Raw genomic sequence first — 71,428 nt, forward strand, 5'->3', positions numbered from 1 at the left:
ATTTTCAATGCATTGAAAGCTTATCACCAAAAAGTAACCCGCTCAGTGCGCGTTTCGTTGTTGAAAAAGTTGTGTTTAATAAACCTTTCCGAGCGCGGTGACCTAGAGAAGCATTTGTTCGATATAGATGAAATTTTTGACCGCCTTGATGCTGCGGGAATGGTGTTGGATGCAGATATAAAAATTTGCATGCTTCTGCGAAGTCTTCCACCTTCGTATAACGGCTTAGTGACGGCATTGGACAACCGTTCAGAAGCCGATCTTACACTTGATGTGGTAAAATCTAAATTGATGGATGAGTACCAACGTCGGCTAGAACGCAACAATGGTGCAGTTAAAGTGGAAAGGGCCATGAGAAGTGCAGAAAACCGTCAAGGTAGAAAAACCCGTGTTTGTCACCATTGTAAAAAGCCCGGTCATCTTAGAAGAAATTGCAGAAAACTGCAAGCTATGAAGAAAGAAGAAGAAACGAGCACATCGAAGCCAGTGAAAAGTGAAAAAGCTCAAGTGGTCGATGAAGACAACCGTGGAATCGCTTTTGTTGTGGGCGATACTAAAAATCGATCTTGGATCATAGACAGTGGTGCCAGTGCGCACATGTGCTGCGACGAATCGTTTTTCATAAATTTCAAAAAGTTTACAGGAGGTTGGATTACTCTAGCTGACGGAAGAAAAACTCAGATTCTCGGTGAGAGTCGTGGTGTATTGTACGGTATTGATGGTGATGACGAGATGATCAAGATTGACATGTGTGATGTGAAATATGTCCCGGGGTTATCAACTAACCTGGTGTCTGTGGAGAAACTGGCGCAGCAAAATTTGGATGTGTGTTTCAACAAAAATGGCTGCCGAATTATTGACAAGAAGGGTACCGTTGTAGCAACCGGTGCTCGATCTGGTGGTTTATATCACCTGCGTTTAGCTGAGTCTTCGTTACAAGCTGCATCGTGTCAACACAAACAAAATTGCCAGCACCTTTGGCATCGACGCTTAGGCCACCGTGATTGGGCGGCCGCCGAGCGTGTTTTGAAGGAGAATCTTGCAACGGGAATACAGGTGAGTGACTGTGGTCTAAGACTGATATGCGAACATTGTTTAGAGGGAAAGGCTGCCAGAGCCCCTTTTCCAGCAGTCACTGAGAGGAAGTCATCCCATATTCTTGATATTGTTCACACTGATTTATGCGGCCCTATGAAAAATGTCACGCCGAGTGGTAATACCTATTGAAGAATAAATGGGAGGCTTCCCAGAATATTATTGACTACGTGCGCTGGACTGAAAATATTTTTGGGCATAAACCTCGAGTTATTCGCTCAGATGGAGGCGGCGAATTCGATAACAAAGAGCTACGAGCATTCTATCGCCTAGCGGGTATCAAACCACAGTACACAACTGCTTACTCTCCTCAATCAAACGGCGTAGCCGAGCGCAAAAACAGGTCGATCACTGAGATGGCAACGTGTATGTTGCTGGATAGCGGACTTCCTAAGCGTTTTTGGGGTGAAGCTGTATTAACCGCGACATACCTCCAAAATCGATTACCATCCAAGTCTTTAGCGAAAACTCCATTTGAGCTGTGGTGGGAACGAAAACCAGATCTTAGACACTTGCAGGTATTTGGTAGCAAAGCCTACGTTCATATTGCTGATGTCAAGAGGACTAAGATGGCACCGAAAGCAAGCAAATTAACTTTTGTGGGATATTCAATGGAGCATAAAGGCTATAGATTTGTTGATCTTGAAAATGATTCCATTACTATAAGTCGCGATGCTCGCTTCGTAGAAAATGGGAACGGAACGTCTTCTGTGGAGATACTCGATTATTCTGTTGGTATCGCGGCGAGTGCAGTAGAAGAACCTGATAACCACAAGAGGGCAATGGAAGATGCTGATTGGCGTAAGGCAATGCAGGAGGAGATGGACTCACATCAACGCAACGAAACTCGGGAGCTTGTTCCGTTACCACCTGAACGTAAAATTGTTGGTTCGAAATGGGTTTTTAAAATCAAGCGCGATGAGGAAGACCAAGTAGTGAAATATAAAGCCAGGATTGTTGCACAGGATTATACACAGCAATTCGGTGTTGATTTTGACCAGGTATTCGCGCCTGTCACCCGTCAATCCACATTTCGGACGTTTTTAACAGTCTAAAAAGATACTAAAAATCGATCTTGGATCATAGACAGTGGTGCCAGTGCGCACATGTGCTGCGACGAATCGTTTTTCATAAATTTCAAAAAGTTTACAGGAGGTTGGATTACTCTAGCTGACGGAAGAAAAACTCAGATTCTCGGTGAGAGTCGTGGTGTATTGTACGGTATTGATGGTGATGACGAGATGATCAAGATTGACATGTGTGATGTGAAATATGTCCCGGGGTTATCAACTAACCTGGTGTCTGTGGAGAAACTGGCGCAGCAAAATTTGGATGTGTGTTTCAACAAAAATGGCTGCCGAATTATTGACAAGAAGGGTACCGTTGTAGCAACCGGTGCTCGATCTGGTGGTTTATATCACCTGCGTTTAGCTGAGTCTTCGTTACAAGCTGCATCGTGTCAACACAAACAAAATTGCCAGCACCTTTGGCATCGACGCTTAGGGTTTTTAACAGTCGCAGCTAAGCACAATTTAACTGTTCAGCACTTGGACATAAAGACAGCATATCTCAACGGTTTTCTTGAAGAGGAGATTTTCATGCGTCAACCTCCAGGCTTCGAAGTTCTAGGAAAGGAAACGCTCGTATGTCGACTCAAACGAAGTATTTACGGATTGCGTCAGTCGGCTCGATGCTGGAACAAACGCTTGAATGAAGTGCTGTCGAAGTTAGGATTCAAAGCTTCTTCAGCTGATCAGTGCTTGTACGTGAAATTGAAAAGTTCAGCAAAGGTTTTTCTATTAGTCTATGTAGACGACATACTGCTTGCATCAAAGGAAGAAGCTGAAACTGCAAGAATTTTTAAACATTTGAGTAATGAATTTGAACTGACTCGTTTAGGTGAAATTCGTCATTTTTTGGGTATGGAAGTACGGCGTAAAAACGGAGCTTATCAGATTCGATTGAAGCAATATATTGACAAACTTATCACTGTGTACGGAATGGATCAAGCTAAAGTTGCAAAATCGCCCATGGATTTGGGCTACCTTAGTTCCAATGACAATAGTGAATTGCTCGAGGATTCAACGAAGTATCGCAGATTAGTCGGAGGATTGCTGTACTTGTCGGTGGTTGCGCGACCTGATATCGCTGCTTGCACAGCTATACTTGGTAGAAAGTTTTCTTCGCCAACCGAGGTAGATTGGACCGCAGCAAAGCGAGTTTTAAGGTATTTAAAATTAACACGAGAATATTTCCTCCGCTTGGGCGGCGTAGTTGATGAACCGTTGATTGGATACTCTGACGCAGACTGGGCTGGTGATCCAGTGAGTAGGAGATCAACGTCAGGTGCTGTATTCTTTTTCGCCGACGGAACTATTTCATGGACTAGTCGTAGGCAATCGTGTGTGACCCTTTCATCTATGGAGGCGGAATACGTCGCGCTTTCGGAAGCCTGTCAAGAGACCATCTGGTTGAGGCAGCTCCTGCTTGATTTTGGTGAGAATCAAATGGCACCTACAACTTAATAGTGAAGACAATCAAGGGTGTCTGGCCTTTGTCCAAACAGAGAGATCGACCAGACGATCCAAACATATCAACACTAGAGAAAAATATGTTCGTGAGTTGTGCGATAAGAAAGAGATTGTGCAAGAAGTGCAACGACTTACCCCCTGTACAGCCAACATTGGTGAACCTTTATTTAGCGTGCAAACCGGAAGAGGCACCATTCTTATACAGACTGATACCACGTACAGTTCTTTATTATTTGCGTTCGATTAAAACCTTTATGTTACAGTATTTCTCGCGTGTGTAATTCATTTAACTAGTGGACCCGAAACTCCGAAACTGCTTCCGCTCGTTTGCTACGATTCTGCCATCAGAAACGACCATTATTAGATAGTCTTACTCCCGTAACACGTGCCAAATATATGACAGTATGTGTTGTTACTTGACTGGGGAAAAATTTTATTGCCTTTTAAGTAATGGATTTGTTACCTAAAAGGCAATTTTGCGCTATTGCTTCTAAAGTAATAAGGAAAAGTTTTGCGTGTAGTGTCGCCGTTTCGGTCTCCCCGATAGCTGTATGAATGCTGTCCCAGCCGTCCTCGAGAGGCGATGCGCCAAGGCTCTCCGCCGTGGGTAGTACCGCTTCGAGCTATTGTGCGTATTCCTCCGCAGTATGGCGATCATCGGCTTGTATATGTCTTCCCTACCGATCTATGCTTTAATGTCCCCGATGACCATCTTGATGTCTACGCGAGCAGCTATCGTAGGGATTCTCCAGCTGTGCATAGAACGCTTCTTTCTCTACATCGGGTCTTCCTTAGTGAGGGCAGTGCACATTAAGGATAGTGTAGTTGTAGAACCGGCCTTTTATTCTCAACAAACACAACCTTTCGCTGATCGCCTGCTATTTGATCACACGACTCTGCATCCTGCCCAGTACTATAAAGCCGGTACCCAGCTCATTGGTTGTGCCGCCGCTCTGGTAGTACGGCACCGATCCTTCGTACCTTTTCTCCTCCCCGACAAAGCTCGATGAAGTGGCGGGGTTCTAGCTGAACCAGCAAAATCCGTTCATCACCCGGTGCGTTCAGCGTCGTCGTCGTTTTTTCGTCGTCTAGGTCGTTGTTGATGGTTCCGGCAATTCTTGACTGTTCGTAGAATTTGAATTTCCGGCATGCTACCTTATTAGGACTCCGGATGCTTAGTCTCACGACGGGGCTGCCGTCTTGGGTGTAGCTGGCGAGACACTGCATTTCATAATTCAGCCGTCCGCTCCGGATCAGACGCTGCTTGAGCCGCCTTTAACATGGAGAACAGACGCTCAGGCAAGCTGCCTCCTAGGAGAAGAAGGTGCTGTTGTGGCTGACAATGAGCGAGAAGCGAAAATTCAAAGCCGTTCTTCTTTAAGTGTCTGCCGGAAGTTACATCGTTAATCAAGAAATATCATAAGGGCGAAGACGCGCTGTTTTGGCCGGATCTGGCGTCGGCCCACTACTCGAAGGGATCTTTGAAGGAGATGTAGCGGCTGAATATCGATGTAGTACTCAAGTTGGCGAATCCGACCAACGTCACCAGCTGCGTCCCATCGAGAACTTCTGGGCAAAGCTGAAGCGCAAGATCTACTCCAACAATAGCGTTAAAATATCATTCTTTAGAGTCGGCTGGAGGAACATTCGCTTCTACGACACTAACCACAAGGATGTAAACATAGTCGATGAGCAAAATTCAGTAGAAACAAGACTGCTGTTACACCGTATGAAAGTAAACCTGGAACGATACCGATAGCCACAGAGCAGACAAAACTCGGTCCTCCGAAGAAAAAAGCATCAACAAGAAATCCGATATTTCAAAACGTAGGAAGAGCTGTACCAAGCGAACGAGACAGCATTGTGTGAAGTGATAGAAAGCTGGGGACAGTACTTCGATGAGCATCTGAATGCTGATGCAGAAGAGAGCGAAGGTGTATGGCAATTGACTGTAATTCATAGGCATGGGGACGATTTTGGTACCTGATTTGGAGATGAAGAAGGAGATTGACCCGGCTAGAACGGTGCATTAGGTTGGGTCTACTACGAAAGGCTGAAACTCAAAAGGCTGAAACACGTAAGGCTGAAACTCGAAAGGCTGAAATCACGAAAGGCTAAAAACTACAGAAGGCTGAAAAACACGAAAGGCTGAAAATCATTAGGCTGAAAATTCAAAAAGTTTCTTATTTTCGATTTCATCATTTAAATGAACTATTTGTGTTGATTATCAGACTGTCGCCAACATCTGTATATTTTCATGCGATGATTACCGCTGAAAATCTTCCGGTGTTTGAGATATTTCAATAGCTCAAATCTTCATTTAAATATAAGATTATATTAAAAACTACATATAATGTACCACAATCGTGGCCTTTGGCCAACTCGATTGTCCGGGGTGAATGCTGTCCTTACTCGCTATCGCTCGTTCGGACGTAAACTAGGGGATCAGCCCTATGTTTGGAATAGACCTAGGAAATCCAACAGATCAGTTGTTTCAGTGCACGTGGCCGCCGCTTCCGACGGCGGGTCGGCGGCCGGCTCGGGCTGCGGGAGCAGTGCCGGCCTTGGGGGCCGCCACAGTCCCTTGCCCACGATTATGCGGCAGAGCCGCATCAGGTATAACACCTATGGGTACGAGACTACGAATACCTATGGGTATGGGCATACGAAGTGGTAGATTGTCTAGGGGTGGTGAGGTTTGGAGACTAGGCCGTCGATTACAAAACTTTCAGCCTTTTATGATTCAGCCTTTCGTACATTCAGCTTTTTGTGCATTCAGCCTTTCGTATATGATACATACTTTTCAGCCTTTCGTGTTTCAGCCTTCTGAGTTTCAGCCTTTCGTAGTAGACCCAACCCAATGCACCGTTCTAGCCGGGTCAATCTCCTTCTTCATCTCCAAATCAGGTACCAAAATCGTCCCCATGCCTATGCATTACAGTCAATTGCCATACACCTTCGCTCTCTTCTGCATCACCATTCAGATGCTCATCGAAGTACTGTCCCCAGCTTTCTATCACTTCACACAATGCTGTCTCGTTCGCTTGGTACAGCTCTTCCTACGTTTTGAAATATCGGATTTCTTGTTGATGCTTTTTTCTTCGGAGGACCGAGTTTTGTCTGCTCTGTGGCTATCGGTATCGTTCCAGGTTTACTTTCATACGGTGTAACAGCAGTCTTGTTTCTACTGAATTTTGCTCATCGACTATGTTTACATCCTTGTGGTTAGTGTCGTAGAAGCGAATGTTCCTCCAGCCGACTCTAAAGAGTGATATTCTAACGCTATTGTTGGAGTAGATCTTGCGCTTCAGCTTTCAGCCTTCCGTTACTAACCCCATTGGGTTATAGTTAAGTTTTGGAAGGTGTTGTGTGTCTCATTTACAAATAAGGTATATGTACATATGTATGTCAAAGTAGATCGTGAAAGGCGACCTGCCGATTCTTCGAAGGCAGTGGAGTTGGTGAATTGCAGCCATGGACCGAGTAGAGTGGAGACGACTTCTACCTGCAGTAAAGGCAACAGAGGGATTTTTACCGATTTTTACCCTCTCTCTCCGTGAACAACCGCCCATATAAACATTGTCCACGTGGAATGTGGATGGCCTCTAAACGCTTTGAGGTTGCTTCTTCGACTCTTCCAGAAGTGACTAAGTGCAGTATCCTGGTCACAATTATTTCAATTATGTAACAAATACGAACACCTCCCAGCTGGTCTGGAGGTACGATACTGGCCTAACAGGCCAGTTGTCGTTAGTACGTGTCTAGGCTCGGGAGAGACTGGAAGTGTCAGTAGGAACGCAGCGCTTGCACCGCAATTGTCCGGTACACTAAACAGTTGACTGCGAAGTTTGTGAAAAATAAAAATAGAAGGTCTAGTTCCGAATTCAAATGTAGTACCCAGAACCATCCTGTGTCCTTCCAGCGCTTCATGCGAATTTTTTATTACTTGAAACAGTGCTGAAAGTTGCAGAACAAATGAAACAAAAAAAAAGTCACATGGTGTCAGGTCAGGTGATTCGGGCGGACTAAAAAAACTGGGATGCTGTTAGCCGACGCGTTATCTTAGTGGAGTCGTCATGACTTTTTTCTTTTCACAATTCGAATCGTTTTTGCCTCACTCTTTCACGGAGGTGAGCTGTAATGCTGGTTTATAGTTTTAGCTTTGGGAATCCAATTTATGTTTCGGCAAAATGAAACAAACGCCTCTTACATAAACGATGGTGTAGACTGATTTCTCTACAATCACGAGTGGCGCTACATAGTTCTTCTGTAGCATCATCAGTCCCGCTGCAAACATCAGGGAATTCATTTCGATCACTAATTGTTCGTTATTAAGCCCATCACTGGTAATTTATAATTTCTTACAGTTTCCTATGAATCCTGCCGAAATGGAAAATACTGCTGGGAGGTCACAATCAACTTCTGGGACGATTTCAAAAACCGAAACCAGTAGCAAAGAAGAAAGTACAAGTTCCGATTTATATGGCCGTAGCAAAAACAAACTTCAAGTTGAACTAGACCAAGCAATCATGATCGAAAAACCGAATGTTCAATCATGATCGAAAAACCGAATGATGTGGCTGGCCTGGAAGACGCAAAGGATGCCTCCAATAAAGCTGTTGTTTTACCTATCAAGTTTCCGCAACTTTTTGAAGAAAGACAAACGCTGTTGAAAAATATGCTATTAATTGGGGTGAATATTGAAATCGTTCTGTAGGTCAGTACATATTTTAACATTTTTTTTTTCTTTAAGCCACCCGGCGTTGGTAAATCGTATCTAGCGAGAGCGGCTGCCACTGCAGCCAACGGTTCTACCTTCTTATCTGTGTCCAGTTATTACGTGGTGTCGATGTTGTCCGAGAGGGTTGACAAGCTGATACAAAGGCTCTCCGAACTGTCTCACAGTCACAAACCGAGCTTCATATTAATCGATGAAGTGGATTCGTTGTGTCTTTCCCGGCCGGACCTCAAGGCAGAGTTCCTAGTGAAGGCGCAAGCTATTCAAAGCTTCAACGATGGAATATTTGTTCTCGGTGCTACTAGTAAACCGTGGCTGTTGAATTCGACCGTCGTTCGGTGTTTCGATAAATGTATCTACCTCTCGTTACCAGAAGAAAGCGCTCGCTTTGAAATGTTCAAGATTAATTTAAGCGAGATGTCGCATTCTCTTACGGAAGAAAATTTGCGTCTATTAGCTAGCAAAACCGATGGTTACTGCGGAGCGGATATTGTCATGGTGGTTCGTGATGCCCTGATGCAACCGGTTCGAAAAGTTCAATCGGCAACGCACTTTAGAAAGGTCAGCGGAGGCACGTCTCTAAATAATCAAGATACGATTAGCGATGAATTGCTGACTCCATGCAGTCCGGATAATCCTGGCGCAATCAGCATGAGCTGGATGGAGACTTCCAGTGATAGGCTCCTAATTCCTCCGATGACAATGGTGGGTACCATTTGTTTAGAGTTGCACGAACTTTTCATATATTGGTGTTTCTATTTTAATTTAGGATGACATCCTGAAATCATTGAATAGTATCAAGGTTACGCTGCCAGCTATTAAAAATTTTAGCAAGTTTTTGGAAGACTTTAACCAGGAGGGCTCAAAATCGCCTGTGGAGCACTGACTAAACAGTCGTTCGAGTTTGGAAACACGAAACAATATGTTCAATGTCATGATCGTTTCGAATATACAATAAAAAGGCACGCGTTTTACATTATTCCATTATTTATTTCTCGAATAGATTTTGAACGCTAGCAAAAGAGCAAGAAAAAACTACCTGATAAATTGGAAACATTTTCATTCGATGATAAAAATAAGAGAAAACAAAATAACCACGACCAAGGCTTCAATGCGCAGTAAACAAAATGGGAAAACACGAACTAACGATAGAACTTAAATGAAAATAGAAAAGAAATAACGAAATCTACAACAGAACGCATACAATTTCTTGCTTTTGTTAAAATTCTACATGAATGAACTGTTTTGCTCAAAGGGCGCACGGAGTTTGCCTTCTACGTTTCATCGAAGATTTCGACCCGTACGCACCCGGGAGCGCATTCATATGCCCTAGACTCTCTTATATAAACGGCAGCAACACCGACCGAATGAAACATATGACGTTAATTATTTAACATTGGTGGAAATGGTTGTTTTGTTTTGCTTCTCTTCCAGAAATTGCCACAATGTAGTACGATATAAGAGTGCCATTCTGTTGTTTTGTTTAGAATCCAATTCTACTAAAGTGTGTTTCATTTCATGCTTGTTGGTATGCTGTTTAAAGTGTGTGTGTGTTTGTTTGTGTGTATTGCGGCTTGTGACTGCGATTGTTCTTTCATCTTAATGGTCACTTGTCAGTGTACTTTTGTCCCACTTTCGTTCGATATCTAAATGTAAATGTGTTTGTGTGGGGTGTTTAGTAGTTGCAAGCAGCGCTGTAATTGTTTTTTCTTTGTTTGTTAATAATAAATGGTTATATTCATGTACTATATTTGTCAGTGTTTCCTTCTCAATCATAAAACCAAAGAATTCTATGTTTGCCAAATTTCCACGCCAGAAGGGAGCGCCCTCTTCCGATAGTATACACCTAACATTTGTTTTACGTTCTAGATAGTGCTAATTTTGCGCACCCTCAGCTCAGCTAGTGCTGCGTATCGTACCGAAAAAAGCTAGTTTCCCATCGGCGCCAGATTCGTTTGGGCTGTAGTTGTAATACCGTGAAGATACCTAGTACAGTTTGACGAGTTGTTTTGGTGCAAAGATCGAGTTTTCGGTTGCATATATATATATATATATATGCTAGCAAGGTAATTTATTTCTGGTAATGGGCTCATCAAACTATAACATAACAAACATGCTTTTCCCATATTAATAGGCTACTATTATTCTTAATTGCTAGCGTTTTTTTGTTTGTTTTGCATTACATTCTGACAAAGAAAAACCGTCGACCTGTTCCGTCTCCACGCGTGTCCTGTTTTTCGGGATCACGGAGTCAGCGCTTGGGTTTACCGCACGGCGAATCGAAATCCTGGTACCGTGGGATGAACTTTGCATTGTTTGCTCAACTAATTTATTCTACCTCTAAGCGAGAATATCGTTTCATTCTGAATAATTTGTTTGTGTTTATGGGGGGGGTGTTTGTCCAGATTTTACCAAAACCGAAACGAGACCTTTAATACCATTGCTGAACTCATCAACAAGAAGAGTGGATAACTAATTGTTCATTTCCTGTGACTTTCTCTCTTCTCCGACAGTTGTTTTGTTGTTGTTGAATTGTTACTTGGTATTATTTAGGATAAATACATTTTCTTATGGAACCTGCCACCAGCAGACTATAATTTGTTTGATTTTTAAACAATGCAGTTCTTCTCATAAATAATTTTTATTTTGCTTTTTTTCATTAATGTTCTCACGCTGAAGCTTTTCGCTTTATCCTAAACTGTAACCGTGTCTAAACGTACGCTTTTTGACATTGATCCTCGTTTTTCTCTATAGTTTCTTTTTTTGTTGCTTTAATTATGTGTAGTTTTATTAGTTCACTGCTAGTTTTTCTCATTTATAACTGCTTTTATTATAGCACACTGCTTACCTTTTCCGTAACAATTTCCCCATTTTATTTTGCTTCGAATCTTTACGCACATAACTGCTCCCGTTTATTCTTCTGAATAGTAATTTAAATTTTGTTTTGTTTTAGTTTAGCTTATTATCATTGCCGTCGCTGCTACTGATGTTGCTGCGGTTGCTATCATTCAGCGTTCAGAGTACAAACTTACCGAGAATCAACCCGAATACAGCCATTGCGATCGCCGCGACCACAAACATGATGGGGATCTGCTGCTGGTTGGCCAGCTGGGGCGGACTGTAAAGGTTCTGGTACTGGGCAGCTGCCGCCGCACCGGAAGAACCGCTCCCGGCAGCTAGCGATGAACCGATACCGCTCGAGCCGGACGATAGCGACTGCTGCTGGGCTTCCTTGTCGATGTTGTCAGCGTCCATTCGCATTCGTAGTATTCGTTCCTGTTGGAGGGGGAAGAATGGAACAGATTGTAGGTGATTAGCTAATTTATTTTTTCATTTTTCATTTCACATTTTCGAGTCGAAGTAGTCCGACGAATGCCATTATTTATGTAATATCTTTTCTCATTTTCAACGTTCGGATATGTAGACTTTCCCAATAGAACAACATTCTAAGCATTGTTCATATTTTATAAGCTGCATGATAACATTTTAAATTTTCAAATTCACACAAAAATTTATTTAATATCAAAAAAAACCTGGAAGATTGAAGCAATCGCTAGAATCTCGCAGTTTAATTGCGGAAGAAAATTTAAGCACTGGCGATTCCGAGTGAAAATGTTCCTGGATACTGCTAGAGTTTTAAATATGTAAGTACACAAAAGTACACACATAAAAACAGCTGTGGCAAAGATCGAAGAAGCTGACTTGGTCATTCCGCTGTTCCGCACCCTACGGGATACATACGATCCATTGGTCAGTGCACTGAAGAATACCCCCGAGGAAAAACTGAGTTTGAAGGTCGCAAGCAACGTTTAATCGCGAAAGATCTTAAGCGTCGGCATTTCTGCAGCTCCCGCAGAAATACCGCGAATATAACGTGCCCAGCCCACACACGCTTTGTCCACCGACTTGAAATCGGCGTACGAAACAATCGATCGACATTAGCTATAACAGATTATGTACGATTACGGTTACTCAGATAAACTTACACGGTTGGTTAAGTTGACGATGTTTCGAGGACACTTTCGAGTCATTTAGAATCTCGAAGAGGGTTACGGCAAGGTGCTGGACTCTCGTGCATGTTATTTAGTATCGCTTTGGAAGATGTAATACTACAAAGGCGGGTATCGACACAACATCAGACTGAAGGCCGCTCATCCCAAGTCCTGATAGGGCCCGGGACTTTGAACAATGGCAATGGTCCTGCGACATAGCGGACTTGGTCGCTGGCCTTGCAATTTCACACCGTTGAAAAACAACAGTAACGAACGCAGTAACATTATTTACGGACCGGAACAATCGGCTAGCACCTAGGCAATGAAAACGGACTAACGAATGGATACTTGGAACATGGAACTGCCGATCTCTCAACTTTCTAGAAAGAACCCGCGGACTTTCCGAGGAATTGAAGACCCGCAAGTTCAGCATCGTAGCGCTACAGCAGGTATGCTGGAAAGAGACGATGGTGCATACCAGGGATGTTACGGATGTGATTTTTCAGACATCTGCAGATGCGGATGCGGATATGTGATTACGGATTTTTACGGATTTGCGGATGCGGATATCCGTTACATCCCTAGTGCATACGCACAGGGATGGTACTTAATACCATTTACATGAGTTGTGGAAGCACACATGAGCTGGGACCCGCTTCTATAGTGATGGGCGAGATGCAGAAGCGGGTGATCGGGTGGTGGCCGATCAGTCCTAAAATGTGCAGGTTGAGGATCGAAGGCCGTTTTTTCAACATTAGTATTATTGGCGTGCATAGCCGACACCTCGGAAGCACCGTTTTTCCGCGCGACTGAAGACGTCTCGTTTACGATCTCGCGCGACTGAAAAAACACAGTACGCGACATCGCTCAAAGCTGCGCTGCCAGAAGAGGGTGAGCCTGAAGAAGCCCCTAGCTAGACTGCGAGAACTATCGAGGGATCACAGTCCTGAATGCCGCCGACAAATCTTTCAACGCCGATTTGTAGGATCTATCAACATCTTCTTACAACGCCTTTCTACATCATCTTTCAACGCCGATTAGTAGGAAGTTACCGCAGTTAAACTGCGGCAGATCTTCCAGAAGTGCCGCGAATTTAGAGTCCCTACACACCATCTTTTCGTCAATTTTAAAGCCGTGTACGACACAATGAATCAACAAGAGCTATGGAAAATCTTTGACAAAAACGGCTTTCCAGGGAAGATGAAAAGACTGATTAAGGTTACGATGAAGAATGTGAAGTGGTGTGTGAGGATTTCGGGTGGAATGTCGGATTTCTTCGAGTCCCACAGAGGGCTTCGATAAGGTGGTGGTCTTTCCTACCTAATGTTTAACGTCGTGCTGGAGAGTTTTATGAAACGAGCGGGGTTTAACATGCGGGGTACGATTTTCAATAAATCAGGTCAATTTATCTGCTTTGTGGATGCCGTGGATATTGTCGGCAAACAATTTGAGACGAGGATCCGACCCGACTAATGTGAAGCAGATAGGATCGGATTAAAGGTTAATACGTCTAAAACAAAGTATATGCTTGTAGGTGGGTCCGTGCATGACAGAACACGACTAGGCAATACGGTAACAATCGACGGGGATGAGTTCGAGGTAGTCGACGAGTTTGTGTACCTCGGCTCTCTGGAAACTGAGAACAACGATATCAGCCGGAGATAAGGAGGCGTATTATCGCAGGAAGCCGTACCTACTATGAGCTCCATAAAAACTGCGGTCGCAAAACCTGAGTCTTTGAGACTGAAGGCCACCAGCAGAGAAATACTGTGTACCATTTGCGGTGGAGTGGAAATGGGAGAAGGATAATGACGGAGGCGGGTGAACCGCGAGTTGCATCAGCTGCTGGGAAAACCAGTCGTTGTCAAAACGGCGAAAATTGGGATGAAACGGTGGAAGTAAGAACAAGGTGGAAGACGATCTCTGATCTCCGGGGTCTCCGCAGACGACATTGCTGGTGAGTAGCAACCATGGACCGTATTAAATGGAAACGACTTCTTCGAACAGCAAGGGAAACTCCGGCCTGGAGCTGGCTGGTAAGGTAAGATAAGATAAGTAAGAGGCCACTTCAAAAAGGATTGAAAGAAAATCTGACTGAGCAAGCAAGGAATTGCCGGATCGTTTGTTGCAAACCGTAATATTAACAGCGTTTCGATTGGAAAGCGTTTTCAAGCTCGGTTCTGGTTCCGTTAGTAAACGATCTGGCTGTGTTATCGGAAGATCGCAAGTCCCGGAGCATTATGACAACGTGATGTCGTTAAAAAAACTGGTGATGGCGGATGTTGTCGCCATTTTCGGCGGGTCTTCTGTAATTATCAAGAAGAATGATGACGTGATTGCTGCTGCGAATCTGAGAGGCAACCTGTACGAAATCGGGGTGGGCATTCAGTTTTTCGGTTAATATGTGTCTAACAGAAGCGACCAGTTTGTGCCACCGAAGACTAGGATAGCTTAGTCCACAAAGTTAAAAGCGATCGTAAGTGACAATTTTTAGAAAGGTGTTGAACTCAAAGCGAACAAGCTCGAATTCAGTAAGGCGTACATGAAAAGGAAACAATGCCGTGGACGGAATGGAATTTCGTCATGCTGTTCATGATGAAGAAGAAATGGGAGGCGTTTGATCGATTCCGTGAATATAGGGAAATGATAACGGCGATGATTTCTACATGAAGATCTCGGAAATCATCAATTGAGGCTAGGAAAAAAAAGCCAGGCCCTGAGATACAAGGTCCTACTAGTACCCAAGAGTTACCTAAAACGGTACGGTGTGGACTTCGAGGACCCTTCGCTTCTGTCGCGAAGCTATCAAACCGTTAGGATTGTGTTAACAGTCCACCACCAGTTTTATTTACAACAGATGGATGACAAAACGGTGTTCCTACTTGGCAATTTGAAGGAGGATATTTAAATGGAGCTCCTTGAAGACGTCAAGGCTGCAATAATAAAAAAAATCACCGCGTGCGCCGCTGGAACGAGAGAGATGGGTTTCAAGAAGTCCCACCGTTTGCATGATTGTTTTGTGCAGAGGCCCGCCACTTATTGTACGATCGGGAAGCTGGAACCCTTCAACTTTTGCAGGAGGAGTTGTCGAATGTTTTGGTTTGGTTTGGCTGCTAAGACGCCAATGGAGAAAGGTCTACAACTGAAACGAGAAGGAACACCAACTCGAGAACCCTACTGCGAGATGTTGGACAGCTTAATGTACGTCATGCTTTGCGTTCGCTTGGATATCAGTTTCGCAGTAGGGTATCTGGGGCACTACCAGCTACGCCTACGTAATAATTGAAGCCATGAATGTCAAGGATTCGGAAGCGTCAGGATGGATGGGAATGGCCAACGGAGCAAGCACATCGATGTCAAACATCGGTGAACTCATCGAAAAAGGACGAACACAACAGGATGCCGTTAGAAAGAGAGATCAATTGGCTACAATCTTTACGAAGCCATTGAACGCTAGTCCATTCCAAAAATTACGGTTGCATTTTGATCTAAGCGTTTAAAAGGGGGTGATATCGCAGAACGAAGCTTGAAGCGATCGTTGGAATCCCATCACAGTAGTTCTGGTTTTAGACGTTCCGTAATTTTTATGTTGCCGAAAATATAAATAATAAAAGTAACAATTTTTAATTAACTAGCTTCATGTACATTTTTCCCGAAATAGTATAATTTTAAAACAAGTACTGGTATGTGCTTCAAGGCTTTGCTTTTTTTTACCGGCATGTGCTCCAGTAAACCTCTATGGCTATTCGTGAAATTTCTATCGTCTACTTCATGAAATAAATTCGATAATTCTATAAAGTACTATGAGGTAAATTGGGGTGAAACTGATCACTATTGAAATCCATACATTCTTTTGGCAATGTGTTTTTGTTTTCGATATGCTGAAGATAAATGATGATTTATGTACTTAAAAATTTCATTTACAGCTAGTTTGGAAACGAAAATAACGATATTTCAGGTTGAAATTTGTTTATTTTTGTACACGAGCTGCTTGTTGCTAAATTTGCTCATATTTGATCGTCGTTAGACCGATTTCAATTCGGTTTGTTGCAAAAGCTCAAAAGCTAGCTCTGAAATTAAAATCTTTGTGGTTCCCTGCGAATTCATCAGTATTTCTTTAATGGTATGAAATGATCATTGTTGAAAATTACATTTTTGAGCTTTTATCAAAATTTACTCACTTCTCCAAATTTAACGTAATTAACCCTCAACTAAGATTATTTTAAGTAAATTCAATACTTTTTTTTGTTATTTGGAAACTTGTTTGATAAATTTGATTGAGTTTTGACTGAGTTAGAAGAATTTTTCGAAAAATTTAAAAATTGCACCGGGCATGCAAGGGTTAACTTTGACAGTTATGTGAATCATGCAAAAGTTTTTTATCACGAATTTTCAGGTGACCAAGTTCACCCCACTGATCAATTTCACCCCATTCCACGGTACTCAATAAACAATCAGGGTAACGGAAAGAGCAGCTCTGAAATCTCAGTGAAAAAAGTATTCGTTCGGATATAAAAAAGAATCGCGCGTCTCGGTTGAATTTTCTCTCCAGATTGATTTTAGTTTTCTATGACGTTCCTTGATTTTTCAGGTTTTCGTCACGCTGAGCAATGTTAATATTTTTCAATCCATTATTAAGAATAAAAATATATGAGCACTGAGACTGATACAATATCCACAACAATCATAACAATCATTCATTCTGATGTTTTATCAGAGGTCAAGATTAACACAAAAACAGTCAATTAATTTATCGATAGAAATGCTCAAAATATAATTAACAATGCTATCAAATTTCATCAGAATGTTTAAACTGATCAGGTTGATTGATAAATGGCTGGGCAATGCTTATCATAGCTCAGTAACCACTATTCTTACCTCCCCGTGATGCCGACTGGTGTACGAGTAACCTTGGGAAAAAACCAGGTAACCAAACTCGATGGGACCTCTAGTCGTATGCTGACAGGGAAGGAAGGCTCTTTTCGGGAGCTAATTCGTGTGTCTGACCTTTATGTTAGGAGCGGCTCGAAACAGCGTCTGTTCTTCATGTTAGAAGAGGCTGAACTACCGTCTTGTTAGAGCACCCAGAACTCTTAACACCAAAGCCAATATTACCGTTCCAAGCATAACTGTCCCAGCGTCCATAAGGTTTGCGTAGAACATGGGACAGATATGCTTGGAACGGCAGAATCGTTCTGGTGGTATTCAGGGCTTAAAACAGTGGTATCACGTAGGTCCTTCTGCGAAGGCGAATAGGACCGCTGCCCAAAACATGACATCAAGATCATCATCGCCGCCTCTAAGAATATGGCCGTACGTAGTACCTTTATCCAGTACAACCTTCCACATCGGTACACCTGGAGCATCACAAAACCAGACAGAATCGCAAATTGACTACGTATTGATAGATAGTCGGCACTTCTCGGACTTCGACATCGAAGCCAGAACCTACCGAGGCGCCAACATTGATTCAGGCCACTACCTAGTGACGGTGAATATGCGCCTAAAACTTTCCATTATGAGCAATACTCGATAACGGCGCCCGGCACGGTACCATCTCGCACGACTGAGGCAAACCGACGGAATAGGTGGTTCGAGAATGAGCGTCGGAAGGTGCTGGATGAGAAGAGCGCTGCGCGGGCACTAATATTGCGTCGAGCTACCCGTCATAACATAATGCGATATAAACAGAAGAGACTGCGAACATAATGCGATATAAACAGAAGAGACTGCAAAACCAACTATTGCTGTAGAAGAAATGCTGCCGAAAAGAGGAGGAGTTCAAGGAACTAGATCAGCTGAATCAGCTCTCATGAAAAGCGAAAGTTTTATCAGAAATTCAACGTATCCCGCACATGCTTTGTGCGGTGAATATAGATTTCCGTATATCTGCATAAAGCTATCCAATCGTGTTTGTATTGATGTACTTCACTATGTGCAAGTCGAATTGGTTATAAAGGTTTTTTTTTTTTTTTTTTGAAAAAATCAGTTTTTGCTCTAAAGAGCCGCCTAAAATAATCGCGTCTCGGTTTAAAAAAATTTCCCTGAATATTTTTCAGTTTTCCCTGATATTCCCTGATTTCCCTGGTCGAAAAACGAGCTCTCTGACATTCCCTGATTTTCCAGGTTTTCGACACCCTGTTTTTAGTGATATATGAACATTTTGATATACCATTTTTTAGTTGTATCTATTTCGACTGTTGTGATTTTGATTTTTCTGGTATTTCGACATGCAGTCTTTTTTGTTAAATTGAAACAGAAGTTTGTCTACAGACCTACGTTTCGGCTGAGTATAATTTTTTCCGGAAATATGTGGTTTCTGTCTGTCGTCAATTTTACAAGAAGGACTGCATGCCGAAATACCAGAATTTTTTTGCTGATTGTTCCTGTGTTAAATTGAATTTAATACTAGAGAGCCGAAGTTTTCACGTAGTCTAGCGACGAAATGTCATTTGCCTTCCGATACCCAGTTTAACTTTGCTTCGGTTTCTTACACGCTTTATGTTACTAGGGCAGCTGTTGTGAAAACCTTTCATAGAATTGTTCCTTCTGGGACTGTCTTTCAGAGTGTTAACTCGCTTGATTCTTACCTTCAGCAGAAGATTCTCGTGGCGCAGTTCACTTTCGGCTTCTCGCAGTTTCTTCAGCTCCTGCACCAACCTCGAATCTGACAGCTTTTCCTCGTCGTTGTTCAAGTTGCCGGCGTGTTGTGGCTCCATCGAGGCTAATCCCGATTCGTTCCTATTCGGTGTAGCTGGTGGGATGGAACGAATAGACATATATATACTACATATATACTACAGAAATCAAATGAGTTTCTGCTTACCACTCATCGACTGGCTGACTGCCGCTGAGCTCACCGGCAATCCGGTACCTTGAGCCGATGTCGCGGAGCTCTGGTTATCGACCGGCAATTCAAACACGCAGCGCAACTTTGAATCCATCAACTCGTCTGGGCTGACGTCCTTCCAGAGTTGCTCGGGACTAACGTCGCCCTCCGGCATGATCATGGACTGGACCATAAACTTGTGCTTGTTCTTTTCGGTTGCATCGAAGATGAATGGTTGAAGAATGACTGAAGAAGTTGACGGAAGGAAAAGGCTTAGTACTTTAGTTTGAAATTTGTGCAATCATAGCTACAACTTACTGGTAATTTCGATAGTACTTTTCGGTTCCAGCAAACCACAATTGGGACGCACGCAGTACTTTTTGGGCGCGGTAGTTTTGATTTTAAACAGAATATTGTGATCGGTCGGGTTGGTTAATCGCATGAAGGATGAAACGGCTGTGCAGAATGGACCTGAGGAGGTACAGACGAATATGAAAATATATGGTTAGATAATTTTGCAATTGTACAGTTTTAAATTACTTTCTAAACCCCTTCATTGCATCATAATATACAAACATTACGCAGACGCCCGGTCTCGAGCAGGAGAGCGAAGGTCAATTAGTCATACGCAGTTGATTCGAGCGATTGATGTGCACTTGTTGACAATCGAACAGAAAAGCGATCGAATTACGTGTGTGTAGCACGGAAATCCATTCAAGTGGATGAAATGATCGGTGTTTTTTCTGCGTAGGGTGAACTAATATCATTGCTGGGTATTGAAAATTATTTGTATTTGTATTTGTGAGGTATAAAAGGGGGCCAAGGGCCGGGTCACTGGTGTTATGAGGCACCATTAATGCTATACCAGTGATAAGAGGATTGGCATCACAGCCTCAGTAACCAGCTGGTCAATTCAATTCTGTGTAAATAACTAGAATAACCCTGGGCAAGTTGCAAAAATACTGTCTTGTTAGGGTTGGCAAGACCCCTGAGTTATAACTAGTCAATTAACTGCCAAGGGATAAGGAAAGGCAAGGATTTCTGAAGGTTAATAAGTGTGTGTAAGTGTGAGTGCGTGTGTGTGTGTAAATGTATGTGCATCTGTTTGTTTGTTGAGTTTACTATGCTGAAAAACAATGATGATAATAATAAAAATAATGATAATAACAATAATAATCGTAACAATTATAATAACAACAATAATTAAAAAAAAAACAGAACATAATAATAACAACATATGCTAATCAATAAACAAAAACAGATATGATAAAGTAATACTTAGCTTTGAAAACGAAGAACTGTGGTTCCTTGATCAAATTTCGCTGTATTGGTGAATTCAATACATATCTAGACATCTAAACTCGAAATTTTATTATGAAACTCGGAATTAAATCGTGAAAATATTAAAAAAAAACAAAAAGGGAAAACGAAACAGAATGTATATATGAACGATGTAGTCGATAAAGAAACCACGTACACGTTTACTAAATAATACAACATACAACAATACAACTTTGTACATGGAACTAGCAATAAAAAGTGAAGAATTTAATTTCACGCTTAACTACAGTCCATCCATGAATGCATAAGAGTCACACTGCCAGAAAAAAGTTAAAGCATTAATTCATTTTATCTAATAAGTAACAAGGTATCATGTGGGACTGTAATGCATTCATGGATATAGACAAGAAAAGAGCTTGCACTAAGTGGTCTGGTCCACGTGTGAGAAAAATTCTCTAGTGTTAATTGATATTTTTAAGGAACTTTCTCACATAGGAGATTGCCGAGATCAGAGTAGGAAAGACTACAACATAGGTATCTGACTCTCATCATCTCCCTTAGTTTTGTGGCTCCATCTTAGGATTCCGTAAAGCTATAAGAACCCGAGATAGGAGCTCAACCACCAAGCCCAGGGATTGCTGGGTATTGAAAATTATCCATACATTTTCCACAAAAATATTACCGATTCATCAATCCACAACCACTTAGGAGTTATTTGCTGTGCTTACTACCTTACGATACGACGATAGATTTATCTTTTATATACGCTGTAGGTACAGAAATAAAGCTTGCCCATTCTCTATGGTGACAGTGACACATTCGCCCACATCAACCGATTTAACGAACGAAGAAGGGGGAGGATTCACCACACTGTGGTTACCTTTAGCACCCTTTGTCCCGTAAGCGTAGAAGGCATAAGCGCGACATGTGAAAAAAAAACATGATAGTGTTGAGAATGGAAAAGAAAATAATCATCAATTTTCTTTCCCCCCCCCCCCCGCTCACCCCGTCTCACGTAAGCAATATCTGATTTGGAGAGGTCGATTTCAGTTCTTTTCTTTTCGATACTATCTCAGAGGTTGTCTCTCGAGGAGCACTTACTAAGTCATAGTTATGCTTGCTTTTATCGAAGGAAGGTTTTTCGTGTTGATTTTTACGTTGAAACGAGCCTAACATTACTCTTGGAACAATATTCGTTTGTATCCATAAATAACTGCAGAAGCCTGTGACATTCAGATCATGTTCATTATCTTATTTCACATCTGTGAGAATGGAATAAAGTTTTATGGTATACGATACTAAACGTTGAAATTGATAATTTCCAGCAGAATCTATGCCGTCATTGATAATTGCTAGGCCTGTTTATCTGTGATGTCATGTGTGGTTATAATAGTCATCGTTACTTCGAGTTCGTCATTCCAAGAGAGAATTGCAAGCAATATTGTATTCCCGGTTATGTTAAATGACTTCTTGTTTTATGACCAATCTATAAATAGCTGCTAAGTTCATATTTTCCGCTATAGTGCTTAGTTCTATTTTACTGTGCCAAATAAATGTCTTACTCATTCACCCTTTGCATAACGAGGAGACATGAAGTGCTGTCGCATGGTAAACACCTGAAATGAATTGAATGCCCCAATAAAGTATTGCTGGAATAAAATAGTAGGAGGGTGGTATTCAAGACACGACCGCATGACGTTGACTACCGTATTCTTATATTCCATTTTAGTTTTTTGCAGTAGCCACCAGCATTACGGGTGAAACCGGCACGAGATGGCCGGTACTATTTTGTTTCTCCTCCCTTCAGCTGCTAACACCTAGCGTCCGTATGTAACCGGTACGGTTTAGTAATGAAACTGATGGGGTGAAATGTTCGAACGGTACGTTTTATACCAAGGCTTCGTCAGATAATTAGAAAGAAGGAGGAGCTAAGTAGATGATGGAATGGTAAGGAAAATTTTTTTCTTGAAAGCTGCGCCGGCCGCTGTCGTAATATTAACACCAGCACAAACATGCATTTTTGCAAGGTTTCTTCCGCTAGCAGCAGCATTTGGTAAAACAGAAAATTCAATTAACCGCTTCTGTAACAAAATTTCGAGGCACCAAAAGGTACCAGTTGCCGATTATTCTCGTTTACTGGTAGTCCGTCCAGAATTCCAGCCATTTTAGTATTTTGCAGTGCCATTTATTACTAACAGCCACCAGCATAACGGGTGAAACCGGCTCGAGATGACCGGTACTCTTTTGTCTTTCCTCCTTTCAGCTGCTAACACCTAGCGTCCGCATGTCACTGGTGCGGTTTTGGAATCAAAATGATGGGGCGCCGGCCGCTGTCGTAAAATTAACACCAACAAAAAGATGCATATTTGCAAGGTTTTATCCGCCAGCAGCAGCATTTTGTAAAACAGAAAATTCAATTAGCCGCTTCTATTACACAATTTCGAGGCACCAAAAGGGGCCAGTTGCCGAATATATCCTTGTTTTTGGTTAGTCCGTCCAGAATTCTTTCAAGATAGTGTCCGTATGTAACCGGTACGGTTTAGTAATGAAACTGATGGGGTGAAATGTTCGAACGATACGTTTTATACCAAGGCTTCGTTAGATAATTAGAAAGAAGGAGGGGCTAAGTAGATGATGAAATGGTAGAGACAAACGTTTCTTAAAAGCTGCGCCGGCCGCTGTCGTAATATTAACACCAACACAAACATGCATTTTTGCAAGGTTTTATCCGCCAGCAGCAGCATTTTGTAAAACAGAAAATTCAATTAGCCGCTTCTATTACACAATTTCGAGGCACCAAAAGGGGCCAGTTGCCGAATATATTGTTGTTTTCTGGTTAGTCCGTCCAGAATTCTTTCAAGATAGCGTCCGTATGTAACCGGTAAGGTTTAGTAATGAAACTGATGGGGTGAAATGTTCGAACGACACGTTTTATACCAAGGCTTCGTCAGATAATTAGAAAGAAGGAGGGGCTACATAGATGATGAAATGGTAGAGACAAATGTTTCTTGAAAGCTGCGCCGGCCGCTGTCGTAATATTAACACCAACACAAACATGCATTTTTGCAAGGTTTTTTCCGCTAGCAGCAGCATTTGGTAAAACAGAAAATTCAATTAGCCGCTTCTGTACCAAAATTTCGAGGCACCAAAAGGTGCCAGTTGCCGATTATATTGTTGTTTACTGGTAGTCCGTCCAGAATTCCAGCCATTTTAGTATTTTGCAGTGCCATTTATTACTAACAGCCACCACCAAATCGGGTGAAACCGGCGCGAGATGACCGGTACTCTCTTGTCTTTCCTCCTTTCAGCTGCTAACACCTAGCGTCCACATGTCACTGGTGCGGTTTTGGAATCAAAATGATGGGGCGCCGGCCGCTGTCGTAAAATTAACACCAACAAAAAGATGCATATTTGCAAGGTTTTTTCCGCCAGCAGCAGCTCTTTGTAAAACAGAAAATTCAATTAGCCGCTTCTCTATTCCACAATTTCGAGGCACCAAAAGGGGCCACTTGCCGAATATATCCTTGTTTTTGGTTTGTCCGTCCAGAATTCTTTACAGATAGCGTCCGTGTGTAGCCGGTACGGTTTAGTAATGAAACTGATGGGGTGAAATGTTCGAACGACACGTTTTATACCAAGGCTTCGTCAGATAATTAGAAAGAAGGAGGGGCTACATAGATGATGAAATGGTAGAGACAAATGTTTCTTGAAAGCTGCGCCGGCCGCTGTCGTAATATTAACACCAACACAAACATGCATTTTTGCAAGGTTTTTTCCGCTAGCAGCAGCATTTGGTAAAACAGAAAATTCAATTAGCCGCTTCTGTACCAAAATTTCGAGGCACCAAAAGGTGCCAGTTGCCGATTATATTGTTGTTTACTGGTAGTCCGTCCAGAATTCCAGCCATTTTAGTATTTTGCAGTGCCATTTATTACTAACAGCCACCAGCATAACGAGTGAAACCGGCACGAGATGACCGGTACTCTCTTGTCTTTCCATGTCACTGGTGCAGTTTTGGAATCAAAATGATGGGGCGCCGGCCGCTGTCGTAAAATTAACACCAACAAAAAGATGCATATTTGCAAGGTTTTTTCCGCTACCAGCAGCATTAACATCGGAAACAGAAAGTGACAACAACAATAACAACAAAGTTAGATCGATTGTATCCGTTAGTGTCGACTGTGCTGGGAAGAGAGGTAGTGATTGGCTGCGCGGTATGATTTAGACAATCGATATTGATTACCAATTTTTCAATAGTGTATCTCAAAAAATAGTTTGTTTTTGTTACATTAATTCAACCGTAAAAGAATTTCTGATCGATTGATGCCAAAACCTCGAAAACCTGATTATAGATGACTGCAAAATAAGCGCTCAAAACCTGACCACTTTTCCCCAGTTTTCCCCGGTTGAATTACTAGATTTTCAAATTCAGGGGCCTAACTTTGATATAGACGTTAGTCAACGTCAAAAAATGGAGCTCATATTCATAGCACTCCTGTCAATTTCTATCCATTTACGTAAATGCAGAGTATTCTAATGATGAAGTTATAGGAATTATATCCAACGGTAAGTTTCCTGAAGTCAGTAGAGGGGACGGGACACGAGGCATATGGACGCTAGGCATATGAATTTTAGGCATAGTATGCTAGGCATACAGACGCGAGGCATAATGGATGTGAGGCATAACGGATACGAGGCATACTGCCAAAAGGCATAACGGACGCGAGGCCGAATGGACACTAAGCCGAATGGACGCGAGGCCGAATGGACGCGAGGCCGAATGGACGCGAGGCCGAATGGACGCGAGGCCGAATGGACGCGAGGCCGAATGGACGCGAGGCCGAATGGACGCGAGGCCGAATGGACGCGAGGCCGAATGGACGCGAGGCCGAATGGACGCGAGGCCAAATGGACGCGAGGCCAAATGGACGCAAGGCCGAATGGACGCAAGGCCGAATGGACGCAAATGACACTTTGAAGCGAAATACATGTTATTGAATGCTGTGATGAAAATGGCGATAATAACATATTCCGCATCACTTCCTCTTGACCTTGTGTCCTTTCGGCCTTGTATCCATTCGGCCTCGCGTCCATTCGGCCTCGCGTCCATATGCCTCGTGTCCGTATGCCTGCTGTCCATTATGCCAAGCGTACTATGCCTCGCGTCCGTATGCCTCGCGTCTGTATGCTTAACGGGGTGTCATCGTCAGTAGATGTTACTGTTCGTTTGTCACTCTCAACGGTAGATCGGTTTGTGTGTCGAAAATCTCGGTGGTTTCAGACTGCTACGATAACCCAAATAATTACAAATATTTCAAAACTTTAATTCAACCTGAATGGTATGAGAGAACACGTGAAATACGGAATGTTTAGTTTTTTATTAGTGAAACAAAAATTAGGCAAAATATTGTGCTGATGAGAATGCTACATTTGGTAGAATGATTTTCGAGAAAGTATTACTTTCGAGGTTAGTAAGTTATTTTGATCTTCGCACGTCAGTTTTTTATTCAATTCACTTGCGACATGTCTGTGCTTTTTTTATTTGTTTAGATTAAAATTTCAAAGAATCCGATAGAGCTTCCCAATCTCCTACGAAGCGTACGTTGTATGCCATGCAAAACAACGATAAAACAAAGAGCGAATGTTGTCAGAGAATGATATAATCAGGAAAATATATTTGAATACCTTAAACAGGAGATAGTTGAATGTAACTAATATAGACTGCAAATCAAATAAAGAGGATGACCCAGACATACCAATTTTGATGAAACAATTCTACGCTATATTTTACATGTTCTATTTGATAACAAATGAATTAAATAGTAGAATTACAGTTGCACAATCAATATAAAAAACCGAAACCCATTTCATCCACCAAATTTGCTCAGCCAAAAACAGCTGACTCAACAATACGAAATGGTTAAGTACCAGTTTACTTGTTTTTACTTGTAGGACACGTCCGCAGCATGTTAAGTAGTCATTGGATCGTTTTTTTTCTTGTGTTGTTGCTTATGTACTTTGTTATGTGTTATATTGTCTAATTTGTGCTATTATTGTTTACCAACGGATTCCCTCCAGGCAGAAATCGATCAATCGAGCAGCCTCCCTTTCTCGCGCAGTGAAAACTATCGTAAAATCTCCGTTAATTCATCTTACTTACCCATAAATTTGAGTTCATTTGCTGGCTCGATCGTGAGCAGCTGCGCTGGTTTATTGGCCATGCTTCCTTCTATTACCGCTATTTCCCAAAATTGTAACTTTCACTATCCACAACTTAGAACGATCTTCCACCCGGGAGAAGTAAATAACCTTACACAACAAAAAAATAAAGGAAAGCGTATTCGAAAAAAAAAATCCCTCCTGCAAGAACGCAGTTATTTCCCGCTGCTTCTTATTCCTCCTTTGGTGCCTTTTCGCGTTTTCGACTCGCTGCTTCCTATAATCAATCCCACGGGACTCCCGTTCCCGTTCGATGGGTTTTCTCACTGAACACGGACGAAAAATTCTTTTTTAATCAAATGGATCGATAAAATTCACGACCCCAGTCAAGCACTAATACGCACACTTAAAACCACTCTTCTTTCTTTTTGCACGTGAAAATTCTATACTGGCTGCCTTTCTAGCTTTCTTCCGACTTCAGTCGCAAACTCCGGCAGGGACGACACAGGGTAATATGACACCTTTTCGGTGCGAAGTATTACGAATCACGCAGAACGAATTTCGGTCGCAAATAAACAGTTCGCGAGGGCCAGTAATCCGCAGTCGCGATCTTTTACCGTATATTCCGTGATGCGGCTCTTGACAGCTCCAAGAAAAAATCAATTTTCACGCCCCGGTTCTGCTTTCGTCACTCATACAATATATCTCGCTCCACGGTTGCTATTGCTGCTTTTTTCTTCGTCGTTTTTTGACTTTTGTTGAAGGCAGCGTTGCGGTTAGGAACAACGCAATTTTCGCCCGCTGACTTGCGATGATGTCGTTGATGCTGAAGCGACAAGGTTACACAATTTGGATAGGTCGACGTAATCGTAGAACGCTATCTTTTTCACTCTCACTTGTGAATCATCACTCTCTTTCGCATTTGTGTAGCTTTCCTACAGTATTGATAAACTTGGGTTTTGTTTTTTTCGCCTGATCGTTTTATCTGGTGCGTGTTGCCAGAGTCGATGTTTTTATACCGAGGGACTTTCCAATAAACTGAAAAGAACGTTCGCCGCAAAAGGGGCAATGAAACATCTACGCTACAAATCTTGTTCTGAGTGAATGCAAAATATGCAATAAAATATGAGTGTCAACTTATCCCAAGGTTGTTGAAATACAACAGCATTTATTTAATTTAATACAGATACATGGCTGATTTTAAATTGTGTGATATCACTGGTCGGCAAAACGAAAAAAAAATGCGCTAAAGCTAAAAAAAGTTGCCCTAAAAAGATTATTTCTTGCTGTCTAACCACTTCTGTAATGTCCTTTTCGTTTTCGCGGTGTAGCTACACTCGGACTATTCTTTTGACGCCGTAAATGTTTAATTTCACTTTCCGGACTACACTTTTTCTGTCTTTGACTACACTTTTTCTGTCCCGGGCTACACCCAAAAAAAGCAGAGTGTACTGTAGGAAGTTACTAACACATTCACACGTATGTGTCAAAACTGGTTCGTTTTGGTTCTCGTTCCACGTGGTAATGTCAGGTAAATTTTTTTTCTGCACATTTGCGAGATGGACATATGAAATGGAAACGAGACAAAATAACGATGGCGATGTTGACCAGAACAAAATAATTTTATAGCTATCCCTATTATTACGCATACGAATGCAGCTACACTGAAAATGTTTTATTTCAAGCCGCAAAGTGTAGACCAGAAAAGTGTAGCTACACCGCGTAAATGAATTCGACATAAATGTTGGTTCCCACAGTATATGCGGAAGTGCGTCAAAATGCCGCTGAGAATTTGATTACCGGGCTCGGTACTTCTAGATTTGCTTATGTTATATCTTTAAAGAATGAGTTATAGAACTTATAGAAATAACGTCTATTCTTGTCAAAGGCTAATATCAGAGTGAACAAATTATTTGCTTCTTCTAGCGACACAAAAATTTACAGGAATGGTCAAAAGGCTATAATCCTTTTGTTCGGATAGAATCGAACCACTTTTTTGCAGCAGTGTTGATTTCCACAGCTCAAACTAGAAGAGAATTTATTTACAGAAGTTTGACCATTAGTATTATTTTTAGTTTCCGTTTTAAATATTTTTTAAAGCTTACAATAAATAGTTTCGCCTATATTTTCCTTCTTGCACGCCACAAGTTCCTCTACCAATTTGCGATCTTCCAAATTGCCTATCTCAGCGCACTGTATTTGCCTGCTATTCGAATCCTGTTATAGTGCACTAATTTATCACTGGTTTTTATTTCAATTATTTCGGTTTACTAACGATCGTTTGTGTTTTTATTTTAATCTCTTCTTTTCAGATTACATACAACAGGTGCTGCGGTCGCTGTGGGTAAGTACACGCGTTTGTTATTATGTGTCTTCTAATATTTTCTTTTTACTTAGAGGTGAATAAATCTTCGACTACTATTAACTATGTCTTCCGAACTACTTCTGCTTTGCAAACTAAAATGTTTTTATTTTAATTTGCACTAATAATTCACAATATAAATTTGGAAATCTTTAAACTTTCTCACTCACTAATGAAAACTGGTTGTTTATCTTCCTCCCTCTTGTTCAAATCTCGCTGTCAGGCAGCTGCCAATCTAGAGGGTACATTCCGTCTTGCCGTCGGCGCTTACACCGTCGGGCCGCACTGTGGGCGCAACACCTTTTCTTTTTCCAGATTCGAGCTCTAGAGTAAAACCTGTGTTTACCAGTTTATCATTATCAATTCAGCTTTTTACGCATCATAACGGCGGGCGCTAAAATGCGTGTTTGTCATATGCGAATCTCATTTGCACTCGCTGTCAGCTGCCAGATAGAGGTGTATGAAAAATGACGGTTTTGAAAGTTTGAATACGCTTTTGAAGTTTGTTCAGAAAATGAAAATACAAGATATTTTTTCCTGAATCAATTTTTAATCATTGAGAACCTATATGACATATGAGCAAGGAGCACACCCCCTTTGTGTTGTAACGAGCTCGATTTTTTTCAAAAAGAACGTACGAGGCATGCACCTGGTCCATCTCGTCCTAGATCTTGGCAATAAGCTTCTTCAATTCGTCACCAAAACGGTGCTCTGCAACCGTAGGATGTTTATTTGGGTCAACAAACAATTTTTATTTGCACAAATCTATGTCGAATTCTTTTCTGTGGTGCAGCTACACGAGGCCCTCTAGGTGATTTTTAAAATTCCGGACTACACCAAAACTACAAAACTACATATTTTTTGTCCCAGATTATATCAATAATGAAATATGAAGGTCAATCGACCGGGAAGGCATTGATTTGTTTTAACAACAATAATAATTCTTTACTTGTTGGAATGGAATTTGATGGCAATAATGAAATAAGAAGGTCAGAAAAAGTGAGGGCAACGTAGTTCATTCTTTGAAGGCCCAAATACAACTGATACTTTGCGGCTGCGTTTGCGGTAATTTGACAGTAAGTCCATACATATTCTGTCAAATTAACGTCAATGCAAAGCAAACGAATTCATTGTATTCGGGCCTTAACTCTTTTATCCATGTGTGGTTCTCCGTGGTCTGTTGGTGAACCCCTCCGACTCCCTGTTAGTGACCACGAGGCCCCTAAGTAGTAATTCCAAGATCTTTGCAACCTCACACCAATAATGATGAGAATTTTTCTTTTTTCAATTCAGTTTCAGTCGAGTCTTAACAAAATTCCTTACGAAACTGTCAAAGAGTTTTTTACCATACTTAAGCAGTCTTCTTCGAGTATGTATGTAAAAACATTCTGAAATTATCAGAGCTTTTCTGCTGCCCGTTTTGGATCAACTTCTCGTAATCTTTTTATTTGCCATGTCTGTTTTTTTTTCAACTTCTGCTCTCTATCTAAGTATGTACAAAAATGGCATTGGGATGCTTTTGCAATGTTAATTGTTACCCTAGGATACAATTGTACGTCAGAAGTTTGTCTTATCTGCACGCACTTTATGCCTTGTTCAGACTACGTCGCATATCACCTGATATCGCCAGATGATATCGGATATCACCTCGGGTGTTTACACAACAGCAAGCTGATATGATTTGACATTTGCTTTGTCAATTGGAAAGAGAAGAAAACAAAAACAGGTCAAAGCAAAAACAAGACAACAAGAACAATGCAATTAGAGTAGAGTAGAGATGTCAGCTAGTTGGCTCGCACCAACGCGAACTCTCATATGCAATAGGGGATTTTAAATTGAAAACAACCTGCTTTTTCTTATACTAATCGATGACCCCCCTTTCAGTAACCACTACGTATTTTTTCTAAAATCTCTGCGATTTTTCTTTGATTTATAAATTGAAAATTTTTTTTAAATTTTCACTAACTGGCAAGTAGTGCACAGAGTGACACTTCTACTGCTAGAAAATATAACCCTGATAGGGCACAAAATGACATTTCTGCTGCTAGCTTTTGGGAAATATAACCCTGTGTTATGACAGGGATTCCAAATGTGAAGACATGTTCCAATTTCGCAGACATTAGAGCTCGTGTGAAGAAGTGGAAGCCTAATAGTCGGTTAATTACACGCACCCGATTTGATGTTTTCACTGAAATTTTTGCTAACTTTCAATGGGGAGCATGTTTACAGATTTCTCGACTACTTTGTGATAAGGTCGTAAGTCCAAACGTAAACAAAACGTGTAATCGCGTTTTTGATGCGACCAAGAGGGCGAAGGATCCTCTCTTTATACGTTTCTTGGAACAGAAACGGGTCGACCAAAATTTTCCTTAGCACAGGAAAACCGCTTTTACTAGTTAGAGTTCGGGATGTGATCCACAGGAAAACAAGTGAGTCTCAATCTTAAACTGATACTGAATTTTATACTCAAAAAACTTAGCTTATATAGTAAAAAAGTTATACAAATTCACATTTTAGGGAGTAAAATTACAACTACTACTTTAAGGCTAGCTGAAGAATTTCACATTCGTATATCTTATAAAATCATTTTCTAAACCTAGCCTTAGTTTGATGAACAGAGATAGAAATATAGTTTTACAAAACATTCAGTAACTTATCGTATTCCTATCATTGATACAATTCTTTTCCTCCAATACAGAGATATAAATTTAAATGCATTGCGTTGGTAGCATTCTCTAACACACTCTTTGAACAGATTTTCCTTAACTCTAAGCAACCTGATAAGGACAGAAAATATCTTTGACTCTAATCTTAGCATTTCAGACCTACTGATAGAACGCGTTGTTTACTCGAGACGCGAGCTTTGTTCCTTATATCAAATATAGTGCAGCGATATGTCCCCCGCGCAGGATAAGCCATACACCACGTGTATCTCACATACTAGTAAAAACAGACTTTTTCCAATCTACGCGTGGGCGTGTACAAAATCACGCTATGCAAGAAGGCGTGGAAAATACGAAAGGGCCGGAAAAGGACAAAATCCCTTTTTGCCTTATCCCTTTTATTCCAATTTCGTTTTCATTTGACATGGACCTACTCCTAGTCACATGCCTGCATTAACTCTAACACGATGAAAAAGGTATCAATTCGTGAGGACGCTACAAAACGAGCGAGAGATGATTTACGCTTGTGAAGTACAAGGGATATAAGTCTCACTTGTTTTATTTACGTTTAGACATACGACCTTATCACAAAGTAGTCGAGATTTCTCGGCTTATTAAACACGTTTCATGATATGTCCTTTACACCATTTCCAGAATCTAATCCAGCTTTTTAAATAAAAACCACGTTGGGAATAGTTACTTCTGCTGAACCATTAAACAAATGAATGATTAATGAATCAATCAAGAAAATCGATGAAAGTAGATAGACCCTTTTGACATGTTGCTCTACAGTTGTTAAAATTCGAAATCGATTTTTTTAAATAGTTCTACTGTTTAAATTAAAGAAAAGTCAGTGGAATATGTATATTTCTTGTTTAGCGATAGAACGTGAAAAACGTGTGAAAATGAATAAATCCTTTATTGTACCTGATTGCAATACCTTTCAATGTGTTACCTTTATTGTTCGTTTGGCTCGGATTATGACATTTTCGTTTGGCGTTCTTCGCATATCTCTAGTTTCGAGTGTTGCTAGTTTTAACGAGCCATTACCACAAAGATCAAAACAATGGTCGCAGTGGTCCAAATCTTACAAAAAAAAAAAAAAAAAACGAGCCATACACTCAGAAAAAATAACTATTGAGTTCCATAAGAACCCCTTATGATTTTGCTCCACAAGGATCCCTTATAAAAGTCATAAGCTTGTCTTATGAATTGGAGGGGAAATTTTACTCTCGAGCACTAACGATTTTTATAAGTCATACTTATAAAATTTATTGGTCGTATGTATGCATGTTATAAGAATAGACATATCAAAATCATAGCTTTTCAATGTGAATTTTTTAATGACTACCATGAAATTTATCATACTTTGTTGTCATGTTTTGTTAGAAAAAAAAAAACAACTTCTTCATTCTAGTTCTTTACTCGCAAATATATAATAACGAGTGCAAGTTAATGTATAAGATTACGTCAGTTAACACTTTGAGGTTTTGCCATTCGGGAAACAAATTCGCCTTTGATTCTTCTTGCCGAATTCGTCAGTGTTGTCCTCTTCAACGATCACAAGAATTATTAGTTGCTAGAATAAACATAGATGACATGATGTAACAGTAGGATTTGTAGAGAGGTACTTACAGTTTTTTGCTCCAATTTTCAACCCAGTTTCTGCATAATTATTTATCCACCGTAATGCTGGTCTGCCATTTTGCAGATTTTATAAGATATGCATATAGAATTTTCACAATGTTAACGTTTATAAAAATCATAGGCTACGCGTATGGGATGCACATGACGTTTATATGAAAATCTTAAGATATACTTAAGAAATTTGTAAGCTTGATATGTAATGCATAAGTGTTTAATGAAATCAACATCATACTTGTTCATAAGTTGTAACTTATGGAATTCTTAAGTGTTTTTCTCTCAGTGTAGAGATAAGTGACTTTTTACCTACGCACACTAGTAAACGTGTAAACCCGTGTAAAGTTGCTTTTGTTTCTTCCAACCTGTAAATCATCGCATCTCGTTGCTTCGACTTTTATCACTTTTGCACCATTTTTGGTCGATTATATTTAGCGCCTCCTTCCGAATTCTGATCACGAATGAGAAAATTTATTCAGAAACAAGTTTAAAACATATAATGAGTGTTCAACAGAATATTTATCCAGCTGCTGAAAACATAGCATTGCAAACAAAACAGCTATTTATAAATATTTTCTCCAACTAGTGGCACTAACACATTCGTACGTAAAAAGGTCTATTTCGGGTTGGAAAACATGTGAAGACATTTTTTCTCGGATCGTGAAAATATTTAAAAAAAAGACCTGGCATCCTTGCGTTGCTTTGGCAACGCTGATTGCAGTACTAGTGCATATTTTGAAAAGAAGACAAAAAGCAGAAGCAAGCGTGAATGTTTCTAGTACTACATTTATTCCAACGACGACGGTTAGAAATAAAATCTGTGCTATTTTGTTATTAAAAAGTTTGTATTTCCTAGTTGAATATTCACTGTTAAACGATTTAAACTTGAAAAAGAAACATAGCAAAAGTGTGTGAAATGCAAATACATCTTCAGCATAATGAGTGCAAATGAATCAATTGTTAAGGACATTTCGTCTCTACCGGAAAACGAACTGATTGAACAGTACAAATATCTGGCCGAAAACTATCGGTCATTGAAGCGAACTCATGAGGAAGAACTCCAGGCTAGCCATGAATTGCGTCGAAATTACCAGACCGCTACGGAATCGGCTGCATATATGACGGCTGAATTAGAATCGATTGATTCCGTGCATAAGGCGGAGCTGGGTATATTTTTTATCTTCTGATTTTACGCAATATACAAAGCAATCTTTTATTTTACAGACAAACTCAAGGAAAAATATGTGCAAACGTTGACAGTACTGAAAGATTCAAACACGGACCTTAAGCAGCAAAATTCCTCGCTCGAAGCCACTATTGACGAAGTGCAGAAGCAACGAGATTTGTTAAAAGAACGTATTGAAGAGCTGGAAAATGCTGGGGCTGGCAGAGAATCCGTTATAGGCAACGAAACACTAACGTCGGAAAAAGAAACATACATGGAACGGGAAATGGAAGAACTAAAAACTTTGATTTCAGACCAGCAGGAAAAAATTGACACCTTAATGTTGCAGTTGGTAAATGCTGAAAGTCGGTTTGCGAGTCTGAATGAAAAGCTAGAATGTGTGGAAGATAACTTAGCCTGCAAACGGCAAGAACTTGATGAGGCTCGAATCGTGTTGGAATCCACGCAGCAGGAGAATATGCGCTTGAATTCAGAGCTAGCTGCTTTGCAAAGCACACCCGACGACCCTAACAAAAAGGGCAATTCTTTGTTCGCCGAAGTCCATGACCAGCGCCAGAAGCTAATCGAGAAGCTAGAATCCCAGCGAAAGCACTATCAAGAAATGAAGAAGCAACTCTCGGAAAGTCAAATCCAGATCCGTCGGCTGACGCGGGAGAATCGGGAGCTCTGCGAGGAGATACAGGATTGCAGTGAACTGTTTCTCCGTTCCGATCGAACCTTCCGCGATGAGTCTAGCAAGCAGATCAACGTGCTACGCGAAGAAAACCAGCGGCTGCGTGATCAGTTGGCTTCTGCCGAGCGAAGACTAATGGATAGAACCACTGATTCGCATTGGGTTGATTCGTTTGTGTCGTTCTACAAGTAAGAAACGTCTATAATCTATAATCTAAGCACGAATAGATCTCTAACGAAATAATTTAACTTTTTAGAAACGAACACTCGACGCTAAAGGCGGAACTGTTTCAGCTGCAGATGGCTAAACGAATGGTAGATGAAATTTGCTGGGACGCTCAGTGTGACCTGGCGAAGTGGCGTTTTGAGGCCCTCAAGTCTCGATACGTCATGATAAATCGGGAATCGCTGCTTGAAGAACACGGCATAAGCTTTCCTTCGTTTAGTGCATTGGAAGCAAGCATTCACATCGATGAGCAAGTAATAGCGAATGCTAAACCTCATGTCGCATTTACTTTCGGAAACGGATCAAATCAAAGGACGAACTGTCGGTACCTAGAAGAACTGGATTTATTATCTGATCTCGAGCCAAAACTTCCATCGGTAGAAAGCTCAAAAAATCAGCCACCAATTGCTAAAGAGTTTAAACCTCTGATTAAAGAAGAGCCCGTGACTCCCCTAGCGACTCCACTGGTAACTCCCGTTCAATCTCCAAAGTCGATTAAGGAGGAGGCTCCCGCATCGGTAGACGCCAAACAAGACACAACAGAACAAAATACTAGTGTTCTGGTATACCGGGATATTGTTTTCACACCGAAGGACACCCCCATTTCAGATAGTATGAAGAAGAAACAAGTAACAAAAATAGTAGAAAAAGTTGCCGTTAAATGTCAGGATATCAAACTAAGTAAAGATGTGCAACCGATCGGCGAAAAGGAAAACTTCCCACCTGCGAAAGATAGTGAGGAAAAAACCCAGCAGCAACCACCGCAAGCCAAAGGTTTCGGTTGGGTATCGGAGAAGCGTACGAAGCACAACGTTATCGTAAGAAGTTTTAAATTTCCTGACAGGATCACTGCCAAGTCGACTGAGAAAAACTAAAACTAGAAGCAGCTTTATTCATGAAAATTGGTTTGGGTTTGTTCAACGTCATATATCCGAAATTCAGGAGGTGTTGATGTTGAAGGTTAAATCCTAAGCTGTATGAAGGTATATATTTAGTCGACTTTTCATTGTAGTTTAGTGAAATCTAGAATTAACATAATATTTTTTGTCTATGAGTTTTTCACCTGCATGGTTAATTTGGATAAATCCGCTCTAGCCAAGCTTTGACAGTACTAGGAGTGCAAAAGATTGAATAAATTTATTTTTTATTGGAACTTTACCTAATTATTTTAACCTAACTAATATAATTTGACAACTATTATTTGAGTAGTAATATGCATCTTCAGGATGTATAAGGGTATGTTCCTTAGTGAACAAACGCAGGTTCGATAATATAATGTTTGGACAAATTGTAGAGATAAAGTATCTCTACAAGTGATTCAAATATGACTTGTTCGAATTCTGCCTCCTTGACAAAATACAGCCTAATGAGCATTCAAAGAGTAGAAGAGCGAAACCAAACATGTCTATAAGAAAAGTCTTCGATTGGATTGTTGCAACTAACGAGATATTACGTTGCTTAACTCCGCATATAAAGTGCTCTCCCGGATCATGTTCTTCAGATTGAATCCGTTACGGGATTCCTTTGTTGGCGAATACCAGGCTGGTTTTCGACAGGGGCGTTTCTCGACTGATCAAATCTTTACCCTGCGACAGATCCTCGTTAAGTTCCGGTAGTATAACCTGCAGACGCACCATCTGTTTGTGGATTTCAAGGCGGCATACGACTCAGTGCGTCTTGAACTGTCCTACAGATCAGACGTTTTTTCGGTTGCTTGTGGACTGGTCTTTGACTGCCTATAGCTTCAAAGTTTGTGTTTTGTCAGTGTGTCTTTTAAAGACTACCTGAAAGTTATTTCCCATCAGTCTTTCTCAAGACTACCTACTTTTGAATTTAACATTTGTTTTAACTTTTTTCGTATCACCTGAAATGGCTGGACGGAAAAAGAAACCTCGCATCGCTGCGGGGAGGAAAAGAGAGGCATCTCTTTCTGACACATCGAGTGTCTGTAGTGACAATCCTTTTGATATTTTGCCTGAGCAAGAAGCTGGTGAAATGGAAGTTACCAATAATGAAACTATACAAAATATAAAATCTTTAAAAAAGGAGAAAGTTCCACCTATTGTGGTAACTATTTCTTCTGAATTTAATATATTCAAAAAGGAACTTTCAACGTTTGTTTCTGACGTTAAAGTTACCTATCAAATTGGCCGTAGAGGTGAATGCCGCTTATTAGCCGACTCAGTAAAGGGTCGTGATCGTCTTGTTCAGTATTTAACTGACAAGATGTACAAATTTTTTACATATGACACCAAGAACGCCAAGCCGTTCAAGGTTGTCTTGAAAGGTCTCACCAACGATCAAACCGTTGATGAGATCAAACTTACTTTAACAGAATTACTTGGCATAGCCCCTACCCAAGTAATTCTAATGAAACAAAAATCACGAGGCGAAAACAGTCAGAGAACTGGAATTTCCCTTGTTAATTATTTAATTCATTTTAACCGCAATGAGGTTAACAACTTAAAATTTTTTGAAAAAGCACATGCTTTGTATAATGTGCGTGTAAAGTGGGAAACTTATAGGAAGTATGGCGGAGGTGAAAAGCATATCACCCAATGCCGTACTTGCCAACGTTATGGCCATGGTTCCAAATTCTGTAACATGGACCAAAAATGTCTTAATTTTGGAGACTCTTCTCACAAAAAGGACACATGTCCTGTGAAAGAGAGTAAAAATTTTCGCTGTGCGAATTGTAACGGCAACCATATGTCAAATTTTTATCAATGCCCAGTCCGTTTAGCAATTGTTAAGGCAAGGCAAGGTAAACAAAATTCAATTTCTCAATTAAAACCAACTTCAAAACAAAATTCTCCAAGCGTACCAGTGACGCATAGTTTACCTACTCCTTTGCATACCCGTTTAACTTATGCACAGGTTACAGGTAGTTCGAACATTATACCGCCTAGTGTTGGTAGTTCGAAAATGACCGTTAATATGGGTAAGCAAAACACGCTAGAAAATAATTGTACACCTATTACTCCAGCTAATATTGCTGCCGAAAATATTTTTTCTAATGTCAACTGCCTGGGGCCTATTACGGCAGGTAAACTTTCTTTTTTGCAACAGGCAATGTTCGATCTTATGAACGCCATGTTGCAGGCAAAATCAATGTTTGAAGCCATTCAAATAGGCACAAATTTTACTATTAAAATTGTTTCTAATTTAAAATTTAGCAATGATTTCAAATAAAACAATTAAAATATTGAATTGGAATGCTCGCTCATTGAAGGCCAATGAGAATGAGCTTTTTAATTTTTTAACAGTAAATAATGTGCATATTGCAATTATTACTGAAACATTTTTGAAACCTAACATAAAATTAAAATATGATCCCAATTACGTGGTTTATAGATATGATAGGATTCAGGGTTCCGGCGGTGGAGTTGCAATTGTTATTCATCGCCGAATCAAACATCGTGCTCTTCCCCATCTTGAGACGAAAGTTATTGAAACTTTGGGAATTGAAGTTCAAACTGAACTTGGGATTTTATTTATTGCCGCAGCATATTTACCATTTCAATGCACACGCGAGCTCAAAAATTATTTTAAAGGTGATTTACAAAAACTCACCAGAAATCGTTCGAAATTTTTCATAATCGGCGATTTTAACGCTAAACATCGTTCATGGAATAATTCTCAAAGTAATTCCAATGGCAAAATTTTATTCAATGATTGTTCTTCAGGATACTATTCTATTTTGTCTCCGAATAGTCCTACATGCTTTCCTTCTGTAAGAAACCCTTCAACAATTGATTTGGTGCTGACAGATCAAAGTCATGTATGTAGTGATTTGATCACACATGCTGACTTTGATTCTGACCATCTTCCAATAACTTTTTCTTTATCACATGAAACAGTTTTAAACCCTATGAGCTCTGTTTTTAATTATAACAAAGCTAATTGGGAAAGATACAAAAATTATATTGAGAGAAATTTCAATAATGAGCTTGATTTGCAAAACGGAGTGAATATTGATTCCGCTTTGGAAGCATTAAAATGTGCAATTGTTGATGCCAGGAATTATTCTGTTCCAAAGGCTCAAGTGAAATTTGATTCACCAATAATTGACGAGAATCTTCAACTTCTAATTCGTTTGAAAAATGTCCGCAGACGTCAATATCAACGTTCTCGTGACCCTGTTTTTGAAACTATTTATAAAGATTTACAGAAAGAGATTAAACATAGATTTTCTCTTCTGAGAAATCAAAATTTTGAGACTAAAGTTGAAAAATTGAAACCATATTCAAAACCGTTTTGGAAGCTGTCAAAGATTCTTAAGAAACCTTCAAAGCCTATTCCAGTTTTAAAAGATGGTGAACGTTTTCTTGTATCCAATGAACAAAAGGCTCAAAGACTTGCTCAGCAGTTTGAGAGTGTTCATAACTCAAATTTGAATTTTGTGAGTCCAATTGAAAATGAAGTCACACGTCAATTTGATTTAATTTCTTCCCAGAATTTTTTACCTGCAGAAATAATTGAAACTAACTTGAATGAGATTAAATCAATTATTAAAAATTTCAAAAATATGAAAGCACCTGGTGACGATGGAATCTTTAATATACTAATCAAACATCTCCCTGAGAGCACAATGGATTTTTTAGTAAAAATTTTCAATTGCTGCTTCAAAATTGCATATTTTCCCAAATTATGGAAAAATGCAAAAATTACTCCCATTTTAAAACCGGATAAGAACCCAGCTGAAGTTTCAAGTTATCGACCAATCAGTTTGCTTTCTTCAATAAGTAAACTGTTTGAGAGAGTTATTCTTAACAGAATGATGTCACACATCAACGAAAATTCAATTTTTGCAAATGAACAGTTTGGATTTCGCCATGGGCATTCCACAACTCATCAATTGCTCAGAGTTACTAATATGATACGAGCTAACAAATCTGAAGCTTATTCCACTGGAGCTGCTCTTTTAGACATAGAAAAAGCATTTGACAGTGTTTGGCATAAAGGTTTGATTGCGAAATTGCAAACTTTTAATTTTCCAATTTTCCTAATCAAAATTTTAAAAAATTATCTTACTGATCGAACTCTGCAGGTTGTCTATCAGAATTCAAAATCTGATAGATTTCCTGTCAGAGTTTGGCATAAAGGTTTGATTGCGAAATGGCAAACTTTTAATTTTCCAATTTTCCTAATCAAAATTTTAAAAAATTATCTTACTGATCGAACTCTGCAGGTTGTCTATCAGAATTCAAAATCTGATAGATTTCCTGTCAGAGCAGGTGTGCCTCAAGGTTCAGTCTTGGGTCCAGTCCTGTACAACATATTCACTTCAGATCTTCCTGATTTGCCTCCAGGATGCACAAAGTCATTGTTCTGCGATGACACAAGCATTTCCGTAAAAGGAAAAAGTCTTCGTGTCATATGCAGTCGATTGCAGAAAAGTTTAGATATTTTTTCTTCCTACTTGCAAAAGTGGAAAATCTCTCCCAATGCTTCTAAAACTCAAATGATAATTTTTCCGCATAAGCCTAGGGCTTCTTTCCTCAAGCCAAACAATAATCACGTTGTCAAGATGAATGGGGTTATTTTAAGTTGGTCCGACAAGGTTAAGTACTTGGGACTAATTTATGATAAAAAACTTATTTTCAAAGAGCACATTGAGAGTATACAAGCCAAGTGCATCAAATATACGAGATGTTTATATCCTCTCATTAACAGGAATTCTAAACTTTGTTTAAAGAACAAACTTTTGATTTACAAACAAATTTTTAGACCAGCAATGCTTTATGCTGTACCGATCTGGTCAAGTTGCTGTTCAACAAGGAAGAAAACGCTCCAAAGGATTCAGAATAAAATTCTGAAAATGATTTTGAAGCGTCCTCCTTGGTTTGGTACACTCGAATTACATAGACTTACTGGTGTTGAACCATTAGAAGCTATGTCAAATAAAATTATTAACAATTTTCGACAAAAATCGTTGCAATCCTCAATTGCTACGATAAGCTCTCTTTATAGCCAATAAGTTAGCAATTAAGTTAGTTGTAAGTTTACTTCCCCTTTTCTGACAAGTAGGTTTAAATCCCTACGAATGATAAGTCCTAATTGCGAAAGCAAACAAATCCTAACAATTAAAATTACAAATTTCTAACAGTGTTGAGAAGTCACCATTTGTGATTGGACACACATACTCATTATTTACTAATATTTATCATAAAAACTTAAGCTACTAACAAACCCCCCCTTAAAAAAAAAAAAGGCGGCATACGACTCAGTGAAAAGAAACGATTCGTGGCAGATCATGCTGGAACACGGTTTTCCGACGAAACTAATTAAGCTGAGTCGTATGACGCTAGAGACATCAGACATCAGCCACGTTCGTTACATTGAATGGACTGAAGCAGGGGGATGCGCTCTCTAACTTACTATTTAACATCGTCCTTGAAGGTGCAGTACGAAGAGCAAACGTGCAAAGAAACGGTACGATCATCACGAAATCTTACATGCTTCTTGGTTTTGCGGACGACATCGATATCATTGGTATCGACCGTAGGGCCGTGGAGAAGGCCTTCGTACCTTTTAAGAGGAAAGCAGCGTGATTAAGACTTGTCATTAACTCTGCCAAAACGAAGTAAATGGTAGCTGGCAGGGAGCGTGGGGGTTCCGTGGTGTTGGTGCTGAGGTGGAGATAGATGGGAAACGATTTGAAGAGGTTGACGAATTCGTTTATCTTGGTACGCTTGTGACATGTGACAACAATATGAGCCGTGAAGTGAAACGACGAGTTGCAGCTGCGAATAGGGCCTTCTACGGACTACGTAACTAGCTAAGGTCCCGTAGTTTGCAAACTCGCACAAAACTAGCGCTGTATAGGACGCTGATACTCCCGGTGGCCCGTTACGGATATGGAGCATGGACGCTGAAGAAAGCTGATCGACGAGTGCTCGGAGTTTCTGAGTGTAAAGTTCTGCGATCGATACTTGGCGCTAAACTAGCGGATGGAGTGTGGCGCAGACGCATGAATCACGAGTTGCACCAGGTATACAAACATGCTGATATAGTGAAGGTAATACAGCGGGACAGGCTTCAGTGGGCTAGACATGTAGCCAGAATGCCTGACGAGAGAGTCGCCAAAACAATCTTCATTAGAGAACCAGGAAGAGGCCGTCAACTCAGTGGTAGGCCTCGCACGCGTTGGATGTGCGCAGTGGAAGAAGATGCACGATCTGCTGGTGTACGAGGAGACTGGAGAACGGCTGCCCAAGACAGAAGGTTCTGGACATCTTTAATTCGTTCGGCCCTAGACCGGTGAACGGTCCGTTAGCCAAAAAAGTAAAGTAAGTAAGGCGGTGTGTAAAGCGGCGTACGTATTTTGCGAACGTAATTGCATCAACCAACAAATAGATACGGTAAATTCGAGTTGAATAATCTTAGGGGCCATCCACATACCACGTGGACAGGTTTTTAACGATTTTGACCCCCCCCCTCCCTCACCGTGGACAACTGCCCATATTAGCCAACCCCCCCCCCCCAAAGCTGTCCACGTGGTATGTGGATGGCCCCTTACGTATTCCAATACAGCCCCCAACTAACGACACCTTCCTTTATCCTACACTAATACTAAATACTAAAATGGTTTATTTGTCGGTTTTCGCGTCGCCTCTGATTCGTTACCATTCGTGTTTGTGGAATGCACCAGGAAATATACATCTTCATGGAACACCTTTGAAACGCAATACGGCTCTTCAAATACCATAAAAAAATTTGTTTGATCTCCTTCAGATTCAGATGAGGTAAGGTTAGCCCGAACGAGATCGCCCACATTGATCCTGACAGTCTGTGTTGTCACTTTCCGCCGACGCACAGTGCGTTGAGAATGCATGAGAACGCGGAACAAAAATCAAAACAGCCATTCTAGTATTTTTTTTCAATTGGTGTGATACGAAAAATGTTTAGTACCGATGAGAGCTACTATTTGCACAATTGACGAATGTCAAAAACGTCATCGAAAAAATGTCTCATACGCCATTTTTTTTTTGTATAGAAGCATGGAATGATAATTTTCCAAGAATATTATCCATTCGAGATAAAAGGCTTGAAAAGCATATTGAAATAATTTCTAGGCAATGAAAAAGTGACCTAAACGCCATCACATTCAGCTTTTATGATTATTTCTATTCAATTCTCTTTTAATTGTGTTTATTTACGGTTTACTGTTGCAAAACATCTAGACATTGTTAATCCAGAAATCTTTTGTGTGTTTTGCCCATTAGCCTTGGTGCTACATTCCGATTCGAAACTCGACCTTCTGTTTATTATACACAGACTTCGCAGCCAACTGTACAGGACAATTGCGGGGCCAGCGCTACGATCCTACTAACACTAACAGTCTCTCCCGAGCCGAGACTCGAACCTACGACAACTGGCTTGTTAGGCCAGCATCGTACCTCGAGACCAGCTGTTATACATAAAAATGAGGGACAGAATAACAACAAATTTCTCACTCTTGGTTCCAGAGGTATCATTTGCAAACGCGAATTTCGGTTGAAAGAGTAAACTTGAGCAACGGCAATCACTTCCCAAGTTTGAAGGACATTTCAAATAAGAGGAAAAAGTGAAATTCAGAGAGGTACTTTGGGGTACTTTTTTGACAATCGATTTTAAATCGAGTGTCTTTTTACTTTAAGCATAAATAAGTATGACTAAGAAGCCTTTAACTTCCAAATGCGCTACGTAATGTCTCAATAGTAACATGTGAAATATAGTAGTTACATGCCTACCGTTGCCATTTTGGTTTTAACATGAAAAGATATAAAGTATATTGAAAAATTAATTTGAAAACTAAGAAAATTTTTCAAAAATAACATGTCACTTGAATAGTTGAAACCACTTCGCAGTAGATGCGTGCCATAATCGTCTGAGTGGACTTGGGAGATAAATAATATCATTACAGTATGTCTCAAACATGTATAAAACATACCAGCATATAGAATTGGTTCAATATGAAATCCACTTTTTTAAATTTTTGTCTATGGAACGTTGCACTGTGGACCGTGCCTTCCGTTTCATTATTGCCCGGACCGTTTCAAGATTAACTGCTTCAGGTTCATTTCCCTCTTATGGAAACGTTGAGAAGTTTTCGCAAAAAATCTTCCGGTTTTTTCCAAACTGCAGTACATATGGTGGGCACAACGTACTTTCATGGCATAGGGAACATACTTAAATGACGTGGCATTTTTTCATGATTTTCAAACCCCCTTCCCCCTCGTAGCATTTGGTCACAAAACTTTAACCCCCCCGGAAAAAAACGTAGCATTCGATTAACCCCCTCCCCTCCGGTTCTGAGAAAAACGTACAACAATACAAGTGGTAACATATATACAAAAAAAAAAAACGCTTGAAAAAATAACACCATGTCTAATTCAATTTATTTATCACTCATATACTTGTGACAGCATTTCATATGATGTTAACTTTGCTTTGGATCAATGCCTTCTGCTTCGAAGGGTTTGTGTTTTGGTACGAGAAGGAAAGATGTTTATACAACATTGCGTGATCTATGTCTGTAGAAAACACAGAAAATGTTCCGAAATTCGCAAAAAAACTAATCCCTGCACATACCAGCTTTGAAAAGAAACGAGTATCTTGTAATTTTCACTATTAAAAGCCACAAAGAAACAACGATTTGTGTTTTTAAAACAGATTGTGTGTTTGCAATTCCAAACGATTGTTTATGTAGCAGAACTTTCAGAAGATCCCAGAATGCCACAGATAAAAGATTTCGACAGCTCTCGCTGCAAAACTTTGTTCTATGTCCTAGTGCATTTTTAGTATACATGTTTCCTGTTAAAAAAATCAGTTTTTCAAAATGAATGCTCCGAACATTAATGTCTGTTCTCTGTGCCAAAATATTTAAACTCTTCGTGAAAACAGCTTAACACTAAAACCATTGGCTTTTGGTACCCATGTCTTCCATTCAGCGTCCTCCTTGAGTTTGACAAGAAGGACTCCATCCTGGAGCAAGTAGCTGCTTTTTTCTCTAGTAACCACTCCTTTCGACATACTCGCTTTTCACTTATTTATTCCTTTATTATGGTCCTGAAGCTCACGGATCTTCCCAAACTGAGCCAAAAATGCCTTTTCACTCGATGTCTTGCTTCGGTCTAATTGTGCTAGGTTGAATGTAAGATGTAAGATCCCTTTTATTTTGTCTTACAATCCCTCAGGATACCGGGAAAGTGTATCTGCCATGCTGTTTTCTGTACCCTCACAATTGTAACTTTCGTAATCGTGTTGCTGTAGACACTCAACGGGTTTAACGGCCGTTAAGGAGTTTGCTCTGTTTAAGGAAGACTAGAGCTTTGTGTTCGGTGATGATAGTGGTACGTCTACCGAACAGATATTGGCGCCATTTGTCCAGAGCCCAAACTATGGCTAGGGCCTCAGGCTTCGTAACGGTGTGAATGGTTTCAGCCGATTTGACAAGCCGGTTTCCATATAAAATCACTCGCGGATAGAGGTCTTTCACATTTTCAAAAGCATTCTTGTGTTCCTCTCGCCATTCCCGTGGTTTACTAGTTCGTAGTAATTCGTATAAAGGACTGCCGTCATGACAAACGCTAGAGCAAATCTGGAAACGTAGCTGACCATGGGTAGAACTTGGCTACGGAAATGGCGTATTGTAGACGTTTTTTCCAGGTTCAATCGATAGCACCTGATTTCCTATCAGGTGGCCTAGAAAACCAACTTGTGCTCGGAACAATATAAATTAGAAAATGCTCTTTATCAATCCAGCCACTCAAAGCCGAGTGAAAAGTAATCGTAGGTGGTGCAAATGCTGATCAAATGTTTTTGTCGTGACGTGTCGTGAAAGTGATCAAACTACGACCACATGGTTTAGGAACGGCCCCAGAGTAACGCGAAAGAGTTATGAAGTTTAGCGGGTGGAGGGGTGAGGAACCGAGATTTTGAAACTGCTTCGGGGAAATATTCGGCCATGTGAGACCCATCCCGCTGAACTTAAGCTTCCCTCGTGATCTCCTCCGACACAAATCGCTGAGCGGTTGGTCCTCAAAAGTTCCCCTTAAAGTGAATTACGAATGACTCATGATTTAGGAACAGATAACCAGATCCTCTTGCCCAAATCTTTGTTTCACACGTCAAGCAAGACAGTGTCTATCGGCTGGTGCACAGCCAAGACCAGTAAAATAACACCCAAGCTCCGTTTACCGTCACCCAAACTTAATTGGGTGCTTACTGTCAGTGTCGGTATGGTAGCGTTTTCCGTATACTAAGCTGGGATCGTCGTTGTTGGCATACCACATGTCTAATACACTGTAGAATATGACATTTGCGCGTATCCGCTTGTTCCTCGGTTATCGATCACCAGATTGGATCCAGGTGGTAGGAACCCCCCGTAATTTTGCGGCATTTCTAATACACCGAACCTTCTCTCGTTTACGCCTCCGTGTCATCCACAGTTGAGCCACAAGGTTTTGTCCGTACCCGAAGCCGACATTGTTACTAGGTGGTATCTAGAGATCCTCAGAGGGAGAGATAAGCGATGAAAAAAACCGCTGATTTGGCAACTAGGTTTCACATATCAGAGGTGCCAGATATCTTCTCAAAGCGCAATGTTCACTAACTTTTTATTCGGCTCGTATAACTGATGGTGACGGTGGAAGTCCTGGGGATGTTATTCCATCACAAAAACCGTGAAGGTGTTAAATTTTATGTTTATGTTTAATTTTATATACTTCCATCATTATTCTGTAGACCATACAACGGGTTTGTGAACCACCAGGTAAAAATCACTGTGATGAAGCTACTTTGGAGCATTCTGAATTCATGTTTTAGCAATAAAACATGAAAAACGTGTAAAAATAAATATACTCTTTATTGAACCTTATTGCAATACCTTTCAATGTGTTACCTTTCTTGTTCATTTGGCTCGAATTTTGACATGTTCGTTTGGCTCACAACACTCTCTTCGCATATCTCTCCCTCTGAGTATTGTGATTTCAGAGAAAAATTAGAATTTTGCGTTTAGTAAAGCGGGCAATGTATGTAGTTTCGCGGGAATGCGAAGATGAACGGGAATAGAAGGTGTGACTAGAATTAGAAAAAATTTTCCCTCGTCCAGACGGGACAATATTGTCCTTTCACAAAAAAATTAGAATGCAGGGTATTTTTAAGAAAAAGAAGAAGCAACACCCGCAACTGACAGACATCTCAAACACTGGTAAGAAAGTGCTGTAAGGAATAGCATTCGATACACGTTCAACTGGGGATAGTTAAATGTTCGTAATTGAAATACAAAAATATCCGAATAAGTTTTATTCTCTACACCTCATTAGTTAATTTGAGTCTTTTTCATTAAGCAGACAGTATATGAAGTAGAGAGAACGAAAATTAAGCGAACTGGAAATATGATATATTTCCAGTTCGCTTAATTTTCGTTCTCTCTACTTCATATACTGTCTGCTCAATGAACTTGCGTGTTAACGGGAAAAAGCCGTTGTTAAAAATAGAAATTCAGTTCGAAAAATAGAGTCTTTTTATTTGTTTCTTAGGTTTTCGTTTGTCTTGATCGAGCAAAGAATATCATATTCATCATCAAAGGCATGTACGATTTATTGCCTTCAGCGATGGGCACCATTTCGCCTGTTTTTAGATCGGTTAGTGAATATGATACGACAACATCGGGTACGGGTTTGTTAAAGTTCGCATGCTTTTGGCGATTTGATGTATTTATCACAACAATGCCATGATATATAAAATAAAAGTCGTGGGACAACTATGTCTATAAAGCTCAATTTTGAAGAAGCAGGAGACAGACATAGAAACGATGCGCTGTACACTTTTGCGGTACTGGAAAACATCTATGTTAACTCAGGAAACAAATTTTCAAAAAACAAAGACTTTCTGAAGCATAGAAATTCTCAAGCTGGAACCAACAGAAGTTATGGGGAAACTAGGCCTTCGAATTTCGTTTAGAGGTAGGGCTCAGAAGCTTCGGTTTTTCGAAAAATGTCCTCAATGGTAAAAATAAATTAAAGCTGAGAGAGTTTCCCAGCTGAAAAATATATAAATATTTTTTTTTACCACAAAAGGTCAAAATAATGGTCGCAGTGGTCCAAATCTTACAAAAAAAAACACTAGATTTTAACGTTTATTGCATCTCTAAGGAATTTGGCATCCCATTTTTTTTATCGAACATTTTTTTATTGATAAAAAAGTATAATTTTACTCGCACGACTTCCCGAAGTCCGATTGTGCTGAAAATTAGAATAGTGACTTCTTTCGAGAAGACGAAACTCTTGAGCCGTACCTCCAAATCTCTGAACGAAATTCAGAGGTCTTTTTCCCATATATCTCATCGACACATTTTTTGTTGAGGTTTTAACCGGCGGTCATTCACCAGTCAATGAAAACTATATTATATTGCATACTGTTTAAGCAACATCAAATAATGGATTATAACTAGTTTATTCGTAGAACATTCTGATTGCAAACCATATCAATGCGGCTCTGCTGCATAGTCGAGGGCAAGGAATCAAAGCGGCTTCAATGCTATTCAATTTCAATTGAAGTAAATTAAGAGTGCATACGCTTTGACAAACAAGTTCATGAGTCGCATTTTTATCGGTGCTGTCTGAGATTGTAATTTTCGGTTGTCAGTTGCGGTTGTCAGTTAGAGCGCAAAATTCTAATTTTTCTCTGAAATCACAATATTGCTAGTGGTACCCAAGTGATTGATATTGGATCAACTCTGTTTGCTATATTTTTCTCTAAAGAGCAAGATCGCGCCAAATGACCTATGGTCGAATATCGACCATTTTCGATTTGAATGAAACTTTGCACACGTATTTGGCTTAGCAAACAGCATTTTCCACAGATGGAGAGATTTTTTACACTCATGAGTTGCATTCTAAAAGGGGGTATGCCTTTTGGCATAGGTGTTATTCGAAGCATTGTAGCACAGAAACCGTTGGTTGTATAGAAAAACTATCTGAGAATGAGTTGTAGCGAATACAAAATGCATCATAAAAAATATACACTGTAGAAAAAAAAATTTTTTTTGATCAAATAAAATTAAAAATAAACATTTAATTTCAATTTAAAAAAAAAGAGTTGAATTTTTCATTTTTTTTTTCAAAGAAACTTGACGTTAATACGCAACTTTTAAAAAAAGTCCAGGATGGAGAAATGAAAAATTATTTTTTATGGTAGATTAATTTTTTTATTAAAATTCTAATTTAAACATTTTTCAAAAAATTTGTAATCTGATGATTTTAAAAGATTCAGAGAGTCATTTTGAATCAAAAAGCTCTTAATTTGTCCATGGTTCTTCAGCAAAAACCATACGTTCATTGGAATGCTTGATCAAAAATATACAATTCATTCTTTGACAACAAAACGATTGGATAAATAACTCAAGCGCTAAACCTTAGCCTTCCTACACGTTCCCCCTTGCCGAATCTTATATATAAAATAAAGTTACATATGTGCGACCGCCCATAACTTTACAACGGAGCGTCTGATTTGAGCTGGCTTTGTTTTGTTGTGTTCGTCTTTGTGCAAGGCAAATTGTTACGGCGAGAAAACTAGGAAAATTCAAAGGAAAATGGAAGAATTCACGAAAATAGAATTTCCATACAACTAAGAAATGAGATCGCAGAAGGCGCAATGAATAACAATAATATGACAGCAATTTAAAACAGGTGACTCTCGACAGTTATTTTATAATCATCCTTTAAAAGCTACCACCGAAATAGAAGTACGCTCGACTGGTGGGTACTGTCACGGTGATCGGTTGAACAATCTTAACATATAAAAATGCAGCTCTGTCTGTCTGATCCATATAGGCTTGGAAGCTTCTGAACCGATCGGTGGGAAATTTTGTATATAGAGGTTTCAGGGGCCGAGAGGGGTGACTAAGATCGTTCGAGATCCCTCCCTCTTCTGGAAGGAATGGGTTCCATACAAATTAGACACAAATTTCTACACATCCCGAGAACTAACCAAGTTAATGGAACCCAATTTGGCAGGGGAATATTTTTAGGGATAACAAACATATCCTAAATAGTTTGACATCCATCCATCTTCTGGAAGGGTGGGGTTTCCTACAAATTTCTATGTTGGTTTGATACTCCTCCGTACTCTGGAAGGGGAGGCAGGTCTCCCATAGAAGCTTAACAGATATTTCAACCAGGTTTTCCGGAAAACAGCCTACACTGATCGGGTCGATGCTCAGGAGCCAAAGCTAGACTCCTGACGCCATTTTTTAAATTTAAGATGAAAAATTCCGGTTTCTAATATGGGTATTTCCGGAATCGTAATGGTGCACTAGAGCCACAAGTCGACCTCAGACAACATTTTGAATTCGGAGATGGCGACTTCCGGTGTCTGGAAAACAGCCGAAAATGTCCAAATACCACCCAATATGACGCTCATAGGCCAGAAATTTTCTCTAAATGCCATTTTGAAATCCAAGATGACTCCACAAGCTAAAAATTAACCACAAACACCATTATGCATTGTAAGATGGATGGAAAACAGCCGAAAACTGACCAAAACCAGAATGACGCTCAGGGGCCAGAAACTGTCTCCAAATGTCATTCTGACATCCAATATGGCGACTTCCGGTTTCGGAAAAACCGCCGAAAAAGACCGAATATTACTTAATATGGATATTTCCGTAATCGAATTGATGCATAGAAGCCAAGCATTGACCCTGGACACTTGAATTCAAAGATAACCACTTTCAGTTTCTGGAAAACAACAAAATTACTGAACACCTCCCAATATTGGTATTTCCGGAATCAGATTGTTGTCATAAAAAAAGCTGAAAATGATCGAATACCACTCAATATGGATATTTTCAGATTAGAGGTGATATACAGAAGCCAAAAGTCATTTCTAAAAAAAACAATCATTTCAAACGATTTGCCTTTTGACTTTGATCATATTCTATGGCCGATTCGTCGTGCATTTGTAGACTATAAACAAATCGCAAGGAATCAATGAATTTGGAAAGTTTTAAATTATTAAATTAAACACAAAAATGGGCGAGACGAGGTTTGCCGGGTCTTCTAGTGTTTTATGAAAAATATGGTTGTCGTGCAACACTACCTACTTGTTTACTAATAATAACTGTTTGTAAAGTACGCAACCAATAACTACTGGGTTACCTATAATATCTGTTTTCGTATATAAATACGATTGCACTACTCCGGATGTGTTAGTAACAGTTTGCATTTTGTGAAGATGAATAAAGTGAAAATGGAATACACCAAGCCCAAATGCTGTAAACCCTTTCCTGATCATCGGTGCTCATCAAGCTTACGCAAATTAAACGAAACCGTTATTGCAAAACTAAAAATATTGAACAGTCAAGCTCATTTTAATACGTCTTTATCAATTTGTGATTCGTGTAGTTATTGGAATGATAGTCAAGCCACCATTCATCCCTTCGTTGGTTACTATTCAGAATCTGGAACACTTAAGAATATCAGCTTCATCATAATATCGGAAGTACTCCATCATGATACTGTTGCGGTTCAGGTGTTCATTGCCAAATTAATGAGTTTTTTGAAAACAACAATAGAGTTGGAAAAAGCGATATTATTGTCTGATGAAGCTGCCTCACAATATAAAAATAGAAAAAACTTTGCAAGTTCAAAACAAAATATAACGTCGATGCAGAGTGGCATTTTTTCGCGACTTCTCATGGTAAAGGCCCATGCGATGCAATTGGTGGCACATTAAAACGAATGGCAGGAAATGCAAGTTTAGCTAAAGAACATGAACATCCCATTACAAGCGCAAAAGAATTGTATGATTGGTCTAATCAGAAAAGTAATAAAAATTCATCAAAAATGTCATTTAGTTGGGTATCATATGAAGAATATGAACAAGGAGTAACAGAATGGAGCAGTTGTTTCAAAAAATCTATAATAATAGCTGCCACACAAAAGTATTACTCTTTTGTTCCGACTTCAGAAAATAAGATACAAACGAAGCTGTTTTCAAAAGATGACGAATCATTTACTTATGATGTATATAAAATATAATGTGAAACTAGTTCTGTAAAGTATCTATGTCATAAAAAAATATGTTCCTAAGATAATAAAAGTCGAAAATAAACATTTGATTCTTATATATATAATATTAATATCACTTAGAACATTTAACTCTTTTCTTGAGAACCGTTCGCCCAATCGTTTTGTTGTCAGAGAATGAATTGTATATTTTTGATCAAGCATTCCAATGAACGTATGGTTTTTGCTGGAGAACCATGGACACATTAAGAAAAACATGTATTTTCCTAAATTATTATAATTTTTCGAGCTTGAATTAGAAATAACTCGAAAACCAATGCCTTTAGAATGTTTACTACCAAAAGCTATTTGATTCAAAATGACTCTCTGCATCTTTTAAAATCATCAGAATACAAATATTTTGAAAAATGTTTGAACTAGAATTTTCATAGAAAAATTAATCTACCATAAAAAAATTATTTTTCATTTCTCCATCCTGGACTTTTTTTAAAAGTTGCGTATTAACTACAAGTTTCTTTAAAAAAAAATTCAACTCTTTTTTTTTAAATTGAAATTAAATGTTTATTTTTAATTTTTTTTGGTCAAAAAAAATTTTTTTTGTACAGTGTATATTTTTTTTGATGCATTTTTTATTCGCTACAACTTATTCTCAGACAGTTTTACTATACAACCAACGATTTGTGGGCTACATTGCTTCGAATAAAACCCATTTTTTTTTCAAAGGTGGCGGGGAAATCTGCAATCAGACACCTGAGAAGAGAACTCAGGGTGTGGGGATGAGACTAGGGGAGAGATGCTGGGGTAGTTACACTCCCCAAGACCCCTACTGATCCCTGTCCCGACCCACTAGAACCCCTCCAGTCTCCAGCCCTGGTCTTCCCGGAACGACGGTTAAGTATTACGTCGGGAAGTGGCTTTTGTGCGTGATGCACCCTCTTTACTCTTATAACCTCCTAGCTAACTACCTGGAGACTGGTAGTTAGCTACCACTGGCGTGTTGGTGATTGACCCGCCACACAGGCCGCGTTCCAGATGTCCGGGTCGTCGCACATCCTCCGGACAAGATTGTCCGGAGTAGTGCCAGGCCCGCTTACAGCCATCATGTTGCTCCTCGCTCTTACGAAACGGGGACATACGAAGAAGACATGCTCTGCAGTCTCCTCCTCTTCCACGCACTCGGGACACATGGGGGACCCCGCGTGCCCGAACCTGTGCAGATATTGCTTGAAGCAACCATGGCCTGACAGGATCTGTGTCAGGTGGAAGTTCACCTCGCCATGTCGCCTCCCGACCCAGCCGGATATCTCCGGTATAAGTCGGTGCGTCCATCTGCCCTTTGTGGAATTAGACCATTTTCTCTGCCAACGGAGCATCGAGAATGACCTTCTGATGCCTCGTATGCCCCTTGTGTCACGGTGGTCGAAGCACTCTCTGTCCTCCTTGATGGCGGTGCTGATAGGCATCATGCCGGACAAGACACAGATTGCATCGTATGACACCGTACGATACGCACTCACAAATCTCAGGCACATGAGCCTGTAGGTACTTTCCAGTTTACCGCGGTAACTGTTAGTACCTAGACCGCTGAGCTATTGGACATCATACGAGATAGTGCTGCAATAGCCGATGAGGCCCTCTTACAGGCATAGTCGACGTGGCTCCCGAACGTGAGCTTGTCGTCGACCATAACCCCCAAGAGCTTCAACGATCGCTTTGAGGTGATGGTGCAGTCTCCGACTCTGACCATCGCCTGTTGCTCTGATTTACGGTTGTTCACAACCGTGACCTCCGTCTTATGGTGCGCGAGCTCCAGTATCCTGGAGCGCATCCAGTCCTCGACCTTCCTTATGCAATGCGCAGCCGTCAACTTCGACCTCTTCGATCGACTCGCCGTGAACCTCTAGCGTTATGTCGTCTGCAAAGCCGACGATCACAACCCCTACAGGAAACTTTAGTTTCAACACCCCGTCATACATGACGTTCCACAACACCGGACCCAGGATTGAACCTTACGGAACCCCGGCGGTGATTGGGACGCACTTCTGACCCTCCTCTGTTTTGTAAACCAGTACTCGATTCTGGAAGTAGTTTTCCAGAATCTTGTACAGTGACACCGGTACGTGGATGCTCCTGAGCGCGAGCGCTATGGAGTCCCAACTGGCGCTATTGAACGCATTCTTCACGTCAAGCGTGACGATTGCGCAATAGCGTATTCCCCTTCTCTTGCGCTGGAGTGCTATCTCCGCCGTCTTGGTGACGGAGGCGATGGCATCCAGCGTGGACCCGCCCTTCCGGAAGCCGAACTGGTTGCTTGCCAGACCGTTTACACCCTCTGTGTACCTCACCAGTCTGTTGAGGATAATCCTCTCAAGCACCTTGCCCGTCGTGTCTAGCAGGCAGATAGGCCTATATGCCGATGGGTCACCTGGGGGATTCCCAGCCTTCGGCAGTAGGACCAATTTCTGCCGCTTCCACCTATCCGGAAAGAGGCAGTCATCCAAGCACCTCTGCATGACTACTCGAAACAGCCCGGGGGCCGTTTTTATCGCCAGCCTGATTGCCAGGTTAGGAATGCCATCCGGTCCCGGTGCCTTGCTCACCTTTAGAGAGTTGGCGATCACGATGAGTTCCTCATTCGTAACCCTTGCCTCCTCCTGGACCTCGACACGGCTGTCATCGCCCACGGATTGGATGCTCGGCTGGTTGGCCGACCATCCCTGGTCTGTGTCTGAGATACTGGAACGTCGAACATGGGACTCGACCGCCGGAGGCCAAGGACTTGGCTCGCGGCGTGGAAAGAGTCCCTCGATGATTCGCTCCAGCATCGCTGGTGATCGCTCTGCAGGCGCTAGCGCGCCTTAAGTCTTGGCCATTACGATCCTGTAGGCGTCACCCCACGGGTTCGTATTGGCACTCGCGCATAGCCTATCGAAACAGGCCCTCTTGCTGGCCTTAATCGCACTCTTCAGCGTCGATCTGGCAGAACTGAATGCTGCGCGGCGCTCTGTCCTCTGTTCGTCTGTTCGCGCACGCTGCATCCTCCGTCTCGCACGGAGGCACGCACTGCGAAGGTCCGCTATCTCGTCAGTCCACCAGTAGACCGGTGGCTTCCCATTCCTAGGTTGGCGAGTCCTAGGCATGGTGGCGTCGCACGCCCGAGATAGTATAGCAACTAGTTGGTCAGGCGTCGGGTGAAGCCGACTGCCCCCCTCGCGCTCTCGTCTAATCGCCTCTTCAAAAACCTCTGCATCAAAATGCGATGTCTTCCACCCGCGGGTGAACGGAGTGTTGGCCCTACTCGTCACTTGCCGCCTCTATTAGTGTAGCCATCGTCTACCCTCCAGTTCTTGATCAGTCCTGGGCTGGAGAACGTCACGTCGATGATCGACTCCGCGCCATTTTTGCTAAAAGTACTTTTGTTCCCAACGTTGGCCAGATCTAGGTTGAGCTTTGCCAAAGCCTCCAACAAGATCTGGCCCCTCTGGTTCGTGAAGCGACTTCCCCACTCAACAGCCCAAGCGTTGAAGTCGCCCGCCACCACCAACGGCGTTAGCTCCATGGATTGGAGATCGACCATCAGGGTGAGCCTTTCGGTAGACCAACGTGGCGGAGCATAGCAACTGCAGTAGAACACTCCGTTCACCTTAGCAACTACGTACCCTTCTTCTGAGGTTGAGACAACCTCTTGAACCGGGAACTTGCCCGTCGTACATATGGCCGCCATACTGGACTTATCCGCAACCCAGTTACCGTTTCCGGGAGGGATGCGGTAGGGGTTCGATATGATTACGATGTCCGACAACGACTCAGTGGCTGCTTGGTGTAGCAGCTGCTGAGCCGCGAAGCAATGGTTCAGGTTCAGTTGCGTCACCCTTACGCCCGTGGTTTCGCAGCCGGCTTACCGGCTGGGCACCTGGGGCCTCCCATAAAGTGTTTGGCGTCCCGTTTCCCGGAACATACCATACACTTGGGAGACTCCCCACAGTCCTTCGCTTTATGGCCTGCACCTCCACATCGCCTGCACAACTGGCTCCTATCGGGCCCCTTGCAGGTCCAGGACTTATGTCCACCCTCAAAGCACCGGAAGCAAATGTCTGGTTGCTGTAGTATGCCCAGAGGACATACAGACCAGCCGACCTTCAACTTGCCTTCTTTCAGGGCCAGGTTATCATCCGCCGACGCTGGTCGGAAGGTAGCTATCTGGGTCCCCGCCGGACCTTTGCGGAGGCGGATTGACACCTTAGCCACCTCCACCCCACACTTCGCTTTGAGGGCTTGTGCAATGTCGCACCCCTCCGTGATTTCGTCCAGGTTTTTAAGCTGGAGAGTCACCTCTGAGGTGAGTGCCCGCACTTGCACCTCCTTCCCTAGGACCTTTTCAGCTACCGTTTTATAGGTAGCCCCCTTGTTCTTGGCGTCCTTCCGGAGCTCAAGTATCATCTCGCCAGTGCGAGATCGGCGGATACTCCGCACATCCGCCCCCAGATCCTTGAGCTGGGTTTCCCCCCTCGTCTTCTTCAAAACTTCTGAGTATTTCGACCCGTCCGTCTTGAGTATGAGGGCAGCACCCCTACTCCGCGCCTTTTTGACCTTTTTCGGTCCTCTTGCCACTCCGCCATCTTGGCGCGTCGCACCTTCCCGACGCCTCCTACCCAACCGTTGTCCAAGGGTTGCCCGTAGCCTCCACTTGTTCCGTTTCCGCGCCGGATCTTGAACCGGTTGGTGTGTACTCTCGTGGGAGTAGCGCAACCAACCGTTTCTTGGGGTTCCCGGGGGCCGCTTCCCCCGGAGACTGCCTCGCTGCCTCGTTCGAATAAAACCTATGCCAAAAGGCATACGCCCTTTTAGAATGTAACTCATGGGTGTAAAAAATTTCTTTACCTGTGAAAAATGCTCAGTTTGCTAAGCCAAATACGTGTGCAAAGTTTCATTCAAATCAAAAATGGTCGATTAAATTTTCGCGTATTTCCAGGCGATTTGAAATGATTTTGCTCTAAAGCAATCATGCGAATATGGAGCTGACTCAATACAAGTATTTCGGATTATTTATGCCAGCGGTTCTTAACCTTTTTTTGTTCGCGTACCACTTGGCGATATTTTTCATATCGATGTGGGAGTGGGAGAGAGTAGCGGTAGATCATGTTGTGGTAGTCTTTTTTAGGTTTAAAATTGAACTATGGTTTGTTTGATTGCTCCAGTCATGATTTAAGAGCAAGATTGAAAAACAAATGAAATATTTTAAAGAAAAATTGCTTTGTCCGCCATTACTGATTTTTCTTTCGCGTACCCCCTGAAGGCTTTCGAGTACCCCCAGGGGTACGCGTACCCCAGGTTGAGAACCGCTGATTTATGCAATAAAACTATGTGTATCATTACAAAAAGTGCATTTGTTGCCAAATGGTTCCCAAACTTTTACTCCATTTAATCTACACTCGTTATGGACACAATCTAATTTCGAGAGGGTTGGTATTTCCCAACCCAATTAACGTCTTGACAACAATCGACAGTTACGAGTTATTTTTTGTAGAAATGGTAAACAAAAAAAGGCGCCAACAAGGTCCTTGAAGTGTCAGATACGTTATCGCGCAATTGTCCTTCACTTATATTTTCATTTGTGCTCACGATATTTTGACATGAATATTGAGAACTGCTCTCGTGACAATGGAAAAAACGCTAATGTTAACAGGTGTACCTTGAAGCACGACAAGGCAAGTCGCCTCGCGCCGCTATTCGCTTTCACTATAACTAGGGCCTAACCCTGCCTATTACGTTGTTTATGTGAAAAATGGACGTCTCAATTAAAAAATGACTGCGGAACTTAATTCCAAACAAAACACGTTGCTTGAAAAAATTCAAACGAAACTCAATCGTAAAATAATATGTGTTACTTTCCGCGAAGCTCTGACGCTCTCTGCCGTGCAAGCTTTTTAATCTCAAATCGGTTCAGCTTACCCGATATGGTCAGTGGCATTTGGTCGACAAAAAATACCCCACCTCGGAGTTGTTTGAAATCACTCAACTTTTCAGCAACTAAATCCGTAACTCGTCGCTCGTCAAGCGAGCTGCCGTCACGTAAGGCTATGATGGCCGTGGGAAGGTCAACAGCCATTTCTTCATCGACTAAGCCAACGACGCACACGTGCAAGACCTCGGGAATTTCCTCGATCACTTCTTCGATCTCAACTGGGGAAATTTGATAATTTCGATACTTGATTATCTCTTTCTTCCGATCCACCACAAACAGAAATCCGTCTTCGTCGAAGTATGCGATATCACCGCTGCATACCCATCCGTCCGGCGACATTAGTTCCTCGGTGGCCGCAGGATTATTCAAGTAACCGAGGGTCGGCAACGAATACCGCGCCCACAGAACTCCACGTTCATTTATTCCAACCTGCTTATCATCATCATCTAGCAGTTTAATCTCGACATTAGGTGCCAGTTGACCAACTGAACCTTCTCGTTTTTGTGCGCCCATTTCAGCGGAAACATAGCCGACTTCGGAGAATCCGTAACCAACACCTATGGTACCATTGGGAAGCCATTTTTGAACTGACCTGCGTAAAGCCGGCGAAACATAGGCTCCACCTGAGAACAGAAGCCTGATGCTGGAGAGATCCGCTTGGCCTAGATGTTCACTTTGTAGAATCAGTGCCAGCTGTGTAGGTGGTGCGAAAACGTTGGAGATTTTGTACTTTGCGATTATTTCGAAAAATGCTTCCGGACTGAAGCGACGAGTTGTAATGTAGCGTGTGAAATTATTGAAAACACTTTGAAGAAGCATGCCAAAACCGGACAACCAGTAAAGTGAGCTGAAATTGAATCCATCCTGGATCTTGCTGAGGTTGCTGAAATGAGAATTTTACAAATATAATAGCTGGCGAAAATTTCTAGTTGAGTTGGTGTCTCACCTTAGTAGAACATATTGGTTGATAAAAGTGGCATGCGAGATGCATATCCCTTTTGGCATTCCGGTAGTTCCCGATGAACAAACCACAGCAGCAACCAACTGCTCTGAATTCCCTAGATAAGCGGGGCTGAAAACATAAGTAGCAACGTGAGTATCATTAAAATTCAGGATATCTTCGTCATACTCACTAGAACATTTCTTCTTGACCCGTTTCTTTGATCAATTCTGAAGCGGAAATATCTCCGTTCTCAGTAACCTTATCGAGTAAAACGTATTTAGGGAGGATTCCCGCCTCTGCACAGGCTTGCTTGACCGTTTGAACATTGTCCTCATCAGCCACCACCATGACAGGTTTGGAAAGTCGCAACATAGAGACTATATCGCGGACCGCGAAATCTGGATCTAGACAGTGAACTGGAGCTCCTATCAGGAAGCATGCGTAAACTAGGGGGGCTAGATTTTCTCTGTTTCTCGCAGCGAAACATACGAAGTCTCCTTTTCGGGGTGATCCCAAAGTAGCGAAGTTCTGAACAATGCGAATCGTACGCAGGCGCATTTCTTCACAGGTGACCGTAGCGCCCGTTTCTACGCTTACCTGAATTACTTTCGATGGATTCCGCTCGAGCAGGTTCAGTATAAGCTGCCCCATGTTGGCTTGCGGATTAAAGAGGCTTGGCTGGGTGATGCCAGTCCATACCTTTTTGCTTGGGTCGTACACTGTGCTCATCGTGGCTAGATTCAAAACTGTCTGAGTTGTTAAGCTGGCAGCATAACTTATATGATGTGTGTTATCTGAGCCCACAATTAAAACTTGTGACGACACATCTCAGCGATAGATTAATCTTATCGGTGTTATATTATTTCGAACATTGCTTGATAACCATGAGATTCAATTTTGTTCCCGTTTCGTCGCGAGTATCTTCTGTGGGAAAACGTAAATATGAAATTCGGCAAAGTCACGATGCATTGAGAGTCTATTGGGAGTACAGAGATTGGAAAAAATTCTCTGTTGCTTGCCAAAATTGAAACATGAGAATTCTATCACCAACATCTCTGTCACTCATTGCGCGTTTTTTTTTCTCTAGAAGATTAAAAGATCATCATCATCATGGCTTTGTTAGTTCTCTCCTAACTGAATTCAGGGTATTTAAATCTTCTGCTGGTCGGTTGAAGACGGCCGTAAATTACTATGCAAGATTCGCAACTCATCTATCATCAATTCGTTTTATTGTTCGTGGGCGTGGCTCTCAATTAAATTTCGGAGGTCAACCTGTTGTTCACTAGACACATATGAATAGATCAACACCAACAGACGTTTTTAAGAACTCGCTCCACCCTACTGGATATGGTATCAAAAATTATCAGTATTCAACATGAAGATGCTTGTAGATTTAGCTATTTCATTGTACGAATTATGGTTACATTTATTTTGGAAATTGATTGAAATTCGTGTAGATTTTTCATGGGTTTGAGCAGCCCGTGAATATCACCGTGGGATCAAATCTTCTCTAGCATGGACCTCCTTTATCTCCAATCTACCTCTGATGGTAAAGAAACCTGTGCAAGGAGCGATATCAGGTAGCGTAATCAACCTCTGATCATATTTAACTATACTTATTTTTATTGTATTGTTTCACTATGATACTGTCATTATGGCGCTAAGATACCCAACATCTATGGGTGACTTTGCAACATTAGCTAAGCCCATTCATTTACTACAATGTACTACTTTAGACAAATCAGGAAAATTTCGGTTTTTGCGTCGTGCTTCCGTACCCAAGAGCAGTATGCCATCAACATACAGGGTGTTCAATGAGTTCGTATATAACCTTTCATCGTCGTGTAATCTCATATATATGCCTATCGATGCGCATGGTGTTGACTTGCTGACATTTGGTGTTTGTTTACCACGCACCATGAAAGAGACCCGATCAGAAGAGCATAACTAAAAAATTACAAAATTCTATCAACGCGAGATACAAATAACATATTTTGATACAATTTTGTATTTTTCCATATAATTTTGATAACAAAATTAAATCTGAATGAGTTTTAATAACAAAACCTGAAATAAAGTAGTTCTGAAACAAGTTAAATTGATTTTTCGTTTTTATCAAAACCTGTTCTGCCGTTCTACGCATATTTGTCCCATGTTCCAAATCATGCAAACAAGAAAAAGGATGGTAAAGTTTTACAATACTATTACGCATTGTGTCAATGTGACAAATGCAATTATGGGTTTCTAAACAGTTTTACCTTGCAATAGACTGTTTTCAATAAATCTAGTTGAAGGTTTTTAGATTCAACACTTTTTTCGATGAAAAATACTCACTGGGACAATAATGCCGAGAAATTTGCCTTCCAATAGGTAATTTCTACGCATATCAGTCCCATCACGTGCATACGCAAGTGAAAGTTTAGTTAATTGAATAAGTATGAGATGACTTACCATTACAAAGAGGAATTGTTTTTTATATTGCCCATTACTATCATATTTGAATATTGTTGGGCTTTTACCATTATGGCTACACACAAAAGACAGTTCTTACAACTTCCCATTAGTATGAATCTCAGGCGTTTATCATCTTACATGTTTGAAAAAAAAAAGGATTCAGATTACAAACCAGCAAGCAAGGTGTAGGTATCCCTTACAAAGATATGAACGTACCGCGTTTAAATAATCAAGCAAAGTTATTTTTGAAACCCGCAATGCAGCCAAACGTTGTTAGGAAGTCTTTAGTGCTCTGTAGCACTTCCCAAGTTGTAAATATGGGAAGTAGTAGTTAGTGGGGTGAATTAGAATAGAAAAAATCTAGTGGGACAAATATGTGTAGAATATCATCAATGGGACAAACAGACTTGGTATGGTTTTTCAAGATTTTCGGAACAAACAATGCTATTTTTGAACGTTTTTCTAAAATATGCATGAAAATAGACTCATTGGTGATAAAAAAAGAAAATCGACCAAAAGTAACATGGGACAGCTATGCGTAGAACGGCAGTGTTGTTTCTAACAATGGTTGTTATTATAATGTTACATATACTATCTTATTTTGTAAGAAAGCTGATACATTAGTAACCAATTTTGATATGTGTTTGATACAAGTAAAATCATTTCTGTTATAATTTCTGTTATTTTATTACCTAACGGGATCAAACTGAAAACGCTGCCTGTAAGGTTTTTCCCGCAACAAACTAACAGCTTCTGTTACACTTCTGTTTTTTCTTTCTTAACGGGGAACTGCGACGTCGTGGTAAAGTTGTTTGCGGCACGCAGGTCAAGAGTTCGTGTTTTCTAGTGGGGAACTTTTTGTCTTGCAACAGCAGCACAATGTCCAAAACGATCAGCTGTGGGCCCGACGTTGGCCAGCATCCCCCAGTCCCACATTAACACCCGCGGTTCCAGAGCGTTACGTTGGTAATGGTTTGGGGCCGTATCCGAGCGTGGGATGCTCCCACTGGTGTTTATCGAAAAATCAACGCTACGTGCTATAAGGCCGATGTCCTGGAGAAGGTTGTTACCCTGACACTTCGGGACCTCTACAGAAAGGATCATTACGTCCTTTAAGAGGACAGTGCACCAGTTCACATGGCGAACAGCGTCCTAGCGTGATGTCGGAAGAATTTGATTGATTTTCTCGATAAGACTTTGTGGCCTACCAGCTCCCCGAACCTTAATCCTCTAGAATTTTATGGCACATGGCTGGACTTCTGTTGCACATGGCCAAGCAAGGCGAACATAAAGTGAGCACTATGGACTAATTCAAAGAGCTTATTTCCAAGATCTGGTACGAGATCCCGATGGACCTGGGGCATGCCGCGTGCGATTTTTTTAAAAACGTTTTAATCTTGTCATACAACACAAAGGGGGTGTGCTCTCAGCTAATTTGTTGTAAAGGTTCTCAATAAAAAATGATTTAGGAAAGAATAACATGTGTTTTCATTTTTTTTAAACATTTTTTTAAAGTGTATTCGAACTTATTGCATACCCTGTACACCAAGAGAAATGCATCCTTGCTTTTCTCGTACATACACTTTTTAACTAAAGGACTTTTGCGTCCCAGTTTTGATAGCTTTTCGTTTAAAACTTGCATCAACAACATAACTGAGGCAGTTCGTAAATACTTTGTTCAAAGCCAAACTACGAGCCTTTTAAAACACACAAAATGTACGAGCCTTTTAAAACACACACAGAATACCTTTTCGAAAACAACTGAGCTGTGTGTAACAATTCTGACTTACTTAACCCAACTTGGCATTTCTGATTGCGCTAAATTTGATAAGAGTCTGTGTTTTGAACTTCAAAAGTGTTCTAGTGAGCATAGAAGTTCGTGTGGGATCTGCAGATTTTGTGAAGAATCAACAACAATCAATATATTTCAGCGAAGGTTTGTGATGTGTTTGTACAGATGTACGTATAAGAGGCATTCCATGGAAATGAGTAAAAAAAATATTTTTTTAGTAAGTCGTTTCCGATTTCGTTCGTCGACAGTTGTTCCTTTTTTATAAAAAGGTCAATTTATTATATCAGTTTTTCATGTAGCCTCACGCGACTGTTATTTGAAAAGGGCCTATTCAAAAATGTGACTGGAGAATCAAATTTCAATCTCCAGCAAAGTTGTAGGTAATAAAGTTGCGGTTCTAGAAAAAATGTATACGCTGTAGAAATTTTTTTTTTCTGGGACAAATTTTTCAAATTGTTACAAAATATTAAATATCCCAAAAAGTACATTTTTCAAAAATATAATTTTTCTACACATTGAAGATGAAAATACTACTATCTGTCAAAATTTTACCTCCGAATTTTATCACTGTAAACATAAAACATGTTTTTTTATTTTGCTTCTTCCTTTTTATCCTCTTCCGGGAGTAAGTCAATGGTTTGACACATTTATTGAAAATTATACATACACAACACTCACAACACATCACTCTCCCCTTTTCCCTTTTTCTTTACTCTGTATCTTGATTTATATCTAAAACATAGTCCTCAAATGGCAGTAATTTTCTAATACGTCGTTTTGTTTGCGCCGAGGCAAGTTACTTGGTTTACAATAGGAATGTTACGGATATCCGCATCCGCATCCGCAAATACGGAACATCCGCATCTACATCTGCATCCGTAATCACATATCCGCATCCGCATCCGCAGATGTCTGAAAAATCACATCCGTAACATCCCTGGTTTGCAATATTGATTTGTTGAAATGCTTAGCTTTTCAGACGAGTTTCCGATGCGGGTGGCTCTCGTCCCTGTGCTAAAGGCGTGCTATACTGTAAGGTTTTTTCATCTTCCTCCTCCTCGTCATGATCCATATCACAAAACTCAGGATGCTGCAGCGTCGTGTGACCCAACTTTACTACAAACTCTCCACAAAATTCCTCCATTTCATTGCTCGAGAAGTTTCTGTCTGTAGTTGTAATTTGGTGTAATATTTCGATGATTCTAAAATGGCTGTAGGAATCGATGATTACTAGTAATGATTCTCCAGAAGGTAATGGTTCAAGCATATCGAGATGTAAAACATTCCTTGGCGTTTGCCGCAACTCCCTGATTGTAGTTGGTTCTGGCGAAGCCGCTTATCCAACAATTTGGCAATCCAAGCAACTTCGTATTGCTTTTTTTACGTCTCTATCCATTGATGGCCACCAAACCTTTGATCTGCTCGGTCGCTGCTTTGTCCGCTTGTTTCTATCAGCTTGTTTCCGCGGACAAGAAGGTGCTCTGGTCTAAAGATCACTTTAAGCGGCTCATGTCAACGGCGAAAACTCCATTTCTCTAAACTAAATCTGCAATCGTTCTGTAGCCCACACTAATGCTAAAGCTCTCTTCTCGTTTTGCGCGTATGACTTCTCAGATTTGAAAGTCCCTTACTAATGTGGTAGAAAACCCTTTTCATACCTTCTTTTTTAGTGGCACAGCTCCCAAGCCTGTGGAACTAGCATCGGTAATCAACATTGTTTGATCATTTCGCGAATAGTATCCCAAAGCCATTGAATTCACCGACCTACATCCTTGACCTTTCTAAATGTTTCACTGTGTTCGCTTCCCCGTCGGAACTTTGAACTTTTACGCAAAAGATCACGAAGAGGAGTCGTCGAAGTTGACAGGTCTGGTACAAACCTCCCGAGATAGGTGATAGTCCCCAGAAAGCTTCGCACTTCTTCGGTAGTAGTCGGTTCTTCAAAGGCCCTAGAGAATTGGTACGTTGCAGCTGCGTTTGCAGCATTTTGACAGTTAGTCCATCTTCTGTCGAATTTTCGTCAACGCAACGCAAACGTATCCATTTGCCACATAATACGTATAAGCTAAACATGGCAATGAAAATTATCATTTGTTAACTTAAAAATGCTATTTAATTTGACGAACTACACTCCAAATATTTTTCACGTTATTGTAACGTGAAATTTCCTGTATTTATTCATTTTTTGTCATTTTGCATGATTTATGTGACAAACATAACATTTACGTGAAAATCACATGCATACTATGTTTTACACGTAGCATCTACGTCAACTTGGCAACGTTAAACAGAATGAAGTATCGCGTGAAATCTCCGTGTGAACACTCAAAATATTTTTCACGTTATTGTTACGTGAAATTTCCTGTACTCATTCATTTTCTGTCATTTTGCATGATTTATGTGACAAACATAACATCTACGTGAAAATCACATGCATACTATGTTTTATTACGTAGCATCTACGTCAACTTGGCAACGTCAAACAGAATGAAGTATCGCGTGAACTCTCTGTGCGAAAATACACAGAAATCAAAATGGCGCAGCTGTTGTCTGATTCATTCTTTGGACATGAAAGGAATTCCCCGATGACTTCCCAATAAGTGAGCTTAAAAAAACCATATGAATCCGGCATCGAGATTTCACTGATTCAGTTCAAATTGTGAGGAATTTCCTGAACATAAACAGTTGCAGCTAATAGTGATGATCGCCAACGAATGTCGCAATATCATTTTGCCATTTTGTATGTCGTTTAATTCATTTCCGAATTGGCGATTTTACATTCACGTGAGATTTATCAAGCAACATATTTGGATAATTTCGAAAACTATTCCTAGTCTTTGAAGAATTTGGTAAACCACAATTGAAAATTATACGTTGTAAAAAACGTAGAACCTATCAGACAATCAAATGTTTTTCACTTCACCGGTAGTTAAATTCTACGTGAAACTCACATGAAATGCATATGTCTACTGTATAAGATTCATAGGATAAATCATCTCACCAGTTAATGATGAACTCAAATGACAATCACGTAAAATCTACGTGAAAATGACAGTGGAAAATATTCACATAACTTTTCCGGTAATTATAACGTGAAAAATATTTTGAGTGTACGGTTACACTCGTTATGGAAATCGATGGGTTTTGTTTCATAAATTGATGTAATAAATAAGCAAATTTCATCCGAAGTAAGATAAATTAAAAAAATGTGTACCTTATTTTATACAGCTCACGAAACTTGTTCAAAATCATAAAAAACGGCTGTATGCGATATATTTTATTTCGAAAAATTCATAACTTTTGAACCAGTTGCTCGATTTTCAATCTTTTTGGATCAAATAAAGGTAATTATTTCTATTTATAAGAAAAAATACCGAAAAAATAAACCTATGTGCTTTTATATGCATAATACATACAATTATTTAAATTTTTGTCATGTTTTTGAATTGCATTTACTCAAATTTAAAAAATACCACATTTTTGAACAATTTTTCCATATAAGAGTTAAAATGAGATCGAGAGATATTCTTTTATGTTTGCCCCAAAAAGAATGACAATCAAATGAAAAACGCGTATTTTTTTATGAAAAACATTATTAACTGTAATTAGAATTAAGATATTCACGATATTAGCATTGCAAATTGTTTCTCTTGAAAAACTCTAAAAGTCGTTCAAAGTCAGGTTTAAGGTGAAAAGTGAAATAAAAATGTTAAAACGCAAAATGTGTTTTTTTCAATATAAATCGGTTGTTTTCAAAGATAGAGAAAAACTTTTTTTTTACAAAGTTGCTTAAAATTAACGAAGCTATAACATTGTAGAACAAGTTTTTCTTATAGCTACAAAGGTAAAAAAATCAGTTACTTGATTGCATCGAAAATTTGGGTCATCCTAATTCTTGATAATTTTTCAATAAGTGCTTTATCATATGTTACAACTTTGTAGAAGAAAGTTTTTCTTTAAAATATTGCTATAGAGCTTTAGACCCAAATTTCTCCCTAAATTTGGTTTCTGGATCATTGTGCAATGGTACATCAGCTGTGTTGCACAAGCGAAGGAAATATTGTTGTGTTCATTTCAAATAACGGGTGACAAATAAAATTTTGGAGTTTTTTTTACTGTTGTCAAAAAAAGGTGTAGTTAAAGCACAAGCAAACAGACGTACCACTCCATACCAAATTCTAAGAAAATTATGGTTCTTACTAACTTGGGCGACACCTACTGGACATATTCCGCAAAAGTTAAATAACACAGTGCAATCATTTTTTTTGCCTTGGCTTCTATGTATGATTTTTTGAAGAAGTTGGATTCGAAAATAAATTTCTCTGAGTTTGAACATATTTCAACTTAAGGTGCAACAAAGGCGCCATTTTTAATTTTTGAGAAATCGGAAATTTTCGATGTTTTTTCGACGCCATTTTGTTTTAAAGCCAGATATCAAAATTCTATGAGTTTGTCCACATATTAGCATCTTCTTACCCATCTTTTAAAACAAACAGATCTTAAATCGGACAAAACCTGAGCTCAAAACGGTGATTCTACGAAACCGGTGTTGGCATGGTTTTAGTATATTTCACAAAGCAAAATAATATCGAATATGTTTGAGCATTAAGAGTAATGCACTAATATCTGGTAAGTGGTAGTCAAATTATTTCTCATATTGAGTAAAAATGTCTTAGAAATCGATTAGTAGGTGTCTGATCTAGGTGAATGTCAGCAACATGTCGATTTTGCCCCAATTCCCCTACAATACTAAAATAGGTTTATCTCGACGTTAAATTAGATTATTTGAAATCTGTTTAATGTAATATCAAGAATGTATTTTTTTTGTAAGATTTGGACCACTGCGACCATTATTTTGATCTTTTGTGGTATACCTGTTCTCTAGTCTAGCTACTCGTGACAGACATATCACTATTGATGGAAGTGATCGTCGTTGTCATATCGCACCCTTTCTCCCAATTAAGCACTGAATTTCGTATGAAATGTATTACCCCATTAGGATTCGCAGACCAGACCTCAAAAGGCTCCAAAGTTCCTTTTCCAAAGGCTCTTATTCTGCGCTGTATTAGTGCACTGCAGTGGCAGAGCAAATGTTCTGCGGTTTCACATTGGAACCCGCAGAGACGACAAATTTCGTCATCTGACTGACCAATTTGTTTCAGGTGGTGCTTACTTGGACAGTGTCCTGTAAACAGTCCGGTAATTGTCCTTAGTCCCTTTTTATTTAAACTAAGCAATTGCTGGCTTTTCTCGACGCTTGGTTCTATGAAGCGTTTAGACTGGCGTAGCCCTACTGAGCATATCCAGTTCTCTTGTATTGTCCAATGTTCCCAGGTTTTCAATTCTGCTTTCAAGGCGCTTGATGACACCCCACAGAACGGTTCTGGGCCAATGAAATCGGTACATGACCCTTGTCTAGCTAACGTAACGGCTTTTTCATTGCCTTCCACTCCGCAGTGACCAGGAACCCAGTATAACCATACTTGGTTCCTTTCTGCCAAATGTTTCAGTGAAAGGATGCACTCCCATACTAGCTTAGAGGTACATGTGAGGGCTTTTAGTGCTTTAAGTGCTACTTGGCTATCAGAAAAAATGCATATGTTAGCATGCCTGTATTTCCTAGCCAAACAGACTTGTGCACATTCACAAATTGCAAATATTTTGGCCTGGAACACTGTAGGCCAACGGCCCATTGGTATCGAGATACTTATCCCAGGACCATTTATACCTGCTCCGGTTGAATCATTCATTTTTGAGCCATCTGTGTAAAAGACGACAGAGCCTTGGGCCACCTTGTTCCCAAACTTCCCGTTCGGTCTCTATGATTTTGAGAGGTATTTCGAAGTTTGCTTCATCCAGTCTTCGATACCTGGTATATGTTTGCTCAGCTGGAAATGTTTGAGGATTGCCAGCTGGCTTGTCTGATCTCCATCAGGTACTTTTTTAAGGCGTATTAGTTTTAATGCAATTTTTTCCACCTTTAATTGTACTACCTTGTGGAGTGGTAATAGATGCAGAATTGCATCTAAGGCTTTCGACGGAGCACTTTTCATTACTCCTGTAATTGCATTACAAATTAGCCTTTGCAACTTGCCAAGCTTGTTCTGCGTTGACCTTATTTTTGTTTTAGGCCACCACACTAGCGAGGCATACGTTATTCTTGGTCTTATTATTGCCTGGTACAACCAATAAATCATACTTGGCCTTAGACCCCAAGTTCTGCCAATAGCTTTGCTACATGCCCAGAGGGCACTCGTAGCTTTACCGATGACATATTCAATATGTGCATTCCAGCTGAGTTTCTGATCTAAAACTACTCCAAGATGTTTAGTCTCAGTGGAAAGTTGCAGTGTAGTCTCGCCCAGCTTCAGGCTCTTCAAGTTGTACCTTCTTTTCCGGGTGAAGGGAATAATGGTTGTTTTAGAGGGGTTAATGGTCAGCCCCTCTTGTCTACACCATTCTAAAGTATAGTTTAGAGCTAACAGCATTCTCTCCGATACAGTACTGTCGAATTTTTCCCTCACAAGAATCACAACATCATCGGCGAATCCGACAACTCCGAAACCTAGCTCAGTTAAATTTCTAAGTAGCTGGTCTACAACCAATGACCACAGCAAAGGCGATAGAACTCCACCTTGCGGGCATCCCTTAGTTGTATTCCTTGTAAGGGTAGTATTACCCAATACTGCAGTTATCTCACGACTATTCAGCATGGTTTCAATCCATTTTGAGGTATATGTTAGTGGTGGGCGATCCGCTCATGAACTGATCAAAAGAACTAGCTCTTTTAGGTGAACGAGTGAGCCACCGCTCAGAATTTTCCTGCGGTGGCTCACCAGTTCACTGATTGCGGAGCTTACTGAACTGACTGAACTGGCTGCAAGAAAGAACCGAAAGAACGAAAGAGATCAGTGAGCGAAAGATTTCAATGAGAAAGCAAATCGGTGGAAGCCGATCCGCTCATACACTGATTCAAGAACTAGGTAGCTTTTTCAGTCGAACGAATGAGCTGGTCTATTGACCAACACATTAGAACGAGGAAGAAAACGCTGACGACTGTAGGTAGAAAGGGCAAAAGTGAATTGTATTTATAATTCAATGTTTTGTCTGTTTCTTATGAGGTTCAACGTAAGTGGGAAAAGGTATTCGATAATTTTTCAACTTTTTATACGTTTTTTTTTTGTTCTCGCTTATTTTCCGTCGGTCTAGTTCCGCCACTGTTGTGGCCAATCACCGACGCCCAGGGAGGCGACTCCACACCCAGGACCCTAACTCACGACCCGTTTATTAACGGACCGGCGCCAACGGCTTTACTTCCTCATGCGATGGAAGGCGTGATCCCAGAGATTTTTTCGCCTCAGAAAATCTCCCGGTGTCGACTAGGATTGAATCTAGACCAGTTGGGTTGGTTGTGAGTGGATCACGTCACCTCACAACCATCGACACCTATGTCGGCGGTGGGAGTCGAACCCAGGCGTCGAGCGTGGTTGGCGGAGACTTTACCAGCCACACTAGGCCCCCGCTCCCTTTTTATACGTTTATCGCACGGAATGTGCTGATGATGTGTAAGTGATTCATTGATGAAGCGACACCAGATGGGCCATTTTTTCTGCAAAACGTAGATTTTTGGGATCTGTGTGCCAATTTATGATTAACAGCAGATATGCAGTTTTTCTCAGAATGAGTGCAGATTTTTGCTCAAGCCAATTTTTTTCCCAATCCAAGGTAGATATTTTTCTGATTTCAGGCTGATGTAATTTGGTAGCTACATATATTTTATAGAACATCTGGCATCTTTGTTTCGATGTTCCTTTTTTCCAAATTGAATTTGAATTTTTTCGACTGCAAAACGTGTATGCTAATCATTTATTTGTGGAAACC

General features: G+C 40.6%; 3 protein-coding genes and 1 pseudogene across 3 annotated transcripts; 2 read left to right on the top strand and 2 right to left on the bottom strand.

The window, feature by feature from the left end:
* Positions 1 to 609: 609 nt before the first annotated feature.
* Positions 610 to 9,321, top strand: LOC129727119 (vacuolar protein sorting-associated protein 4-like; annotated as a pseudogene).
* Positions 9,322 to 9,333: 12 nt separating this feature from the next.
* LOC129727124 (vesicle-associated membrane protein/synaptobrevin-binding protein-like) lies at positions 9,334 to 27,538 on the bottom strand. The gene is made up of 5 exons (XM_055684615.1): positions 26,627 to 27,538; positions 19,504 to 19,656; positions 19,183 to 19,431; positions 18,947 to 19,110; positions 9,334 to 11,640 (listed from the first exon to the last, which is right to left on the bottom strand). The coding sequence occupies exons 1-5, from the start codon at positions 26,685 to 26,687 to the stop codon at positions 11,380 to 11,382; spliced, it is 888 nt and encodes a 295-aa protein (XP_055540590.1). The 5' UTR covers positions 26,688 to 27,538; the 3' UTR covers positions 9,334 to 11,379.
* A 6,518-nt stretch (positions 27,539 to 34,056) lies between these two features.
* On the top strand, positions 34,057 to 36,528 carry LOC129729533 (protein Spindly). The gene is made up of 3 exons (XM_055688169.1): positions 34,057 to 34,458; positions 34,516 to 35,338; positions 35,407 to 36,528. Exons 1-3 carry the CDS (start codon positions 34,230 to 34,232, stop codon positions 36,248 to 36,250), a joined length of 1,896 nt encoding a protein of 631 aa, XP_055544144.1. The 5' UTR covers positions 34,057 to 34,229; the 3' UTR covers positions 36,251 to 36,528.
* Positions 36,529 to 57,803: 21,275 nt separating this feature from the next.
* On the bottom strand, positions 57,804 to 60,031 carry LOC129734103 (luciferin 4-monooxygenase-like). Its single transcript, XM_055695837.1, has 3 exons — positions 59,492 to 60,031; positions 59,305 to 59,430; positions 57,804 to 59,241 (listed from the first exon to the last, which is right to left on the bottom strand). The coding sequence occupies exons 1-3, from the start codon at positions 60,028 to 60,030 to the stop codon at positions 58,278 to 58,280; spliced, it is 1,629 nt and encodes a 542-aa protein (XP_055551812.1). The 5' UTR covers position 60,031; the 3' UTR covers positions 57,804 to 58,277.
* Between the last annotated feature and the right edge of the window lie 11,397 nt (positions 60,032 to 71,428).

The sequence above is a fragment of the Wyeomyia smithii genome, chromosome 1 (assembly GCF_029784165.1).
Source record: "Wyeomyia smithii strain HCP4-BCI-WySm-NY-G18 chromosome 1, ASM2978416v1, whole genome shotgun sequence".
In the NCBI taxonomy this organism is placed as follows: Eukaryota; Metazoa; Arthropoda; class Insecta; order Diptera; family Culicidae; genus Wyeomyia; species Wyeomyia smithii.

Bases quoted from the DNA above. Each gene is read 5' to 3' on its own strand.
- LOC129727124 (XM_055684615.1), bottom strand. From the start codon at position 26,687: ATGGCCAATAAACCAGCGCAGCTGCTCACGATCGAGCCAGCAAATGAA. The intron at 19,111-19,182 runs GTAAGCAGAAAC...CCATCCCACCAG, and splicing joins AGTCAGCCAGTCGATGAGTG to CTACACCGAATAGGAACGAA. The intron at 11,641-18,946 runs GTAAGAATCAAG...CCCCTCCAACAG, and splicing joins ACGAGAATCTTCTGCTGAAG to GAACGAATACTACGAATGCG.
- LOC129729533 (XM_055688169.1), top strand. From the start codon at position 34,230: ATGAGTGCAAATGAATCAATTGTTAAGGACATTTCGTCTCTACCGGAA. The intron at 34,459-34,515 runs GTATATTTTTTA...TTTATTTTACAG, and splicing joins CGTGCATAAGGCGGAGCTGG to ACAAACTCAAGGAAAAATAT. The intron at 35,339-35,406 runs GTAAGAAACGTC...TTAACTTTTTAG, and splicing joins TCGTTTGTGTCGTTCTACAA to AAACGAACACTCGACGCTAA.
- LOC129734103 (XM_055695837.1), bottom strand. From the start codon at position 60,030: ATGAGCACAGTGTACGACCCAAGCAAAAAGGTATGGACTGGCATCACC. The intron at 59,431-59,491 runs GTGAGTATGACG...TTATGTTTTCAG, and splicing joins GGTCAAGAAGAAATGTTCTA to CCCCGCTTATCTAGGGAATT. The intron at 59,242-59,304 runs GTGAGACACCAA...TTCTCATTTCAG, and splicing joins AACCAATATGTTCTACTAAG to CAACCTCAGCAAGATCCAGG.